We start from the raw sequence: 60,384 nt of genomic DNA, 5'->3' as shown, positions 1-60,384 counted from the left end.
GCCCTGCCCCCCCCCCGCAGTGGGTGCCAGCCCCTCCCCCAGATAGCTCAGCCCTGTCCCCAGAGGTGAGTGCCAGCCCCTCCCCCCAGACAGCTCAGCTCTGTCCCCCTGGCCCCCTTGGGGTCCAGCCCCTCCCCCCAGCTCCCCACACACACCCCGGCCAGGCCGGTATCCCCCCCTACGCCAGGCGCCCACCTAGGCCTCAGCTTGGTCCTGTAGGCCGCACGGCTCCCCGGTCCCTCCATCCCACCCACGTTAGGCCGCTAGATCCCCCCAGCCCCCCGCGCCAGGCCCCAGCCCGCACTCACGATGGCCCGGCCGTAGCAGGCAGCCGCCTCGGGGTACTTGCGGCTGACGAAGAGCCGGTTGCCCTGTTCCTTGTGCTCCTGGGCGCTGTGGCTCTTCTCGGGGCTGCCCCCGCCCGGGCCGCCCCCGAGCCCGGCCGCCGCGCTGCCGCGCTGCCCCCCGCACGGCCCCCCGCCGCCGGAGCCGCCCCCCAGCCCCAGGCCGCCGCTCTCCTTCTCCTCCTTCCCCTTCATGCCGCAGCGCAGCGCAGCGCTCCCGTGCGGGGCCCGGCCGGATCCCTGCGGCCTCGCACTGCGACAGCCCGGCCGGCCCTGCCCGAGCCCGCCTCCGCCCCGCCCCGCCCGCAGCCAGCGGGACTTCCGGCGGGGCCGGGCCTGGCGGGACGCGCGGGGCGGGCCTGAGGGGAGGGCAGGTGAGATGGCGATGGAGACGGAGTCGGCGCTGAGGGGAGGCCGGTGGCGGCTGGGAGACTGAGGGAGCTACGGGGGAGGGTTGGGGAGGGTCAGGAGGCTGGGCAGGGGAGGGAGGTCAGGGCTGAGGGGCTGGGAGAGTTGGGGAGCTGAGGATGGGATGGGAGGACTAGAGTGGGGCCAGGGGACTGAAGGGTGGGGCTAGGAGTGTCAGGGGTGAGGGGTCTGAGGGGTTCAGGGGGCCTGGGAGCTGAGGGGGTTGGAGGAGGAGGGGTGGCAAGCTGAGGAGCTGGGTGGCAGGAGCAGGAACAGGGCACTGCAGGGAAATAAAGATAAGTGCAGCAAGGGGCTAGGTTGGGCAAGGAGAGCTGCAGCTTCCTGGAGTGCAGGGAGAGCTAGGCTTAGGCCTTGGCTACACTTGCAGATGTACAGCGCTGTGAGTTAAACCTGACTTCGTGCAGCTGAGTACGGAAAGCGCTGCAGTCTGTCCACACTGACAGCTGCCAAGCGCACCGTCATGGCCACATGTGCGGCAATTGCAGCGCTATTGGGAGCGGTGCATTATGGGCAGCTATCCCACAGAGCACCTTTTCCCATTCTGGTGCCGTGGGTTGTGGGAAGGGGGCGTGGGATTCTGGCTCCTGTCCCAATGCCCCATGATGCATCGCTTCGCATCCCAGAAATCCCTTTGTTTCCGTCTACCTTTGGCGCCATCTTTCAACGGTTTCTGTACAGCGCGATCTGTCTGCGGGAAATGGAGTCCGAAGTGCTGAGGTGTATGCTGATGAGTCTCGAAAGCACGTCACGTTTGGCTGTCGAATTATTCCTTAAGATCCAAATTGACAGGGTGAGGAGTCCGACGATGCTATCGAGCCGCATAACACGTACGACACGAAATTGCTTGTGGCATTCACGGACATGCTCAGCACCGTGGAACGCCGCTTTTGGGCTCGGGAAACAAGCACCGAGTGATGGGATCACATCGTCATGGAAGTCTGGGATGATGAGCAGTGGCTGCAGAACTTTCGGATGAGAAAAGCCACTTTCATGGGACTGTGTGAGGAGCTCGCCCCCACCCTGCGGCGCAAGGACACAAGATTGAGAGCTGCCCTGCCAGTGGAGAAGCGGGTGGCTATTGCAATCTGGAAGCTGGCAATTCCAGACAGCTACCAGTTGGTCACAAACAGTTTGGAATGGGAAAGTCGACTGTTGGAATCGTGTTGATGCAAGTTTGCAAGGCCATTAATTGCATCCTACTCAGAAGAACTGTGACTCTGGGTAACATGCAGGAAATAGTGGATGGCTTTGCACAAATGGGGTTCCCTAACTGTGGAGGGGCAATAGATGGGACGCACCTTTCTATTCTGGCACCACCCCACTTAGGATCCGAATACGTTAATTGGAATGGGTATTGCTCTATGGTTCTCCAGGAGCTTGTGGATCACGGTGGGCGTTTCATTGACTTTAACACAGGCTGGCCCGCAAAGGTGCATGACGCACACATCTTTTGGAACACTTGGCTGTTCAGGAAGATGCAGGCTGGAAGATCACGGTAGGGGAAGTTGAAATGCCCATTGTGATCCTTGGAGATCCCGTTTATCTGTTAATGCCGTGGCTCATGAAACACTGCACAGGGAGCCTTGACAGCAGCAAGGAACGGTTCAACTACAGGCTGAGCCAGTGCCAAATGACTGTGGAGTGTGCCTTTGGCCGTTTAAAAGCCCGCTGGCGATCTCTGTTTGGGAAGCTGGACTTGGCCGAAAACAGCATCCCCACGGTTATATCCGTGTGCTGTGCCCTCCATAATATTTGTAAAGGGAAGGGTGAAAGCTTCACTCAGGCATGGACCTCCGAGGTTCAACACCTGGAGGCTGAATTTGCACAGCCAGAGAGCAGGGCTATTACAGGGGCCCAGTGCAGGGCTGCAAGGATTAGGGATGCCTTGAGGGAGCAATTGGAGGCTGAAAACCAGCAGTGATATCTGGTGCCCTGCACGGGAGTGAAGAGCAGTAGTTCCAATCTTTAGGAATCAGTGTTTGCTAAGCAGACAAGCAGCCCAGGAAATAAACAGGCACTGCAAGTCTAAGGAGGCTTTTACATTATGCAATAGTAAAGAATGTTTTCAAAGCCAAAAAATCCATTTATTGAAAAGAAACAAGGGGGTGGAGTGGGGAACAGTACAATCACAGATTCGCGTATGTCCTGTCTGGGGTGCTGTGCAGTGAGTGCTGCACTTCAGGACAGCTATACTGCATGGTGATGGGGGTTGAGTGTAGAGGGTAAGGGTTGTGGTTTTCAGGGCTGGGTGGTGGTTTTCAGGGCTGGGTGGTGAAGATACTGGTGTTGGAGGCAGCAGGTGAAATGAAGAACACGGAAGTTGGGGAAAGTGGGTTGGAGGTGACAGTGGGGCACAACGGAAAGAGTTTTGGAACAAGGGCTGTGTGTGGGGTGGCGTTTGCGGTACTGCTCTTTCTGCACGGCTACCAGCTCCTAGATAGCATCTGCTTGGCGCTCCAGGATGCCTATGAGCCTATCAGTGCTTTGCTGCCGGTGCGTGGTGCTTTGCTGCCGGCGCGCTGCATTTTCCTGGCGGATCCTGCTTTCTCTCTCCCTCCAGTTCTGTGCTTTCTCGTTCTCTTTAATAGATTGCCACATCACTTCTTGCAGCATGTCTTTTCTTTTTCGCAGTCTCTTCCTGAGTCTTTGCTGTCTCTGAGCAGGCAATAAGAGGGACGGCTGAGGTCTCAAGGTTGATGCAGCTGTATAGGCAAAATGCAACATTTAACAGAGGCAGCATTGTTTATACCAGACAGTAATGATTCCCCCCGCACTTAAGGAGTAGAAAACACACAGGGTCTACACAATAGCATAATTTTCCCATCTGAAACAGAGCACACACATCCCACGAGAGCCTCAAAATGGTGAGTAAGGGGGACGGATTGTTTCAGGGCTGCACTGCCCTCTGGCTTTCTGTGCCTTGGGGAGCACCAACAGCTTCAGGGAGCACCTACACTGAACACTGTCCCAACATTTTCCACAGGAGTTCATCCTGGACAACATCTCGCTGCTGAGGGTGACCTGGGAAGCAAGGGAGGGTCTTCTACTGCAATGTGGCTTCCGCCCTGGCCCATATGCAGCTTGCCTGTGTGCAGCAATGGTCCCCTCGCGGCACAGTGGCATGGACACGTTAGCCTGGCTGGGACAAGGACCACGGTGGCTCTCCCGATAAACCTGCGCAAGCGCATTGCACACGTTCTGGATGAGACATTCGAGGAGATTACCGAGGCAGATTACCACGATGTGATAAACCACATCAATGCACTATGCCTAACCCTTCTCTCCTAAAGAGCCCGCACCGAAAAAATTCCTTCCCGGAAAAAAAAAAAAAAAAAACCCACGCTTACCGGGAACCTGCTCTTCTGTTTGTCCTCCACCAAGTACCGGCCGCTGCGACTGGCTACCTTCCTCCTGGCTCAAGAAGAGCTCCTGGCTGCATTGCTCCAGGGATTCTGGGGTGTCTCCATCCGGCCCACCACCATCACTTCAGAGCCGGTGGGGGAGAGGAGGAAGAGGAGGTGGAGGAGGAAAACTGAGGTGTCCATGGTGGTGCTCGGAGTGGAGGTGGGGTTAACCCCAAGTATCGCATCCAGCTCTTTGTAGAATTGGCAGGTCGCGGGGGGAGCACCCGAGCGGCCGTTTGCGTCGCGGGCTTTGCGGTAGGCACTCCGCAGCTCCTTCACTTTAATCCTGCACTGCAGGGCGTCCTGGTCATGGCCCCTTTCCATCATGTCCTTTGATACCTTCCAGAAGGTATCGTAATTCCTACGTCTGGAGCGCAGCTGGGACTGTACAGCTTCCTCCCCCCAAACACTGATGAGGTCCAGCAACTCGCCTTTGCTCTATGCTGGGGCTCACTTGGCGCGTGGAGGCACGGTCACCTGGAAAGATTTGCTGATAGGATTCCACACCACGCCGGGCTGAGCAAACAGGAAGGGGATTTTTAAAATTCCCGGGGAATGTAAAGGGTGGGTCACATGGTTGGTTACCTGAGGCCAGGGCAGTAGAGTTTGAACTGATGACCAGAGTGGCTAGAACAGGCATTGTGGGATAGTGCCAAATAATTCTGGAGGCCATTCACAGCGCATTGGGTGGCCACACTGGCGCCGCAGCGGCAGCACAATACTCGCTATTCCTCTTGGAGAGGTGGAGTACATGCAGTGCTGCAACCACGGAGATACAGCGCTGCAAATGCTTTGCCAGTGTGGACGGGGAGTGAGTTACAGCGCTGGGGGAGCCTTTACAGCGCTGTAACTCACAAGTGTAGCCAAGGCCTCAGAGGCAGCGCCTTGAGGGGGGGCCATAAGGACCAAAGGTGCTAAAAGGTGGAGAGGCCTGCTGGAGAGCATGGTGGGGTGAAGGACGGGGGGGGGGGTAAGGAGAGAAAAGAGAGAATGTTGACAGGGCAAGTAGAAGGTGAATGAAGTGAGAATGGGTTTGGGGTTGTAGGGAGGGGAGATAAGTATCAGCATTTTCTTCCCATAAGGTCTCTGCTCTGTAGTTCCATTAGCATCAAGTTTGTTTGTCCTTCTCTTTTAGATGTTCTTCATCCTCAGTGTCCTGGAACCCTGAAACATGCCATTAACTGGAGGCCTATATGGTTGTGAAGACCCCACCTACTGGAGGACAGTGTTTGATGTCTACTGGGATGTACTCAAAGCCAAAGGAGGCAGGCAGAAAAAACTTGCTGAGTTGGATAAATGGTAAACGCTCAAGCATTTAAGGTGGTTTCTTTTCTGCTGCATTATTCTCTCTAGGAGCACCACCTCATCATCTGTTGAGGAAGCATACAGCTATGAGTCCTATCCATAGCAGCCTCTTTCAGTGTGAAATCCCTGCCAAATGTTCTTCATTAGTAGCAGCTGGGTCTTCAATAGCATGAGCTTCCTCTCAGCCAGTCAGTCTCAGCTGCAACTCCAGCAGCAAGAACATGTAGGTTCAAGACTATATTTTGACTCCTTGTCTGCCAACGGGTCTTTGTTTCAGGTATCAGGAGGAGCTGCCAGTTGCTATTTCAGGAAGGAGAGAAAAATATCTGACACAGGCTGAAGTGGTGAAACTGATGGAATGGAAACTTGCTGTAAGTAGCTTTCCCAGATGAATTGCCATATGTAACATCTCAGCCATATAATCAAAGTGTTTGTGTAGTGGCGAGGAGGGTCTAAGGCAATGTTACAGCTTAAGTCGACATAAACTATGTTGCCCAAGTGTGTGAATTAGCCATCCCCTTGAACGACACAATTTATGCCAATTTAAGCGCCAGCATGGAGAGCACTGTGTCAGTGAGAAAGCTGCTACTGTTACTTGCAGGGGCTGGGGTAATTAGATTCACGATCCATAGAGTGACTATATTAGAGAGCTTACATTAGCACAGCTGCATCAGTGCTGCTGTAAACTCTCTAGTGTAGCCATAAGCTCAGAGCCTTGGGGTCTATAACATCATTTTCAATTGCTGGTGGTTTGGAGCTCTGCTGATTATATTGACTTTTTTTTAAAACCTGTGTGAAAGAGTTTGATGCTGCCAGCCTTAAGGCCTCTGTAGTTAGCATCTATTTAATTCTGTTATTCATATTTTAAAGGTACTGCAGTCAAGGAAAACAATCCAGCCAAATCTTCTGGTCTCTCTGAACCATGCTTGATGCACGACTGGGGGAGGAGCAATGGTGTCTTTATGCTACCTTTTTGGCTCCTTAATTGAGGGGTTATTGTGCCCCCCCACACACACACACACACACACACCCCTTATAGAAGCCTCAGGCTTGCTGTAAGTTGCCATCAGCTACCATAGCCCCAGGGGATTGTCCCAGCAATCCGGGATCTTGGGGGCATATGGCTTTTCTACCACATGCAGTTGCCCAGGCTATGTCCCCTAAACAGGATCCTACAGTGGGATGGCATAGAGTCACTCTGCCAGGTAGCAGCCTCCTCACCTTCTGAAGCTGAGGATTTGGCCCTTTATTTAAAAAAAGTTATCCTCTGTTTGCATTAGCAATAACACATTAGAATATCAGAGCAAGAATATTTTTAAATCCAAGGTGCGCTATTTGTTTAACTTTTTGCATTTCACCCAGCTTGGTAAGTTTCCTCTGACTAGCACAACAGAGCTGTGTGTGGGTTTCCACTACAATAGGGGAATTATTATTCAGTCACTTATTTATGAAACATTAATACGGTACACAACTCTTTACAAACAAGGAGGTGGATCCCTGCTGCATAATAATCAAATTATCATGGGCTGTTGACTCACAGGAAGAGGGTGATTAGTCCAAGTGTAATGGACAGGGTGGAAAAGTCAAAGGGAGTATTTAGGAGAGAGGAGCAGGAGGAATGTAAGGGACAAGGTGGGGGGAGATGGTGGAAACAAAGGTAAGAAACTAGTGGCATTGTAATGGGACAGAGGCTTGAAGATGTGGTCAGAGGAGCACATGCTTAGGCTTTGTCTACACTAGGAAAGAGGACAAGATGAAGCCCCTGAAGTGATGTGAGGAGTTGAGGTGATGTGCTCAGAGTGTGGGTTAAGAAACTTTAAATCCCACCCTCCAGCAAAACAATGTTGCTGGAAATCTTGTGTTTCATAAAATCGTGCACACCCTAGGGTTTTAAAAACAAAACACCTTTTCCCCCAAACAGAGCCTCAATTCTGAGCTTCAGCTCACTTGGCATTCTCCTTTTAGATAGTCACATAGCTTTTTCATTTTCTGGACCAGGGGTAAGCAACCTATGGCACGTGAGCTGATTTTCAGTGGCACTCACACTGCCCGGGTCCTGGCCACCAGTCCGGGGGGCTCTGCATTTTAATTTAATTTTAAATGAAGCTTCTTAAATATTTTAAAAACCTTATTTAATTTAACTAAACTATTGTTGTATGTATCTATTATAGACTTATAGAAAGAGACCTTCTAAAAACGTTAGAATGTATTACTGGCACACAAAACCTTAAATTAGAGTGAATAAACGAAGACTCGGCACACCACTTCTGAAAGGTTACCGACCCCTGTTCTGGACCATGCTTGAGAATAAAGATCCCCACACGGGGGGTTTTTCCTTCCAATCACAAAACATCTCAACTTGGAGAATGCCAGGAAGGGCTCTCCCTCTGGATCACTAGTGGCCCACAGACCATAGCTTGGGAACCTTCACTAAAAAGAAATATCCGTGGAAGGACTCATACTTTTCCCATGTGTTGGAAAGAAACTCATGGCCCCACCGTATTGAAACCGTTATTCTAAAGGCCACTTTTAATTGCTGGTGCCTGTAAACTATAGACTTTTTCCTGTAGCAATGAGCTGTACTCACTTGTAGAGTGAAGACGCTGAGCTCCTCAGGTTGGGATGTCCTTACCATGCTCTCTTCTCTCCTCCCATCTAGCGGGGAAAGTTTCGTCCTCGTCTGCAGCAGCTGGTGGCCACTAACTCCAGTGAAACGGTGGAGAGCTGTACAAGGAAAGCTTTCCAGCTCCTTCCAGACGTGGCAGCTGCCATTACTGAGCTGAGCCAGCTAAAGGCTGTGGGACCAGCCACAGCTTCGGGTAAGGAGTTGTGGGAGGGAGGGGATAAATCCAAGAGGGCCAGGGCCTGGCTATACCGTTAGGTAAGAAATGGGAAGATTGTTCAGATTTTCCACAGCACTGTGTAAATAGCACCACCCAAATGGTGCTAGTTAGAGTGGGTCTGAAATGCTGATCTTTCCTGGATGATAAACACTTCTGGGAGACAGTATTGGCCCTAGAACTGAGCACTGGGGAAAAGAAAGGGGAAGCACCCACATCTGCAACCTGGTCTCAGTTTTTCCCAATCCAACAAGTAGCCAAACTTGTTTCCAATGGCCAGTTCTTAGAGAGAAGACCTTCGCAGGTGCTTAGTGCTGTGGCTGGCAAAAGCAGCAAATCAAAGGCATCTGGGCTTGCATGGGATGGAGCCTGCATATGAAGTTGTGGTTAGGTCTCTGGCTCAGTGTGTTTCCCCATGTGTTTGTGTAAAGTGGGGGCACGTTCACATGTGGGGGGGAATTAGAGACCTGCTCAAACTACAAAATTGTAATCCTTATTTCAATCCCCCTCTCCTCCCAAATTCAAGACTGTTCAGACACCCAGGGTTCTGGTTCAATCACATCTCTGCTGGGAATAAAGGTGAAACATACTTTTGGGTTCAGTTTCCATGATGTGTCCTGGAAGGTGGGGTCAGAAGTCTGATTCCAGGCATTCTGAGAGCCTGAACAAGGTGGGGGAAGCTGCATGTTTCTCCAAGACACGGGGCAGTCACTGTCATGCAGGCTGCCCCATGTCTCCTCTTCCTACCCCCAACCTCTTTCTTTTCTCTGCTCAGCACCTTCCACTCTTCCCACTTAGCAATTCTAGCTGCAGGAGCCCCAGAGGCTGCGGCATTTATGGCAGATGAAGCAATGGAGTCCATTCCAGGCCTCACCCCAATTCAATATACCCTCAAGCATTACATCCTCTACCTGGACAAGATCCAACTCTGTGTCAAGAAACTAAACAAAGGTAAGGGTAGGCGGGGTCACTGCCACAGACCTCATAGGGGGTAGGGGAAGGAGGATCGCATCTCTCTGCTTTAGTTAAGTGTTTATGGTCTGAATTTCAGAATTTATTTGAACTGCAATGAACCCTTTAGTGCTTACAGTAAGGTTGTCATTATGATACAAGAAAACAGTGGTTAGCACAAATGACTGGGAGTCAGGACCCTGGATTCTATTCTTGTCTCTGCCACTGATTGCATGGCCTTGGCTAAATTACGTAGGTCCACAGCCTCAAAGACATTTAAGCACTTAACTCCCATCAATAGGAGTTAGGCTCTTAAATACCTTTGAGGATCTGGGCCCTAGTTTCTCTGTGCTTCAGCTTCCCCCGATCTGTAAAATGAAAGTAACATTTACTCACCTCTGCCCAGTGCATTGAGATCCTCAGATGAAAGTTGCCGAAAGTACAACATTGTTGATATCTGGCATTTCTGCATCAAGTGATTCATTGAAAAGCAAATTAACTGGTAGTCAAATTCAGGAAACAGAATTTCCTGGTTTCTTAGACCTGAACCTTGCAGTCACTGTAGAGCCATTCTCAGCAGCGCCTGTATTGAAACAGCTGCTCTGCAAGATTTCCCTTATTAACCTTTCCTTGCCTTCTGTGCCCACCATGAATTTGCATTGTCTTTTTATTCTCCCTTCATTTTTTGCTTGAAGTTGTGGCCAGCTCCATCTCCCTTCCCTGCTCCCCTGGTCTGTGTCTTCCTCCTGGGTTTCCAAAGGTCTCAGTGTGGCAATGATTTTGTCCACTAAGTTTTCCTGCCCTGCCGTACTGTAGAACCATAGCAGCAGTAGGACAATTGTAGGCCAGGATTGCAGAGATGTTCTCCTGCCCCAACCCACGTGTACATCCATGAAACAACAGCAGCTTTTGATCTTTCCCTCCCTCCTAGTCTGGTATGACTGACATTCTCCACTCAGGAGAGGCTCAGAACTGGAATAGCAGGAGGGATGTTTGCAGGGCCAAAGTGAGGTGTATTGCCAAAGTTGTGTGGGAGCCCAGGAGAGGTGCTGCAGATCTGGATCAATGTGCATTAGCAGAGTTGTGTGAGGGAAGTCTGTCTCATTCTAATCTGTACCAGCAGCCTTTCACTTTACTGGGCCACATATCTTACCAAAAATTCATTTGGAGATGAGGGAGACAGGGTAGGAATCAATCTACATCTGGTTCCTCTACTGATGCAGAGTGTAATTGCTCCCTTCTGATCTTTTCTAGCGGATACAGAGAAAGCATGGACTCCTCATCGTGTGGAGCTGTGTCTCTGGGCCTGGGCCGTGGCACAGAAATTGTGTCCTTCACTGCTGCAGACTCTCAGCTCAGGGGGAGAGAAGGCAGCTGATGAGGCAGATGAGGATGTTAGACCCACAAAGAAATGGAAAGCCAGGTGAAAACATTATCAGCCAGGAACCTAACAAGCGTCACTCAGTGTTTGCTTCCTGTTATCCGATGCACAGTTTGACTAAATGCCAAAGCTGGACTCCTTGGGGAATCTAAATATTGCCCTTTTGGGGGGGATCATTCAGGGAATGGGTCAAATTGATCAGGTGTGGGAAGAAACAAAGGGGAGCTCTTCTGTTTGAATCACTCCCCATTTGGAACCAAAGCTAAGCTTTCAAATGGAGCCCTCTGCTTGGTGTGTGCAGTGATTTTTACAATAATTCCTTAATAAACTTTTGATGGTTTTTGTAGTACCACATAGTTGGTGTTTGTTTGATGTGCCAACAGGAAGTGCCCTCTCTCATACTGTATATCTCTTGTCCCATCTCACCTACCTCCTAAACATGAATGGATCTTCCAGGATGCCATCCTGGCCCCAGCTCTGGCTTCCTGGACCATTTACCTCCTTCATCTCCAATAATCCCATTGATTGAAGATTCCTCCAGCTGGAATTGTATCATCAGAGTTCTTCCATCACAATAGCTTCATGTCATGATCATTGAAAGAGCTGGTGATGTGCTCAGCCCTGAACAATAGTCAGACATCATGAAAGTCTCTGCTCTGGAGAGCTTATGCTCTGCGTGACCGACAAAATGCATTGAGACATCCAGAGAGGAAGTCACCATGGGTTTTATTTCCCCCTTCCTTCTATTCCTCTCCCCAGTCTATTCAATTATTCCATGGGTACACCCTACAAAAGAAGGGTGTCTTTGGTAGGGACTTGAAAGGGGATTGGAGACCTAACAGATGGGGATCAGGAGATCATTCCAGGCATAGGAAGCATCACAAAAGGCGGCAAAAAAGGAGCGGAAAAAGGAAATGGATGAGGCTTGCACTGTTGGCATAATTGGCATGACTGCACATTCCAGGCGCTGAAGTGTATTGGCAGTGTACTGGAATAATGATGCTGCAGTTCAGGCCCTTGGTACATTGGCAAAGCTGTGGGGACTCCAGGATTGGAAAAGCCCAGAGGGGTGGGGGGGCCGTGCAGTGCAAGCGTGAGGGGTGGGGAAGGGAGTCCCCAAGACTAGGATATGAAGGGTTGCTGCTGCAGATAAGGAGTGAGGTGCAATGTCCGGTTTATGTGTATCTCCCCCTTCCTAGCACATCTGTGGATGACTCTTGGGGCGATCCATGTCTTGTACCCCATTAAAGTGGATGAAACAAAGATGAAGGTTGTATGTGGTCAAACTGCCTTTCAGTGGCTCAAGAGAGCATGAATACCAACCTCAGGGAAGCCTGTTAAGAACCAGGGCACAAAGCCAAAATTGGTTGAGAGTTCTATTTAGATTTCACCACCAATTATCAAGTGCAAATTCATCATGCATTATAACTGCCTTGTCACAGAGAGTCCCCTTGGGTACTCCAATCTGTCACCCAGGTAAGCCTACCTTTGTGAGAGATGGTCCCTTACACCAAGGATCACAGCAATATTCAGGTTACTTCAAGTCCCAAAGGAAAAATCACTTACTCCCAGGTCAATTGCTCTGTAAATCTCACACCAAAGACAATGCTTGTAGCCAGTCCTATAATAAACTACCTAAATGTATATAGGAAACGTAAATAAGAATTATTTACAGGTTAAAGCAGGTGAAGGATACACGCACAAATAAGTTCCAATCTTACGTTTCAAAATGTAATAGATGCTTCTGTAATAAACAAGCTCTATATGCCCATTTGGGCTAACCCTGGCTAAGTACTGGGATTCTCTGACTTATGCCTAGGAAACTTTGCCCTCAGAGTCCAAGCAGCATAGAGATAGAGTTCCTTCTTGTTAGGGGGGGGTTTCTTCCCACTCCTCCTTGCGCTTTGAGGGGAACTCAGCTGATGGGGGAAATTCACTTGCATGATTCATCTTCATGGGGCAGGGAGAAGGGGGAAGAAGAGAGCAAGCAACAGTGTCTTTTGTCCCCTACTGTTCCACAATAATTTTTGGTGTTGATGGGTCTTCTCTTTTGGGCAGGACATTTGGTTGGAGACTGGCATTTCACACTAGTTAATGTCTCACACCTGACTGGTGATTTACACGAAGGTGCTCACAATGCAAACTTTCAAATATTATCTTACAATAAGTGACACAGCTGTTATAAGGAGATTGATGCCTGCAGCAGCTCACAAGCATTCCATAAAGTTTAAACACAGTCTTTTAAGTCTAATACCTATTTTAACAATACTAACAAACAGGTGAGCCAGACTGATTCCAGCTATGTGCTTATAATGTTTAGTTGAGACATAGGGACCTTGGCATGGGCTGGGCTAGCACCTGATCTGCCAGCATCCCATGTGCAACCTATCCCATCAGCTATTTGGTGTATCCTTTAGGTTACTAGATAATATCACTAAAGTTACAGCCCTTTATATTTTCAAATTACTGTACCAATATTAACATTCATTCTGGGGTGGCTCTGTGTATTATGAGGTACTATGGACCTAGACTATGCAGTAAGGCACTGATGACTTACATGTCTGAGCTGCATGGAATGTGGAGGCAGACTAGTAATTATGCGCCAGTGATAGCAGATCACAAAATCATTCAGCAGTTTTACTGGGTCATTTAAAAACAAGCGTACAACAAATTGAAAATATCTGAGGGCTATTTGCATTGTAGGAGAAAAACCCCAACCTATGGCTCCGCAGGAGCCTTCTTGGACTGTGTAGTTAGCCAGCTGGAACTAGATACTTGGTGTGACAGAACCCTGATGAAGTTGTTGAAGCCCTCTTTGAGAGAGGAGCAGGGGCTTGGAAAAGGAGGGTGCTACCATCTGTGCCTCTTAAGCTGCACAGGAACAGGGATCTACAGTTGCAGGATTGAGAGCTGTGCCATGGCAGCTCCTTGGAGACACAGGCATGGAAAAGGCAGAACCAGTGGCAGGCAGACAAGTGGAGCATTGCAGGAAAACAGGAATGCAACATCAATAGATTGGGGTGACATCTCAGTAAAAAGAGAAATCATGCAGCCCCCTCGCACAACTGCGTGGCTGAATTATATGCAGGGCTCAGTTTAGCCTTCCTGGGATGCAGCTTAAGTTATTACTCTTTTAGAGATGGAGAAACCGAGGCACAGAAAGGTGAAGCAAGTTGTCCAAAGCAGCTGGGATTAGAACACAGGATTTCTTATTACCTGAGCCTTGCTCAGTCTAGACAGTGCCTATACATTTCCCCGAAGATGTTTTTTGCTGCTGGAGCCTAAGTTACGGACACTGGGTAACCAAGGGACCTGTCTGCTGATGCCAGAGGACAGCTGCTGCGTTAGCTGACTCCGCAGAATCCAAACTGCCTCACATCCAATAATTAATGAGTTTATTAGACAGTCAGTGACACTGGCTGACCTGCCCCCGGAGTGGGAAGGGAATGGAGGTGAAATGGGAGATGATTATGTTGGATTTGGAGGGTCAATAAAGAGCAGAGTCAGGAACCAAAAGCCATCAAGAAAGCAAAGCAAGAGATAGAAAATAAGACTGTGTCCCCAGCCAAGCAGTGAGGCAGTCTTGAGGGCAACAGACAGCACTCAGTCCAGCTCCTTGTCAGCTCCCAGAGGCTCATGGCCACAGTGTGCATGGCACGGAACCCTTTGTGTCTCTGGAGACAAACCAAGAAGTGCCTGACATGCATGGCATGGTTCAGAAAACTTGCCGCAGTGATCAGGATTTGCTATCAATCAGGATCGTTTCATGCTGCCTGGAGTTTTCCCACTCTAGCAATTTTCCTTTGGGCTTTTCCCCCTCCCACTTGTTTTCACATTTCCTCTTTTTCTGGCAGCTCAACTGGGTCTGGATTCCTTTCATTCAAGAAGCATAGTGGCTGGCTGGATAGTTGGGAGGATCTTTCTGGCCCAGTGACAGCCTGAGCTTCCTCCCTTTAAAGTCAATTGCAAACCTTCCATTGACTGGGTGTTTAAGAGTATGGCTACACTACGGTGACTAAACCGGCATAGCTATGGTGCCGTAGCAATGGATAACACTGTAGTGTAGACAGCCTACACCAGTGGAAGGGGTTTTCCTTTACTGTAGGACCACCACCTCCCTGACTGATGGCCACTAGGTTGACAGAAGAATGCTAGACAGACACCTCACTGTGTCTGCACTGAGGTTTAAGTCGGCATATCGACATCATTCCAACCTATGGATTTTTCACACCCGTGAGCAATGTAGGTATGTCTACCTACATTTTTAAGTGTTGACCAGGACTAAGCGATGGTCAAAGACCTCTAGGTTTGTTGTATAGAACATAGACAGGGACTCCGAGTCCTCAGCATGAGGGGGCCAAATGCAGCCTGACTTGAATATGTGCATCTCCCATAAGCCTTCGGGCCAGTTGTTCAGTAATTGGGTATGAGCCAGTGCTAACAGGTAATTTACATCAACTGGCATCTCGCATCTGAATTTGGCCCACTGAGCCTGAGTGTATGAGAGTGGTAGGCCTGGTCTACGCTTAAAAATGAGATTGACCTAGGTCAGTCACTCAAGACTGAAAAATTTCACACCTTGGCCATCGTCGTTAGGTCGATCTAGCCATGGTGTAGCCATGGCTAGGTCAGAGGAATTCTTCTGTTGACCTAGCTACCACCTCTTGTAGAGATGGATTAACTACATCAATGGAAAAAACCTGTCTGTCAATGTATGAAGGGTCTACACTACAGCACTATAATTGCAACGCTGCAGTACCATAGCTGTGCCACTGTACAGGCTGTAGTGTAAGCATGCCCTTAAGTTAGACTCTCACTAGAGTATGCCTACATTATAGTCGCACAGCTACAGCCCGGCAGCTATGCCGCTGTCCTGTAGATGCTTCCTGCATAGATGAAGAGTTTTTCTGTTGGTGTAGGTAATCCACCTCTCCAAGAGCCTGTGGCTAGGTCAATGAAAGAACTGCCGCTACACCAGAGTTTAGGTCCACCTAACTATGTTGCATGGTGCATGAAATTTTTCATAGCCCTGAGCAATGTAGCTAGGTCAACCTAAGTGTTAGGGGACAGAGATGCATGGTGGAAAAAAAGCATCTGGGGGCAGGAGGAAGAGAAAATAAAAAGGTGTAGGTTAAAGACTAATTTACACTTTCTCATGACTCCTCAGACAATAATTCATACTAACAGACTACCATACACATAGGTAAGTGGGTCTAAGGAAGTTCTTTTCCATCTTTCACATTATCTCTGCATTTGACTCAAGTGTATCCAAAAATACAATGAACCAGGTCTAGCCATCAAAGTTTTATAGTAAAAACTGTTGTGCTAGCGACCTACAGATACTCATTTGGTGAATTACCATATACAGGTTTCAGCACTGTTTACGACTTCCTGTCCTTATCTATTTGTATCCTTGGTTATCTGTCTCTAACTCATCCACAAAGCCAGTGCGCTAAAGAGATATCTGTGGTAGTAATTTAAGGCTAGATTGCACAATCTTTACTTAAACAAGTAGTTACATTAGCCCACTGTAAGTGTTCACCAACATGAGTAAGGGTTACACAATCTCACCCTTGATATTTGGCAACCATTTCCCCCCAGATTCCCACTGATTTTTAAAGGTAAGAGCTTTTGCAGGGGAGCTCAGAAACACCTAAGGGATCGATCTTCAGATGGTATAAATTGAAGATATCTAACTAATGGCAGTTATTCCTTTGCACTGTGGCAGAAGAATCCCAATCTATGGGGTTTAGGATCTCCAGGAGGGCCTGATACAATAGGTCTCTGAACTGGTGATCCTAATAAAAGGATTAGCAAGTCAATAGAGCTAATACTCAGGAGCGTTTATACCAGCTGAGGATCTTTCCTATCAAATGTCAGAATGAGTATTCTCCAATTTCTGATTGGCAAAATCAAACTGGGACCCTCTTACTCAGAATAATAAATGTTATTTCAGTGCAAGTTTGTGTTTGGATAAGGCCAGAGATGAGGACTGAAACAACAGGGGGGGCTGATTCCTAAAATGAAGAGCCTTTTCTCTGAAGTGTTTTAGCCAAACAGATGTTCAAACAATTCAGCAGTGCCAACTCTCAGGCTAGTTGGAGTTTTTCCTCTAAGCCTCAGCTTCTGAGCATTGCATGAGAATGTTGGCTTTCATTTGAACAAAACACACTTCTAGCCGTCCTGGTATGGTTTCAGAGGAAAAAACCCTCTGAAATACAAACCCTCATGGCTCAGATAGCAAAAGACGAACACAATGAACCCAACATGTATTATTTTTGAAGTCTCAGCTATGTTAAACCAGTCTCAGGCTCTTTGATTGCTTGGGCTCAGCAAGTTTGCCAACATTAATGCCTAACATTAGGCACCTCCTGAAAAGTGCCCTGATTTTCAGAAGTCCAGTGAAGTCAATGGGAATGGCAGGTGCGCTAAACAGGATCTCATTTAGGTGCCTAAATGCACATTAAGAGGGCAAAAAGGGCCACAGTGCCATTAAAAGTCTCATGCACACAGCACCTAACTGTGAAAATTTTGACTAGAGAGTTAAACAGCCTGAATAAAAATCACTTCCCTTCTCAGTCAGGTTTGACTTTCTTTCATTTCTCAAGTATAACCCTACTAGTTCCCCAGTCATCCATATAGTCCTCCAGGGGAGAGGAAATTAAGATCTAATGCAAAAAAACCAAGGCTTGAAAAACAAGATGCTCTCCGGTCAACTTCCCTCACTCTTCACAGAGAGCTCTGCCACTACCATCTTTGAGATCTTCTTTATACATCGAAAAAATGAGGCCAAGAAACATACCCGTCCCCTTCCACTTTGCAAGTCACCTTTGGAGACCATATGAAAATGAACTAACTTTAAAGAGCTGAGCATCACTGCTTTTATACCCCTCCCCCACTCCACCCATGTTTGTGGATCTCTACTGTTTATTTCCCCTCTGTCTGTGGGGTAGACTTAACATTTATTAATAATGACTATCCCGTCCTTGCCTGAGGCCTCTGCTGATCTAGTCTTTCCAGGTCACTTGGCAGGTTGTTTCTGTCCTGCGCGTTGGCCGTGATGGGAATCTGCTGAAGGCCACACAGATTGGAAGAAAAGGAGAGTGAAAAATCCTTGCCCTGACTTTTGGGGAATTTGGAACCACAGGATCATCTGCTCCTGAAGGATCAATTAACCAGACACTGGGGGAGCGATAAGCCTGGCAAATCAAAGGCATTCCTAAGGTTATGTCTACACTAGTCTGTTTTCTGAAATGTGTCCCACTCTAGCCAACAGTAGTGCAGTTCCATTAGTGATAGCAATGGTGGGACTCCAGGCACTCCCCGCTGTGCTAGACACCCCATCAGCCAACCCTGCTTGGAGAGGAGCATGAGACACTGAACTTTGAGTGGCCAATACAGATTGTAATTATTATAGAAGGATGACATATTTAAGCTTTTGTCTAGGAGATATCTGAGAAAGCAGCCACTGAGCAAAGAAAAAGATTGACGGAGATGAGGCTGCTATTAATAGGCCTTGGTTTTTAAAGAACAGAGAGGAGATGTTTATTCATAACTAGGACACCAGGGAGTGGCTATCTTTTGGGAAAACGCCAAGCAACACATGGGAAACACACTTGAGAAATTCTTATTAAGTCCTTGTAGAAGATAAAAAAAACCTTCTGGATGCTGATATGTCAATTACAACCACAAACACTAATTGGGGAGCAGCTCCCTCAGTTTGGGGGGGGGGTATCAGAAACCATTAATCACGTTGTAATTAACTGAGGGTATTAGCGGCACAGTGCATGTCAATCAAGATATCCAACCCTTAAATCACAAAGGCTCTGAGACCTATTGAACTGCCACAAGTCAAAGGAGATACCTACTGAACCTGTGGAAGGAAGAGATATGAATTGATTGGTTCACTCAATCCATCACTGAGATGTGAGACTTCTGCTGTAATTAAAATACTCAATCTGTTGACTAAGCAGGAGTAGAACAGGCTAGTCTATTGCTCAGTCTTGAAACTCATTTATTTGGATTTTCTCTCTAGTTTCTTGATCAAGCCAACCTTGGTTTATTTGAGCTAATGGGAATTTTAGAACATCATGGGGAGCAGGTACAGCTGGCCATTTCCAGAGGAAGGAAGCTCAGAGGAGGCAGAATGGGGATAGAAGCACCAGCATTTTGGATCTGTCACTGGAGCCTCAGTTTGCTACTCCTGCTGGCATTTCTTGTTGTCAGTGATTGGGTGGGTGCCTATGAGTTCTCCCAGCTCAGGAGCATGGTCATAAACAACATATTTCAGAGTAACAGCCGTGTTAGTCTGTATCCGCAAAAAGAAGAACAGGAGTACTTGTGGCACCTTAGAGACTAACAAATTTATTAGAGCATAAGCTTTCGTGGACTACAGCCCACTTCTTCGGATGCATATAGAATGGAACAAGTACTCCTGTTCTTCTTTCTATAAACAACATACTGTCCTCAAGAACCAGAGAGCCAGTGTCCTCGCTTTGCTTGGAGGTTTTCTGTCACTCTTGAAGGACCAACTCACAAAAGACAGCTATGCCAACGTATCATCTTGGGGCAGGCTTATTATTGTATTTGAAATTTTACCGCTCCCTCCCATGTATTATGGGCCAACTGTTTGGCATGCCTACAGTATTGCTTCTCTTCCAATTTCCTGGCACTTAGTTATTTGCAACTATTACATCCACAGAGGAAGGACGGTCCACTCATGAGGGCACTTGCCTGGGACTCCAGAGACCAAGGTTTAATTACTTGCTCTGCCACAGACCTTGGGCAAGTCACTTAGGCCCAGATTTTTAAAGGTACTGAAATCTGTGGGAGCTGGGTGCCTAAACAACCTTACAAATCCAGACCTTAGTCTCTCTGTGCTTCAGTTCCCTGTAAAATAAGTGTCAAAGTTCAGGGCACACTGCATTCGTGTTCCTGCTCCATGGTTCCTCGATGGCTCCCACTCTAGGCTTCTGGCTCCTCAGCCATCACCTCTCTTGGGGAGAGACCCACGACTTTTTCCCTCCTGAGCAGGGGTTTTCCAGGCTGCACAGTTCCCTGCCTACACTTTTATATAAGATAGACTGCTAGATAGCAAAGTGCAGACACTGGCCTATCTCCCTTAAGAGGCTATAAGCAGCATAATTGCTCATAGTTACAAAGAGCTGGGTGGTAATTTATAAACACGCACATTTATTCTTAAGGTGAAAGCATTACTGAGAAAACATTAAAAACCACAGTAGCTATATGCATGCTAAAAAGTTTACCAGATCCGGTCACCCCAACTCCAACCTCAAGCTCTGTCATGCGTCAGTCCTTCCAATCCTTCCCTAAGGATTGGGGCCCCTTTTGGATAGAAGGTTCTGTCTATTTGCCGGATCAGAAAGAAGGCCCCAAGTCAGTTTAAACTCAGGCTATTTATCTACAAGTCCTTTCTTTGTTGGTCTCTGAAGAACGTAGTCTGAACTAGGATATGAAGCCTCCCAGACAGTGGTACCTCTTGTGGGGGGGTGGAGGGGGAAGAGAGTTACTTTACAATCTGTCCCATTTGGCTTAAACACCACTCAATGTTTTTAGATCCCAGAGGAGCTGTGGTAGCCTCCTGCATGGAGAAGAACACAACTATACATAAACTATTCATTTAAAACAATGGACCCCAAAGCTACTGCATGAGGCTGCAATATTTGTCACATCTCCCCCATAAAGAAGTTACATTTATGTATTATTGTGGGCTGGGATTGCATGTGATACCATAAGGCCATCCCAGGAAATTGCCATATCTGTCACAAGTCTTCTAGTTCTTTATCTTACAGTAATATTGGGAGGTTATATACATTAGGGAATGTCAGCTATTGGATAATGGAAGCCAGGTAAATTCCTTGGTTGGAAAAGCTAGACAGATATTGTTTCTCTACCCATAAGTCTCTGAACTGGACTCTAGTAAAGCATAGTGAGTTGTGCTGCAATATTCTAAGAATGCTAAAGATGGATCTCTTTAATCCAAAAATTAAAATACATAAATCAATTTATTTGCTGTTTGTACAGCCTTTTCTGCTAGCTCCATGCTCCCCTTGACTGGGCAGAGTTAAGAATTTGAATGGATCTGTCTAAGAGAACTGCTGAAATGAGCCACTTGTGAATCATTATCCATTGTGAGCTCATCAGCCATCCCTTGGTGTGAAAGTTGTGATTTGCTGTGTGTTATTACACTGTTGCTTGATGGGTCATGTAACAGCTCAGTTTCAAAGAATTCTGGGTGCACTTCTCCCCACACCTTTTCATTTACACATTCCCTGTCCATGAACATAAGAATGTCCGTACTGGGTCAGACCAAAGGTTCATCCAGCCCAGTAACCTGTCTGTGGCCAATGCCATGTGCCCCAGAGGGAGTGAATCTAACAGGTAATGATCAAGTGATCTCTTTCCTGCTGTCCATCACTACTCTGACAAACAGAGGCTAGGGACACCATTCCTTACCCATCCATGGCTCCAGAAGGTCCTGAGACTTTCTTCTCAGTCTCCTCCTGCCACTGGCCAAGATGACCATCCACCAGTCCCAGAGGAAGAAGCTGGATGGTCTGGTCCTTTGGAACCCTGGGGGCCAATTTGTAGCCCTTCAACTGTTCACACATCTCCATGGAGTTCCTTTTGGGCAGCATCTACTAACTCTTGGGATACTTTCTCATGTTGTGAGTGTTCTCAGGTTCTCAGCTTGGTGTCACCCTCTGGATCCCTTCCTTTGGCCCACTCTGTTTGTATTCTTTGCTCCCCCTCTTCCCTTATTTAATTGATTTCTGGGCTCTGCAGCCTCTCCTCTCAGGTGAGGGGAGGGACCTTGTTTTCCTTATCAGCTCTGCTCATATAGGCTGATTGTAGCTCTGTTGGATTTTAAAAACATATGCCACCAGGCAATCATCTTGCAGGACAATCCCCAACCCATATGAACATGCATTAACTGAGATCCTCGGTTCTTAATCCCAAAGTATTTCAATACCAGTGCTTCTGTGACAGCTTGTTTCTAAATAGCTGGCTTTTACTAGCAATCACTGCTATCCTGTACCATGCACAAGCAGAATTCTGAGGAGACTTAAGTAACAAGTGACGGGTAAATCTGTTTAGATAAGTTAATGAACTCATTCATCTCCATTATAACTTTTCATTTTAGGCCCTTTTCAACTATGCAGTTGCTTCCACCTTTCTAGAGCTGGGTCAGAATCCTTTGTCACCAAGTATGTGTCCTACATAACTAATCTCCTCAGCCTAGTTTGGCAGCTGTTGCTGTTCAATTTAAGGCTTTACGATTTTTCATGCTGGAGAACACTGCAGTTTCTTATTGTGCTCTTAATCATTTTCACCCCATGTGAGGAGACTGTCAATTCCACCCGATCCAGATCCTCAAAGATCCAGGACGTGATGTTTTTGTACACCTTTGGCAGAGGCGGTCCCAAGGTCTGCAGAAAAGGACCTAGGGGTCACAGTGGACGAGAAGCTGGATATGAGTCAACAGTGTGCTCTTGTTGCCAAGAAGGCTAACGGCATTTTGGGCTGTATAAGTAGGGGCATTGCCAGCAGATCGAGGAACGTGATCATTCCCCTTTATTCGACATTGGTGAGGCCTCAGCTGGAATAAGGTGTCCAGTTTTGGTCCCCACACTACAAGAAGGATGTGGAAAAATTGGAAAGAGTCCAGCGGAGGGCAACAAAAATGATTAGGGGTCTGGAGCACATGACTTATAAGGAGAGGCTGAGGGAACTGGGATTGTTTAGTCTCCAGAAGAGAAGAATGAGGGGGGATTTGATAGCAGCCTTCAACTACCTGAAGGGGGGTTCCAAAGAGGATGGAGCTCGGCTGTTCTCAGTGGTGGCAGATGACAGAACAAGGAGCAATGGTCTCAAGTTGCAGTGGGGGAGGTCCAGGTTGGATATCAGGAAAAACTATTTCACTAGGAGGGTGGTGAAACACTGGAATGCGTTACCTAGGGAGGTGGTGGAGTCTCCTTCCTTGGAGGTTTTTAAGGCCCGGCTTGACAAAGCCCTGGCTGGGATGATTTAGCTGGGAATTGGTCCTGCTTTGAGCAGGGGGTTGGACTAGATGACCTCTTGAGGTCCCTTCCAACTCTGATATTCTATGATTCTATGAAAGTTGCTTAAAAATATCTACCTAGAGGGGAGTTGAAGGTGTTGAGTCAAACCTGCCAAAAACCCTTGGCTTGTACCCAAACCAAAAATACTCTTGTATTTCAAAATCTAGTCATGACCTCCTCAAGTGTTCTTGGGGGCGGGAAGACTCACATTAGATACCCTTACTTGGATCTATACCAATCCTGAGCTTGTTTGATTTTATTACAGTGACCATACTATTAATCAGAGCTGGTCTCTACCCTTTGTTGATCGTTGTATTCTCTTTAAGGGTAGACTTTGCATTCTAGAATAGCAGTCAGAAGGTTTGCAGTGTCACACTTTCATTTGAGAAGGGCAGTTTTCATTAGCCCTGCAAATAACCACTGTTCTTTACAATGCAAAGTGCATGTTTCTCAATAACCTTGACTTGGCTATCAGTTATACGATCAATGCCTTGGGTTCCACTTTGTCCATCTGCCCAAATTCACATAACAGCTTTAATACATAGGACTATGACAATCAATAGTCTCACCTGGCAGCTGGATTCTTGCAAAGAGAACATGATTTTCCCAGGTAACACTCTTGCCAGGATTAGAGTAATCTTGGAATTCATGAATGATCCTATCTAGCTGTTTGCAATCTCCTTCATGCTCCTACTAACACATGCAATAGCTCTTCAAACCTGCTGCATCCAGCAGAGTGAGAAATTTCACTTCCTCCAGTTTCTCTACAACTCCCTTGCTTCCAGAAAAACTTGTAAGCACTGTAACTACCTCCTCCAGTTTCCTGATCCCAGTCACCTGACATAAGGCTGAGTTAGAAAAAGACAATGATCAGAGGTGACTGTTATATTCCCTGTTTGTTTGGGGGCTTCACTTTATAGCCTCTTGTGAGCATCCACCATGTTGATCATTAGGGAGCCAGAAGATGAAGCCAAATACAATTTCCCCAGATGGGGATTGCAATTAGGGAATTAGTCTCTGCTGAGTTTTCACCCTCCACAATCATTGTGATATTCCTGTGCCTTTGAACAGTGAAGGCAGGGGGCTGGACTCAGGGGTGGCTTGAGCTTTTAGGGGGGAGGGATAGCTCAGTGGTTTGAGCATTGGCCTGCTAAACCCAGCGTTGTGAGCTCAATCCTTGAGGGGGCCATTTAGGGATCTGGGGCAAAATCAGTACTTGGTCCTGCTAGTGAAGGCAGGGGGCTGGACTCAATGACCTTTCAAGGTCCCTTCCAGTTCTAGGAGATAGGATAAAAGGCAAGGCCCCTATAGGATAACAAGACTCTGAACAATAAACAGCTTATCAGCCTGACTTAGTGGATAAGGTACCAGGCTGGAAGTTAGGACAGCCAGCTGCTGGCCCCATCTTTGACTTGCTGATTAATGACCTTGCACAAGTCACTTGCTCTCTTTCTGACCCACCATTTCCCCATCAGTAAAATGAGGGTAATTATCCACACCTTTATAATGTGCTTGAGATTGAGGGAAGGAAATGCCATGAGGGTTCTATATATTCCATAATGATTAGCAGTATAAAGAACTAATTATAAGGCAAGCTCAGTATCTTTTTATTTTTTCCCCTCTTCCCAAAGGAAGGGCATGCAGCTGACACGCTGTATAACTTTGGCTGGATGTAAAGCATTTGATACAATGACTCATGGAAATTTTATGAGGAAAATCAGTTCAAAGTGGCTGGGATATAAGTCCTGTCACATGCAGGCTGAAGGTCTGTGAACAAAAGGCATGACAAATGGCAATGTATTGAGTTGAGGGGGGGGAGAAATCAGTCGCTGCAGGGAGCAGTGTAGGCCTGATTTCATTGTTAACGCTCTGGCTGCAGAAGTAAACAGCACGCTAATTAATTTAACAGCTGACACAGAATTAGCAGGCATCACAATGCAAACAGAGTGAGAAGTGGGTATGATCATTCAATGGAGCAGAGGTGTTGGAAATCACAGAATGAGATTCTGGAAAAAGGGGACGGAATCCATTGCGGGGGGAAAAGATAGGAAAGTTGATCAAGGGGAGTGAGACTGTGTGTGGGTGGTGCACTATACCTGTGTGTGGATGTGGGCACACACACATTTACACTGCTGTGAGTTTGGGTGGGTGGATGGACAGTGCACTGCTCTGTCTGTGGGTGGGTGTGATCGTACAGTTTGTGTGGGTGGGTGTACAGCATACTGCTGCAAGTATGTAGGCTGTACAGCTGGTGCCTACATTGTGTATGCTTCAGAATACATCCTGACAGACAATAACACAACTAGAGAAGGTGCCTGAGACACCGGAACTCCATCAAACTTCCCAGCAGGCACAGAACGCAGGGTCAGAGAGGGCCTTCTGGAGAGATTCTCCAGGGACTCGGAGTCACAGTTCAGGGCAACTTGTGGTTCACTGAGGGCACCTGCACTAGGTTCTGAGCTCCCAGGCGTCAACCCTCTGGGTAGAGACCTGCATCTTTGTCCCTCCTAACGGAGGGTTTTCCAGGCTGTACAGTGTCTTGCCTACACTGTAATATCCCCAGCAAGCCAGACTACCTAGCCAGACTAATGTCTGCACTTTGCTTTTTCTATGAAGACTACAAACAAGGTCATTGGCAGCAGTTAGGAGTTACCGCACAACTCTTTCCAAGCAGGCACACTTATTCTTCGGGTGAAAGCGTTCCCAAGAACACATATAAAAACAACAAAAGTGCTTATATGCATGCTAACTCTTTCAGAGGTCACCCATTAGTCATATGGGGCCACAGTAGGCCAAAGTCCTTCCAACCCTTCCCAGGCAGGATTGGGGACCCCCCTGGACAGAAGGTTCTGTCCATTTAGTGGATCAGAAAGAAGGCCCCGAGTCAGTTTAAACTCAGGCTATTTATACAAAAGTCCATTCTTTGTCTTTGGGCTCTGGAGAATCCAGTTTGACCCAGTACAGGGGAGCCTCCCCAGGGGGTGACACCTCTCTGGAGTGTTACAACCTGAGTGAATTTGCCTATTACCCCTCCCTGTTCTTAGTTCCTGGAGGGCTGTGGTTCCTCCCACCCCCAATGGAATCATATACAAACCTGGCCCACAATGATACATACATTAATACAGCGAGGTCACCCAAAGAGATTGTAGGAACTTGTCATCTCTATCACCTCTCCCCACTAAAGGAGTGGGTGTAACTAAGATGCTTGACCTGCATCCTAGGAGAACCCACAGGTTTATTCCCTGGACGGTGTGTCATAATTCTGCCAAGACTGGGCAGTGCACCACAGCTGCTTCAGTGTCCCTACTTTTGGCTGGAGACACTGCCTTCCCCATGCTCTGTGCTGCCTCTGGGTCTCTGGTAAGGGTAGGCAGAGAGCTTATTTCCCTGGCCTGGGCTTCAGGAATCAGAGAATTTCCCTTCAAGTCAGTTGGTCTCATCCCTCCCCTGGAGCAGGCGGCTCTCTCACATCCTCTCTCCTCAGGTATTCGTCTGCATACACTGGGAAGGGAACCTGATTCCTCTTGGATACTGGGAGGGTGGAGGGGGGGGAGCCACATCCCTCCTCCTTGTCAGCTACTCTGTTTGCATTTTGTCTGATAGTCCCTTGCCTGTCGGGGAGCTCACCGAGGGTCTGCCCTCTTGCTTTTAAAGCCTTAACATCATTCCCCAAAAGCAAGGAATATGGAATATCTACACCCAGCAACCTGACCCTTCCTGGGTCTGCACAGAAATCTGTTCTGTAGGTGGAGCGCTGCAAAGGTGTCTACACCAGGGACTTTAACCCAAATTTCACCCCCTGGGACCATTTGATGTGGTTTCACAACATAGAGATTAACTCTAGTCTTAGCAGCCCCAAAGTCTCTCCATTCAAAGTCACTCCCACTGGTGATTCCAGGCAGGTGCAGCCAGACATGTGGGTCGTGCTTCGGGGTGTGGTTGGCTCAGTGTGAGCATTAGATGCCATCAGGGGCCTGGCTGTGCGACTCCTTCCCTCCAGAGATTCAGTCACACAGTTAACTCTGTGAGGTTGGGGTACAGCTGGCCTTCCCAGCAGTGCACTGGGCAATCCATGGCAAAGTGACCCCACTGACTATATATGGGCCACTGCTTTTCCCCACTCACCTCAGGGCTTCTCAGAGGTGGCTTCCCTCTGCTTGGACCCAATCCCTGTCTTCTGAGCTCATTCCATTCCTATCAGTTTTCTATCAAATCCAGGCTGACTAGCCACATAATGGTCTACCTATTTCCCAGCTATGGTTACATCTCTGGATTATTGTCTATTAGCCATGATTTCAGGTCAGGGTGGCAGAGTTTATAGAAACATTCTATACCCATTAATTTGTAGGCCTCATCAATTGTGTTTTTTCCCCCACCCCCACTGTGACGTTATTGACATGAACTATGACTGTATAGATCATTGTTGCAACCAAGGTCCTATAGTTGCACCAAATCTTGTACAAAGGAGGTCACATAAGGTGTCTATGGAAAGGTTGTAATTTGCTGGCTATGATTATGCTGTCTGTATGTGTGTATCATTTTTGTATTTGAAGTTATGAATATGGGCTATGTACTTGTATCTTAATGTGTTTGATTCTAAGTAGCATCACTGAAGCATTTGGTCAGCTTCTTGAGAAAGGACTATTCTGAGTAAGTGCCCAATCAAGAAACACTTAACTGACAGTGGACTTTGGAAGACGCCAATCCACATCTGAGCTTTCCTGGGAACATTCAAACTAACATGTAAACAATGGTGTCGGCCTGCAAAAAGCTGAATCTTCATGGACATGTGACTTGCCCAGGTGGCTACAAATTCCATCTTGTTGCTGTGATTTTGCACAAAAGAACAAAGGTGTTTCTGCCCACAAGAGAGAGAATATAAAAGGCCCTGGAAGCTTCTCCATTTTGTCTTCAACTGGCTCAAGAGATGGCCTTTCCACCCCAAAGAGATGCCTGAAAGAAACTGAAACAAAGGACAGTAACTACAGGGATGTGAGTGATTGCTGGACCCAGGCCATAAACTACAATGTTGGTCTGAAAAGGATTGGGCCGAGACTAGGAAAGAGTCTAGTTTGTGAAAGAAGCTTATTGGAACATCTCTGAGGGTGAGATTTACCTGTATTCAGTCTCCTACTGTATTAGGCTTAGACTTGTGTGTTTTGTTTTATTTTGCTTGGTAACTTACTTTGTTCTGGCTGTTATTACTTGGAACCACTTAAATCTTACTTTTTATATTTAATAACATCACTTTTGCTTATTAATTAACCCAGAGTAAGTAATTAATACCTGGTGGAGGGGGGCAAACAGCTGTGCATATCTCAGTATTATAGCAGGCGGACAATTTATGAGTTTACCCTGTATAAGTTTTATACAGAGTAAAACGGATTTATTTGGGGTTTGGATCCCATTGGGAGCTAGGTGTCTGGGTGCTAGAGACAGGAGCACTTGCTAAGCTGTTTTCAGTTAAGTCTGCAGCTTTGGGGGCGTGGGTCAGACCCTGGGTCTGTGTTGCAGCAGATTAGTGTATCTGGCTCAACAAGACAGGATTCTGGAGGCCCAAATTGGCAGAGAAAATGGGCTCAGAGGTAGTTTCAGCACATCAGGTGACAGTCTCAAGGGGCTCTCTGTGACCAAACCCGTCACACCCGCCAGTTCCCCTTTTTCTTACATAATCCCTAACTCGAGTTGAAGCCTCAGCAGAGGTCATATCCCCTTTTTCTGACACCACCTCAAAACCTTCTCCTATACGCTTAAGGGGTCAGTTAAACTTGTGCAACAAAGCTTGTTTGCATGGCTCATAGTATTGTCCTCTCTGTCCAAAAGGGTGGAAATGTCCAAAGCCTTTGTCCCTGACAAGTTGGAGCCAGATACCATACCATGTCCTCCAGCCCCACCTTGTTCAACTGACACCCCCTTTCAAAAACATCTAGAAACACAACCAGGTCACCCCCTCCCTAAAGTCATATGGAGTCTAGGCCACTCACTGGGACAGGTACACCGGACACACTGGGACTGGCTCCACATACCAGACTATGGTTTTGCTGGCACAGTTTCTCCATCTCAAGGTGTGTTGTTGAAGCTGGTCCTTCTGGTGCAGTCTCTCCATCTTGAGCTGCTATTGATGCTCCTTGTCCTTCTCTCGTTCCTCATGCTGGTGCTAGTGTTCTTGTCCGCAAGCAGCTGGGTTTCCATATGCAGTCAGTCCCACTCCAGTTGTATCATCCCTTGGTCCACCTGTGCACTTGACCATGATCCCACTGGCAGTGATGCATTCAGTCTGTTAGCCTTCTCCCTGCCTCACGCCACGGAGTCGGCTCCAAGACTGTCCCTGCCTGCTGGACTCTCTGTCAGTGGGCTAGATGTTCCCTGTGAATCTGGACTATCATTCCTCTTCTGGTCATGAGACTACAGCAAGTCAACTAGCTTTGTCTTTCTTCGCTCCTTAGTGCAGAGCTGCCTTTGTCTGCATAGCTCAACCAGCTGACCTTTTTTCAGCTGTCCATAACTCACTTTGACCACGCTATATATCACAATTCAGGGCAATTGTACCTGTATTTCCTCCTCATGGACCACCAAGTGCACCCATTTTAGGTTCCTTGGACCTCAGCTGCCACCTGTCTTGGGCAGAGACATGCGTCTTATTCCCTCCTGGCTGGTGGTTTTCCAGGCTGCACAGTTCCCGGCCTACACTGTGATATCCCCAGCAAGTCAGACTGTCTAGACAGGCCAGTGTCTACACTTTGCTCTCACTCTTCAAAGGCTATAACTGCTCACAGTTATAAGTTACCACCCAGCTCTTTCTAAGCAAGCACATTTATTCCTAAGATGAAAGCATTGCTGAGAAAACATAAAAACAATACAAGTTCCCTCAAGCAGGCTAAAAGCTTACCAAGGGCCACCCATCAGTCTTATGGGGCCCCAGTAGGTCTAGTTCTTCCAACCCTTCCACATTGATTGCCCTCCATCCCCCCTCCCCCAGACAGAAAGTTCTGTCCATTTGCTGAATCAGAAAGAAGGTCCCGTTCCCCCCCCAAATCAGTTCAAACTCAGTCAATTAATCCAAAAGGCCTTTCTTTGTCTGTTGGTTTCTGGATAATCCAGTTTGAATCAATATACGCCAGCCTGCCCAGCGGGTGGCACTGCTCTGGTGTCTTAGGACCTGAGTGAATTTGCCCACTCACCCTCCACTGTTCTTAGTTCTTGAAGGAGCTGTGGTTCCCCCTCCCCCATGGACTGTCATCCAGTCCCTGACCCACAATGACACATGACCTGAATATGAGAAGCTCTCCCAAACAGAGTGCAGAAATTGCCATCTCTGTCACACCCAGGTAAACTGTGCCACTTTTGGCCCAATGGCGGCAGTGGATGAGGCGGTACTGATGAATGCCAAAGCGCATGAGTGGTGGGAGAGGGGTTCTGATGTGATGTAAAATTCATAATGCATGGTAATATTTTGCCCTCCCCGCCAAGGCTACATGTACATAGGGGGTGTGATTTTCCCTGCTTGTGAACACACACTGGCATTAGCGCACATCGCGCTAACATGAGCATACGCAGTAGTGCGGCCGAGGTAGCAGCAGAGAAGGCACAGCTTAGCCATGCCGAGAACATACCCACTAGCTAAGTCGTGTCTCCTCTGCTTGCTATGGGTGCTACTGGTGCTACAGTGCTATTTATACTCAGTGCTGAGTGCTAGCCCAAATATGTGTCTGCGAGCAATGGCATCACACCCCTAGTGTGCAGCGTAGATGTAGCCTAAGGCGCTCAAATCCTTTACAGGTGTTACTGAATTAACCCTTGAAGCACCCCATGGAAGCAGGTCCGAAGACCTCATCCTCATGCTACAGATGGGGAAACCAAGGCACAGAACGGCTAAAGCACTTGCCCGAGATCCCCCAGGGAGTCAGCAGCACAGCCAGGGATGGAGCCCAGATCGTTGACTTCATAGTCTCATTGGCCCAGAGCCTCAAAGGCACTTCCCGTGGATTTCGATGTGCGTTAGGTACCTAAATCCCTTTGAGAAGCTGGGCCATGGTGCCTTCAGCAGACAACCTCCCAAACAAATGACATACAGGCATCAGGAATCTCTGCACTTTGTCTTCTCCCCACAGAGAAAGAGCCCTTTTGCTCAGTGGGGAACCCCAGAGGGGCAGTGTGGGGAAGCGTGCACTGGTGCTACCCAAACTGTACCTGCTCTGGGCATGAAGATGACCTCAGTGTCTCTAGGCCTGGCCATTGGGCCCCTTTCCCTGGTGCTAAAGTCACAGTCACAAACACTAACAAGATTGTGGTATGGCGATCCGTCAGAGAGCCAAGCAGCTGCCCGACAGCATATTGCCCTACAGCACCTTAGGAGAGCTGGATGGACTCGGGGCATTAGATACTGCTTTGACCATACTGCTGGTGAGAGCTGAGGGCTGCAGTCCCCGGTTCACCACAGAGCAGGTAGCTCCATACCCCCACTGTGGCTCCCCTGCAGGAATTCAGTCTCTACAGCTTAGTGCTTGGCCTCGCTACTAGGACTGCCAATCAAAGGGCTCGCTGTGATGCGGATAGCTGCCTGCTGAGGGCCCCCTTGCATTCCACACAGCCTCACAACCAGCCATGAGATGGTAGTAGCTCCAATGCTGGGCTGGATTTGAGCTGGCATCTTGAGGTGGTGCCATGCATCACCAGCTCCCACCCCCAAGACAGCCACTCCGGCCTCCCACCTCTCTACTCCTACCCGTTTAATCAGCAGCTTCCTCCAGTTAGAAACCAGAATAGTCACCAATGGCCCATAAGTGTAAAGAGGCAACACCATCGACCCGCAGTTCTGGGGCTGGATTTTCAGAGGGGCTCGGTGCTTGCAGCTCTAGTGGAAGTTAATGGGCAGACACAACAGGGGCGGCCAGTAGAGATCGGGCTTGGACGGGAAGCAAGCCTGACGCACTTCGGAATGGGGTGTGGTACTGCCGAGTTAAAGGCCCAGCTCTCCAGCTACTGTGAACAACCATCACTCTACTAAAGTCACAGCTATGGTAATTTACTGCAGCTGAGGAGCTGGCCCTACACTCAGCTGGTGCAAATCATCTGGAACGCCTTAGGGCTTGTCTACACGTGACTGTTAAACCAGAATGAAGTAGGGTGTGACTGGAAAGCAGATGAACTATTCTTGATTTACTCCCTGTGGTGATGCTCTTATTCCAGAATCAGAGTGCCTTCTTGCAGATTAACTTAATCCACATCCAAAATGGATTTCGTTGGAACACTCTTAATCCAGAATAAGAGCATCCACACAGGGAGTGAATCAGGAATAACTCCCCTTATAGCCACACTCCCAGAATCTTGACATGTGGGACAAACTACAGCAGCGCCCAACGGTGGAAGGCAGCCCCACTTCAAATACCCAGTCCTTTACCAGTCCTCCCTCATCATCAACCACAAGCCCGGATGTCACAAGTGGCTGCAAGTGGCTCTATGTGGACAAGCAATTTCCATTTGGGCCGCAGCAGATGAGGATTGTGTCCCATTTAGCAACGAATAAGCCTGGTTTCTGGTTCTTTGCCCAAGACAGGGGGAAATCTAGTCCTCTCTAGGAGGAACCAGGGAATGGATGCAACACTGCAGCAGAGACTCAGACAGAGAGCAGAGCCATGTGGTGTGCAAAATATTTATTTATACTCGAAAAAAGGGTCAGACTTCAAATGCGGGTCCTGCCTCTTTCCCTTGGCCATCCCTGCCCCTCTCAGCACGAGGCACCAACTCATTGCTCGGGAAAGCCCCCAGCAATGCCAGCTGCCGTGGAGCGACTCTGGGAGGTGTTTCATACCAGCTATCAAAAGCCCTGGGGTGTGCAGGCTTTGGGACCTGGAGGGCCAAACTCGGGGTCACAGCTGAAATGAGTCTGGCTGGTCTCAGCTCTGATTTGGTGCAGAAAAAATCTTGTTGTCACCAGAGTCCGTCATGTAAAAGAGTGATTTGTGTTGGGAGTGGGGGCCGAGAGGCCCTGGCCCCTGCACATTGGGTGGGTGCTTAGACTAACCCTGAACTGTGTGCCAAGTGAGCTCTTAAAGGGCTAAATAAGCCAGGGAGCACTGTAACGGCCCTTGGCACAGAGACCAGAGCTTGACATGGCTGTTTCTAGGGATAAAGGAAAGATGGGCTCCCTCCTGACCTGCGGCTACACTGAGCTGCCATCAGTCCCTGAACCCAGCTGCATTGGCCCTGTCCTCTGCAGAGCCAGGGGACATCGCGGCTGCTGCTGTCTGCCCTATCTCTGCAGCCCATGGGCAAATGGAGTCCCCTCGCTACTCTCCTGGGCCTGGAAGCAAGGAGCAAAGATTTCATGCAGGGAGCTTTTCCCCCTTACCATGCTGCCCCCTCTCCCCCCCCAGGACTCTGCCGTAAGGGACTGCATGGAGAATGGGGTGCAGGGATGGGGAGAAGCAGGAAAGGGGGAACAGAGGGCACAAGAGCGAGCGAGATAATCATCTTTACACAGGAAGAGTATTTTACTGGGGTCCCTGCTGTGCTGGTGCTGCCCACAGCAGAGTAGCTGGGCTGCCCCCGCCCCCAAGAGAACTAGGGAGGGGCGAGGGAGAGGTAGGAGCAGGAAAACTGCACAGTCATGAGGGAGCATTGGCATACCCAGCCTGGCACAGGGGGGCAGGTCTGCCGGTTCACTCCCGCCCACCGTCGCCCGGGGAGCACACTCATTCACTCCAACGCACCAGGGCGGAATTGCTTTCCGGCCACGCTCGGAAGGGGGGCTGTTTTGGGATTTGCGGGCGGGCAGTCTTCCTTGATTCTGTGTCACGCGTCTGTTGCCTCCCAGCCTCAAGCAGGGGCCGAGGAAGATCCAGTCCGGCATCCGGCTGAAATAACACACTGATAGAAAAAGTGTGTGGCAGGGCTCCAGCCGGGAGGTTGGCACCCGCATCATCTGGGTTTTGGCACTTTCAGGGTGGGTGTTGAGGGCCGGGGGGGGGATGCTACGGCGGAGGAGGGATCTGTGTCCCCAACAGGTCATAAGCGAATATATTCCAGAAGACAGCGAAGACGAGGAAGGTGGCGTAGGAGAGCAGCACCACCCACCAGACACACTGGTCCTGCAGGTTCTCCTCATAGCTGCGCAGGATGGTCAGCCCCATGCTGATGCCTACGATGGCGCCTGCCAGATGGGCCATGAAGCTGGGCTGGGGGCCAGAAGCTGCCAGGGGTGGAGAGAAACGGAGCCAAACGGCACGGCCCACCTCAGAGCTCACTGCAAGAGGGAGGACCAAGAGTGAGAATGTTCACCACAACTCTGCTGAGGAGGCTATTGGCTAAGAGCCACCACTGCCCTAGAAAGTCTCCCCTTCTCACGCCCCAGTCACCTCCCCTGCAAGTCTATCCCGTCAGACCCTGCTGATCCCCAGCAATCCTGCCCACTGTGCCAGGCCTCCCTTCTCCCAGACGCAGGCCGGGGGTTCCTGGTGGAAGCCTGTGCAATTCCTTACCATCAGCATTTGAGTATCGGTGGGGGTGACAAGCCCTTGGAAGTGGTGGGCTCTCCATCCCTGCGAGTCCCTACACTGAGCCCGGATGCCTCTCTAAAAGAAATGCTCTAACTCACCCCACCCCTTAGTGGGGTCACAGAGGTCTATGGGGGTAACAACCACCTGCCCTCCTTTTGGCACATGGGAAGAGGGTAACTTGGGGTCCTGGCATGGAAGAGGGTGAGAGCTAGCTCAATCACAACGTACTGCGCTTGGGAGTAGTCGCTTATAGAGTAAGGAAGATAATTCCCCCCAAGGCAGGAATCCCTGGGTGGTAGGGTTGCCAGGTGTCCGGTTTTGACCAGAACGCCCGGTTGAAAAGGGATCCTGGTGGCTCCGGTCAGCACCACTGACTGGGCTGCTAAAAGTCTTGTCGGCGACGCAGTGGGGCTAAGGCAGGCTCCCTGCCTGCCCTGGCTCCACGGAGCTCCAGGATGCAGCCAGCATCAGGGCCGGCCTTAGCAAGAGTGGGGCCTGACTCCTGGGGGCGGGCTGCGCTCGGGCCGGGGTCTCTGGGTTTGGGTCCAGGCCGGAGCCACTGGGGCCGGGGCCGGGAGTGCTTGGCCGGCACCGCTCGGCTGGGGCCGGGCTGGAGTCGCTCGGCTGGGGCCAAGGCCGGGCCGGCGCACTCGGCTGGGGACGGGGACGGCGCCCCAGGGCCCGAGCCAGAGGTGCCGGGGCTGGGGGTGTTCGGCTGGCGCCTGGGCCAGAGCCGCGGGGACGGGACGGGGATGCTCGGCCAGAACCGGGGCCAGTGTCCCGGGGCCCGAGCCGGGCCTGAGCCAGAGCCAGAGCCATTCGGCCGGGGCTGGAGCCACTCAGGCCGGGGCTGGGGGTGCTCGGCTGGTGCCAGGGCTGGGCCGGAGCTGCGGGGCTGGGCCGGAGCCACGGGGCCGGGCGCTCAGCTGGAACCGGGGCCGGTGCCCCAGGGCCCAAGCCAGGCTGGGGCCGGAGCCGCTCGGGCCGGGGGTGCTTGGCCGGTGCCGGGGCTGGGCTGGCGCACTCGGCCGGAAACGGGGCCGGCGCCCCGGGACCTGAGCCGAGCTGGAGCCAGAGCCGCTCGGCCAGGGCCAGGCCGGTGCCCCGGGGCCCGAGCCGGGCCAGAGCCAGAGCCGCTCGGGCCCAGGCCGGGGATGCTCGGCTGGGGCCGGGCCGGAGCTGCAGCCGGTACCCCGGGCCCAAGCCGGGCTGGAGCCAGAGCCGCTGGGGCTGGGGCTGGAGGTGCTCGGCCAGGGCCGGACTGGGCCATGCCGCGCCTCCCCGGAGCCCTCCTCGCGCCCCCCCCCGCCCCAGCTTACCTGCTGCTGCTGCCTGCCTGCCCCTGCTTCTTTTCAGACTTCCCACGAACATCTGATTCGCGGGAATCAGGAGAGGGGGAGGAGCAGGGGGGCGGAGCGTTCAGGAGAGGGGAGGGTGGGGAAGTGAGCTGGGGGCGGGGGCGGGGTGGACAGCTGTGGGGCCTTCTTAGGGTGGGGCCCGATTCAGCCAAATCGGCCGAAAGCCGGCCCTGGCCAACATGTCCCTAGCTTTGTGTGGCTCCCAGGAACCGCAGGCAATGGGAGCTGTGGGGGCAGCGTTTGTGGGCGTGAGCAGCGTGCAGAGCCCCCTGGCCCCTCCGCCTAGGGGCCACAGGGACATGCCGCCACTTCCAGGAGCTGCGCAGAGACAGGGCAGGCAGGGACCCTGCCTTAGCCCCACTGTGCCATCGACTGGGAGCTGCCGGAGGTAAGCACTGATCAGCTGGAGCCTGTGCTCCAATCCCCCTCCTGCACCCCAACCACCTACCCCAGCCCTGCACTCCCTCCCACACCCTAACACCATCCAAGAGCCCATACACCTGACCCAGCCTTGAGCCCCCTCCTGGAGCCTGCATCCCACACCCCCTCCTGCAACCCAAGCCCTTGCCCCAGCCCTGAGCCCTCTCCTGCACCCCAAACCCCTGGCCCCACCCCATAGCCTGCACCCCCAGCCAGAGCTGGCACCCCAACTCCCTGCCTCAACCCAGAGCCCCCTCTTGCACCTTGAACCCCGCATTTCTGGCCTCACCCTGGAGCCCACACCCCCAGCCAGAGCCCTCACCCCCTCCTACACCCCAAGCCCCTACCCCAGCCCAGTGAAAGTGAGTGAAGGTGGGGGAGAGCAAGCAATGGCGGGAGGGGGAATGGAGTGAGTGGGGTTGGGGCCTTTGATAAGGGGCGGGGCAAATTGTTCAGTTTTGTGGGGTTAGAAAGTTGGCAACCCTATTGGGTGAGGTTCTCTGGCTTGCATGATACCGGCGACTGGACTAGGTGATCAGATTGGTCCCTTCTGCCCTTAAAATCTCAAGACACCACAGTGCCGCCAGCAGCCTCACCCAGCTAGGCTCCCACAGGCCCTGCTGTCTGCTGCCTGACTGCATCCGACACGTACTTACTGCACACCAGAGCCAGGACCATCCGGAGCAGCTTGTATGGGCAACGCATCCCCGCCCAGTTCTGCGGACAGAGACCCCAAGTTACGGCGGCACGAGAGCTGTGGCCTGGTATCCTCTTTGGACCATTTCAAAGTGGGGATGGACCTGAGGGCAGCTTACCGGCCTGTTGCTCACCATTCGAAATGGCAGCAGGAGCGAGTGGCGCTCTGTGTGCATAGGGAGCCCACTGCCTGCCAGGGCCGGCTCCAGGCACCAGCTTCTCAAGCAGGTGCTTGGGGCGGCCGCTCCGGAGAGGGGTGGCAGGTCCAGGTATTCGGCGGCGATTCGGCGGACGGTCCCTCACTCCGCCTGGGAGCGAAGGACCTCCCGCTGAATTGCCGTCGCAGATCGCGATCGCGACTTTTTTTAGATCACGATTGCAGCTTTTTTTGGGGGGGGGGGGGGGGGGGGGGGGGGGGGGGGGGGGTGGGCGGCTTGGGGCGGGGTGCTGGACAGGGGATCAGGAATGAACCGATCCCTCCTGCAGTGCTAGTCCCCCAGCTGGTTATGTATCAAAAGACATGGACCAAAGCTGTTTGTTGGAACGTGAACAGAAGGGTGACTGACAGTGACTCTGCAGGCCCAGACACACCCCTGACCCGCCATGCTGCTCTCCCCGGTGCCTGGTCAAATCCTCTTTAGCCTCATCTCACTGGGGGCTCCTGGCCAAGGGACGTCCTCTCTGCTGTCCTCTGACCCTAAGGGACACCAGATCTCCAGTTCCGGGGAGGAAAAGCAGATCAGCCACCTCCCAGTCTGTCCTTCCCCAGGGGTGGCCTGGCTACAGAACCAGGATACCTACCATGACAACGTTGGCCAGGTGAGCGGAGCAGAGGGCATAGACACCTCCCGAGCCTCCGACCAGAGGGGCCCTCATGTCTGTGATGGAGACAGTCAGGGAGCCTGCGGACAAGAGAGGAAAGGGGGTTACAGAGTGGGGGAGAGAGGATCACCCTGGGCAGGACTAGACCCCTCTCCTGGGAAGGGGAGGGGAAGGGCAAATAGGTGCTCTGGGGCATCACTCGTTCACTCGCTAAGGATCCAATTTGAATGGGAGGTTTCCATGCTTGGGCTTTTCCTCTCCATCTGCCCGCATGACAAACTCAGTTACACACGCTCCACCTATTTCCCACACCCCCAGCCCCAGCACAGCATGGTAACTCTTGGCACAGCCAGCACACACACACCACCCAGAAAACATAGCACCCACCCCCAGAGCCCACACACACTCACCCCCTGGACACACTCCACATGCACCCCATCGGCCCCAACCACACCCCAGGAGCTCACACCTCGCAGCACACGTGCCACACCTTACGCATGCCATATATACACACTGGATAAGACAACACACACACCCCACCTACAATCGACACACTCCGCATACTAGAGACAGGTGACTGAACTTTACACCGGTAAAATCATAGAATCTCAGGGTTGGAAGAGACCTCCAGAGGTCATCTAGTCCAACCCCCTGCTCAAAGCAGGACCAATCCCCAACTAAATCATCCCAGCCAGGGCTTTGTCAAGCCTGACCTTAAAAACCTCTAAGGAAGGAGATTCCACCACCTCCCTAGGTAACCCATTCCAGTGTTTCACCACCCTCCTAGTGAAATAGTTTTTCCTAATATCCAACCTAGACTTCCTCCACTGCAACTTGAGACTGGTGCTCCTTGTTCTGTCATCTGCCACCACTGAGAATAGCTGAGCTCCATCCTCTTTGGAACCACCCTTCAGATAGTTGAAGGCTGCTATCAAATCCCCCCTCACTCTTCTCTTCTGCAGACTAAATAAGCCCAATCCCCTCAGCCTCTCCTCGTAAGCCATGTGCCCCAGCCCCCTAATAATTTTCGTTGCCCTCCGCTGGACTCTCTCCAGTTTGTCAACATCCTTTCTGTAGTGGGGGGCGCAAAACTGGTCGCAATACTCCAGCTGTGGCCTCACCAGTGCCGAGTAGAGGGGAATAATCACTTCCTTCAATCTGCTGGCAATGCTCCTACTAATGCAGCCCAATATGCCATTAGCCTTCTTGGCAACAAGGGCACACTGCTGACTCATATCCAGCTTCTCATCCACTGTAATCCCCAGGTTCTTTTCTGCAGAACTGCTGCTTAGCCAACCGGTCCCCAGCCTGTAGCAGTGCATGGGATTCTTCCATCCTAAGTGCAGGACTCTGCACTTGTCCTTGTTGAACCTCATCAGATTTCTTTTGGCCCAATCCTCCAATTTATCTAGGTCACTCTGGACCCTATCCCTACGCTCCAGCGTATCTACCTCTCCCCCCAGCTTAGTGTCATCCGTGTACTTGCTGAGGGTGCAATCTATCCCATCGTCCAGATCATTAATAAAGATATTGAACAAAACCGGCTCCAGGACCAATCCCTGGGGTACTTCACTTGACATGGGCTGCCAACTAGACATCGAGCTGTTGAGCACTACCCAATGAGCCCTGATTTCTAATCCCAATCTCATTCCAACAACAGCCATGGAGGAGTAATTTCGGCTGTTGTGCTAATCGCCCAAGGCCTTGGCAAACAGCTCTCAGTGCAGTCGGTAGCATATAAAAGCACTATAGCTTGGAGGCAGCCTTGCTGGTGCACAGAGATTTCCAGTCATGCTGCGTTTGAAAATGCCCAGTGTCACAGCCCAGGGCGCAGCACCACCCTTGGAGACCAGCCGTGCAGCAGGACCATTGTGAAAAAGGAAACAGAATCAAATGAATCCAGGTAACCTCCAACACTGAGAACAGTCTTTGTCATTACTGTTCATACAGTGCCATGAGTGTGCATGGTGCTTTAAAGACCCAGCCCCGTTAGTGATAATGGTCTTACACTTACATAGCTCCTTGCAGCTGGGAGGATCCCAAAGCCCTTTACAAATGTCACTAGCTGAGGTGCAAACTATTTACAAGAGTCACTTCCCCACCTGGCTCCACGGTGCGATCAGCTCTGGGGAGGTGCTCAGCAGCTGTTTAACAGAGCACTGTGACACTGGACAACTATTTAGGGCAGGACGTGAGGAAGAGCCAGGTAACCAAGAGGAACTGCACAGGGAGTAAGGCAGAAGGAATGCAATTACCAGAGTTAAAATCCCCCAATCCCTCTACTCTTGTGCAAAGTGCCACGGGATCATTACTGCCTCCCAAGGGTCAGGGCCTCCCTTTTAGATTTCACCCAAAAGACTCTCCAGTAGCACAATCCCCTCTGCAGCATTGATCTGGTACTGACTCAGGCAGTCGGAGCCACCACCACCACTTCCTGCATCCCTGGGTGGGCTTTCTCTTCCATGAAGTCATCTAATGAGATCACAGCCCCAGGTGCTAGGGGGTAGCTACAGTGGAGTGGGGGAAAAGTCTGGTTCCGATACTTTCCCCAGGGCTCCACCAGTTTCCATGGATGCAGGATAGGCCACGGCAGAAACCATGGTGTGGGGCTGCAAGAGAAACAGAGGTCCCTGAAATGAGGATGATGGGGTGGCTGGAGATTCCACTCTCCACCCCGATGCCAGCTAGTTCCCACCTCACGACCACACAAATCCCACTGGTTGAAACTAAGCTATTGCATGAGGCTGGCACGGGGACACTGAGCCCCTCAACTCTAGGTCACTGGTTCAAACCCAACTCAGCCATGAGTGAAAGTCAGAGTCATGTGACAGCTACTCTGGAGTCTCACAGCTGCTCCTGGGGGGCACAAACCCATCATGCCTGGCCCTGATTTGCTCCCATTTTTGGCAGCAGAGGGGCCTTGCACTGAATGTGCAGCGGAGACTGGCCTTCCCTCCAGCCTTAGGTCCCTCCAGGTCAGGCTGGGCAGACTAGGGGAGTTGGCAATGCTCCTGCCACCTCTTCTGCAGCTGCAGAGTGGACTTGGCTTACAAGGAGATGGACAATTTCCACCAGCTGAATATAAAACCCAAAAAGAGAGGACCCTCCTGCATGTACTTTCCAGGGTAGCATCATCCGAACTAGAGGAGAATCTTCATTCACTGTGGGGCATGTGATGCAGAGCTAGAAGTTCCCCTTCCATCCAATAGAGGGCAGTGGTAGCACGCACACAGCCACTTTACTAGATGGCTGTCCTGGGCAGATGAGATGGGATGATAGCCCTTCCTCAGTGTCCCAGGACTGGCTGCAGCTGGGTTCCCTCGCAGCAGGGTTACAGTATGGGGCTCCATTCTCCCCATGCACTCCAGATATCACAGGGACAATATTGAGACCCACAGGAGGGGCTCTGAACCCGTTAAAGGAGCCAACCCACTGCAATCATTATCTGTGTCTGTGGAACCCAGATCCAGTTTACAGGAGAAGGGAATGGATCCATAGGAAGGGGAGCTCTGGGAGCAGGTCAGTAACCAACCGAAGCTCAGCAGAGATCTGGGTTGCCATCTCTGCAAGCCTGACAAAGCCCGACTCTCCTGGAAATTGCCCATGAAGGGCAATCTTTCCCCCAGCCCTGCTGTCCTCAGCCATTTCAGTGGGGCCCCGTCTGACCTAAGGACGGGTAATGTATCACGAGCAGCTCTAATTCTTTATTGATTTCAGCTGGAGGCGCTGACCTGCCTTCTGGGAATAATGGAGACGGAAATGCAGATCTCTGACAGCTTAGCGGGTGGGTGTGGAGAGAGCCCAGGAGTGGCCTGCACTGCCAGGGGGAAGAGGGGAAGGCAGGAGAGAACATGGAAAGGAAAGGAAAGGAAAGGAAAGGAAAGGAAAGGAAAGGAAGCTGGCAGGAGAAGACAGCTGTGAGCTCTCAGGCTGACTGCCACAGTGTCGGCACATGCCTTTCCAGCCATCTCAGGAGGGGCCCAGAGGACAGCTGAGGACTCGGTGTAGGGGGATCAGTCACTGTGGGAATAGGGGGGAGCTAACAGCCGGGCTGGCAGCGGGAGTGGGTCTGGAATGAGCCTTCACTGCCAGTGCAGGAGAAGGGAATACCTGCAGGAGGCAGCCTCCAGCCAGGCGCTCCCCACCCACCTGCCAGCACCCCCGCTAGGTAGAGGAAGCTGATGCGTAAGATGCCATGGACCATCTCCAGGGGGACCCCAATCATCAGCTGAAGGAGGGCATTGAATCCCAGCTGTTCCAACCTAGACAGAGAGACAAGGAAACACGTTCATCCAGCAGCAACTCAGTACGGCAAGCTGAGGGCCCCGGCCAGCTGTGCACACAGGGCAGGGGTGGGACCGTACACAGTGCCCTGTGCAGGAAGGCAGCAGGTTAAACCCAGGGCCCAGGATGGATCAGGGAGTTTCTGGGAATAACAATGCAAACTGAGACTCTGGCCCAACCCTTCCCTTCTGAGGGCTTTAGGATCCTGTGCTGGCCTCAGCACAGAGCAACTAGGCCCAACCCTGGGAGATGCTGGTGAGCACCTTAAATTCTCCCTGGCTTCAGTGGGAGGTGGATACCCACTGCCTCTCAAGAGCCTCCTCCCCAGCCCAGCCAGTGTGCCCATCCCTGAGCAGGGAGGGCCTCCGTGCGGAGGGGAGGGAAGGCTGCTCTTCATGGCCCAGCTCTGCACATCTGCAGCACCTTGTCTCTCAGCACTTTATACACACCAGTGAGTCCTTCCAGCACCCGTTTTACTGAGCAGGAGCCGAAACACAGAGGGGCAGTGACTTGCCCCAGGGCACAGACTAGGCTAGTCGCAAATAGAACCTCCTGCCTCCCATGCTCCCTTGTGTAGCCCAGACCCCTCTCCTGCCAGCCTCGCTCTGATGGCTGCTCCCAGCCACACCTGTGGATATCCACCCAGGAGGGCACTGAACTGAGCCCACCTAACCTGGGCAGGATTGGAAATGGAAACCAAAAAGCTCCCTCTTCCAGGACCCGTCCCCTGAGCCAGCCCATCCCATTGCAGCGTTACTGCTTGTGTAAACACCACTTCCAGATGAATTTGTTTTCACTTGGAGCCTTGGGAGCCAGTGGCCACATTCACCCACTGAGCTGAGACCTCCAGGGGCCAAGGGTGGAAGGTCTGGGATAGGAAGACCCGGCTGCAGCCTCCTGCCATGGGGCCTATTCCCGGGAATGCCCTGGGTACACAGCAATGAGTCCTGGCCAAGCCCTGAAATGTCAGGCAGCCTCGAGGGTCCCATTGACATTGGCATCGGGGATCTATTTCAAGGCAACACCGCCCCAGTGCCAAATGGGCAATATTTCACCAAACCGCCTCCAATCAGAGGGTGGTCTGTTGTTAATCCCACCAATCAAGAGGCCATGATAAGTGTCAACTGCAGCTAATCCCACCAATCAGGGGAACGGGCTGCGCTCCCGTGATCAGACCTTTGTCGTCCCCTTCAATGATAATTATTTGTATCGTCCCTAATTGACATTCTGTGCTGTTACCATGCTGGTGAGTCCCACAAACCCGTGGCCTCTGCGCTGAGAGCGTCTATGGGGGCTGGAGATGGCTATCGTTCCCCTCAGACACTAGCTTGGGAAGGGGTCGAAGCCATGTCTCTCCTGCGCTGAGACACGGAGCCGCGTAACTGAACAGCCTGCTTTGCTGCTGCTATTCGTGGCCATTGCTGGCCGATGGCCCCTTTGTGTGATCCCTCTTCCCCCTTATTCTGCCTTTGAGCACCAGTGCGTGTGTGGGTCTGGAGCCGTTCTCATACAAGATGCATGGGGAGGGCCCATGGGGTCCGGCCTATTCTGAGCCACTGGTCACTTGCTTCGTTCCCCAAGCATTTGAGGTGAATGCTTGTGCCCTGACACAGAGGGAGAAGAGGGAAAAGGAAGAGAAACCCAGCAACTTTGGCATGAAATACATTTAAAAATGGGTAATGCATCTGAGCTCACGCTCGACGTGCCCCGATTCTGGGCAGGCACAAAGGGGAGCCAGGCACAAGAGAGCACCTCCAAGTAGCTCAAGAGGAACTTCAGTCCTGCGGAGAAGCTTTCCAGCCCTACCCCGTCACCTTCCACCTCTCATCTCTCGTGACACTGCTTGGCCAGCGTGCAAATTCCTCCAGAATTTACAAGGTGTTTCCCGCCCCACCAGAGCCCCCCTTATCTGCTTCCCGCAGCGCCATCATAACGCTGAATTTATGACATCGCAGCGATTTCCCAGACGACAGACTGGGAAGTGAGCACCACTGGGATTCGCTCTTGGTGCCAGGATTCAGCTGCCAGGGCCCAGCTTTTCTTTCACAAATCCTGGCAGCTTGGAAGTGGGGAGCAGGCTGGGCTGCTATAGTACCAGGGAAGGGTTGGTAGAGATGGAAGGGCCTGGACTGTCAGTAATGCTGGGCCACCAGTGACTTCAGCCCTTTCTCCTGTGGGGGAACTGTCTGCTCCACAAATCTGACCCTCTTCAATATGGTTTGATCAGCGTTGTGTGCAAATGAATTTCGGATGGTGGGCTGCTCACCAAACTGTCCCAGCAACCATTTGACGTTAAAACTCTGTGTATTTATAGGCTTTTCAGTGGGGCTCATTTCCATCCCAGCTGATGTGCTTACAAGTGTTAATGAATTAAGCCTCACAACTGTGATGCACCCTCTTTTACAGGTGGGGAAACTGAGGCACAGAGCGACACACTGAGCAATTTGCCCCAAGGTCACACAGTGAGAAAATAGTAGAGCCAGGACTAGAACCCAGGTCTTCTGACTCCAAGTCTTATCCACAACTGTATCCTTCCTCGCTCTTTGGTCACTGAAGTCACCTGGTATTGCTTTTGCTTCCTGATTGGATGACCTCCCCTTTATTATTGGTCTCTGCCCATAAGGAATGTCACTTCATCGCAAGACAAATGTGTTGAGTCAAGTCTTGGCTACTGGCCCAAATTTGCTTTCCGTGAAATTCGACCAAACCAAACTGCCTGTCTAGGGGCAAACAGCAAATCAGATCATTCTCCCAGCCCATTGCTTTGACCCTTCCAACCCCTCTCTGCGTCCCTCCACTAGTTCCACCTTCTCTATCGCCTCCAACATATGTTTCTTGTCTTCACTTTCTAGATCCTTCATGTCCTAGCCCCACCCGACCTGTCCTCTCTCATTCTGCATCAAAAGGTCGACTCCCACCCCCGCTTGGCCCAAGAACCCAGCCTCCATCGCCCACGTGTTACATTTTCAAACGAGCACTTTTGTGCTTTCTCCCCTCGCACTTGGGAGAAGCTCCCTGTGCACAGGTGCAAAGCCACATCACTGTCCTCCTTCGAACCGCTCCTTCCAACTCTCCCTTGGCATGAGGCCTACAAAAAACTGGACAATGGTTGGGCTGCAGGTGGACTGAGATCACTGCCTACCATGGTGAACAAGTTTTGTCTCACTGTTCCGCCCCCATTTCTCTGTCCATATCTGTCTGGCGTACCTTGTCTTCTACTTAGATTGCAAGCTGACTGACTTTTTGTTCTGTCTGTGCAGCGCCTAGCACCATGGGGTCCTGTGACAAGGGGGTTCTAGATGCTACGGCCTTCCTAGGGAAACGGTGGGGGCGACGGACCTGTCTGGTTTTAAGATTAAGTTAGATAAGTTTATGGAGGGAATGGTTTAATGGTAAAACATAGTAGCCAAGGAAAACCAATCAATGGTACGTAAATAGTATAATGGCCAACAGGGGTCAGGCTAGAGACTCTTGCCTACATGCTCGGGGTCTTACTGATCGCCATATTTGGGGTCGGGAAGGAATTTTCCTCCAGGGTAGATTGGCTGAGCCTCTGGAGGTTTTTCACCTTCCTCCGCAGCATGGGGCAGGGATCACTAGCAGGAGGGTCTCTGCCGATTGAAGTCACTAAAACACAGGATTGGGGACTTCAACAGCAGAGTCCAGGGAAGGGTTTTGTGGCCTGCAGCATGCAGGGGGTCAGACCAGATGATCATAATGGACCCTTCTGACCTTAAAGTCTATGAGTCTATGAGTCTAATCATACAAAGAGTAATAATAGTGATCATAATTAATAACAAAGAGGGGCTGCAAATCCAATTGAGACTAAATTCTAGTCCCCAGAATGTAACTGTCTCACTATTCATCCAGCTCAGAAACCCCTCCTGGAGTCTGATGTCCTTTATTACCCACAAAGCAGGGCACCGCGCTAGTAGCTGCAATACAAGGTACTCCCCGCCCCCAGTGCCCTCTTAGGGGATGTCTACACTGCAGCTGGGAGCCTGCCTCCCTCCCAGCGGGGGTAGAGACAGACAGGTGCTAACTCCGCTTGAGCGAGGCCTCTAACAGCGCGGGTGTCGTGGCATGGGGGAGGCTCCAGCATGAGCCCAGGGAGTTGGGTGGCCAGCCCAGACCGCCGCCTGTACCACAATGTCCACCGTGCTATTTTTAGTGTCCTACTGAAGCAGAGCTAGCACGAGCGTCTCCCCAGCTGTCGTGTAGACAGTGTAAACAGACCCTCAGCGGTGCCTGAGCCCTGACCTGGACAGACCACACCTACAGGGGAGAGGATAGGCCAGCCTCAAAGCCCACTCAGCCCTTGGCCTCTCTTCTGACACTGCCAGTGTACAAGGAACGGTTCCAGGCACCAGCGCAGCAAGCGCGTGCCTGGGGTGGCAAGCCGCAGGGGGCGGCGTGCCGGTCGCTGTGAGGGTGGCAGTCAGGCTGCCTTCGGTGGCATGCCTGCGGGAGGTCCGCCGGTCCCGCGGCAATTTGGCGGCAGGTATGCCAAAGGCGAGGGACCAGCGGACCTCCCTCAGGCATGCCGCCGAATCCGCGTTACCAGCAGACCTCCCACAGACACGCCGCCGAAAGCCGCCTGACTGCCGTGTTTGGGGCGGCAAAATACATAGAGCCGCCCCTGCCAGTGTGGCACTGGGGGCTGTTGTGCCCTAGGAACGCACTGAGACCCACCACCTCACTCCACACAGGCCAACAGAAGGTCCATCGGGTGGAAATACCTTTCAGCCACTCCTGATCTGGGCTGGAGACAAGCAGGAAGCCTAGAGGTGACCAGTTCCCATGAGCCATCCAGTGCCCCGGGAGATAAATAAAGGGTTCTAGTCGGCAGTTCAGAGCCAGCAGGGCAAGCTGTCACCCATACCTCTACCTTAGCCACGATCTGCAGGCTCTGTGATCTCTGGGGAGGAGATAGGAATTCATATCCCAAGTTCATCCAGCCCTGGGCTGCCCCACCCTGCCTCAGTGACAGTCCCCACCACCGCACCGCTGCACTGAGACAGGAACGCAGTCTCACCACACCAGCTGAGCTGCCTACCCCCAGGGGGTATGGGGAGTGGTATGTCCTTACCCAACGTGCATGAACATGTAGGTGAAGAATCTCCAGGCCCGGGCTCGGTGCCCCGGGTGGTACACCAGCGGGCTCTTCATGTACTCTGGATGGTAGGTCTGCAGGACCCATCGGTTCAGCCGGGCCCCGTAGCAGAGGAACACGATGATCTGCAGAAGGAAAGGGGCTAGTTGTCAGTTATAACCAGAAGGAATTCCCCTAGGCCGAGCTGAGCCTGTGATACCCCCGCCTGCTGCCAGGCTGGGTGACTCTGTGACATCCTCCTCCTGCCCTGGCTTTGGAGCTCAGCATCCCCCAGGAAGATGCCCAGTATGGACTGTTTCATCGAATCACATGCAGGTGCCAAGGAGCCTCCCCCTTCCCCCCAGTGACTGGCTGGTAGGACGACCCCCTCTCCCATGGCAGATACAAGGGCAGGACAGCGCGGTCCCCAGGAGCAGTCAGCATACCTGGGTCAGCGTGACGGCTGCCATGAAAATGGGCGGAGGGCAGGTGCGGTGCTGATAGAAGTACCAGCGCCGGTCCATCTCGCAGGGCAGGATCTCATAGGCCACATAGCGGACAAAGCGCTTGTAAAAGCCCAGGCCAGTCTCGTCCAGCAGCACGTCCCGGGGCAGTGCCCTCTGCCCATTGGCAATGGCTCGTTTGAAGCTACTGGAACGTTTACTGCTAATCTGCAAAGAGAGACCGTGAGGTACGCAGCCCGCCCAGCTACTCCACTCCCAGCCTCTGCCAGCAGGGGTCAGCCCAGGGCAGGGATTCCCTGTCCCATTCCTTCCAGTTCCTGCAATTATCAAAGCACCCAGGCCTTCTCCATCCTCAGCTGAGGAGAGGGGGAGGAAGGGCTTTTGCCGGGGCCGGGGCGGGTTTGGGATTCTGAGCACACAGCGGGGACAGGGACAGCATGCAAATGTCTCTCTCTTGCCAGATCGTTTCCTCACTCAGCCAAGGCAATCAGGAATAATCTATGGAGAATTAAGGATTTCTTTCTGCATAGCCAGCAGTGCCGCCTGCTTTAGTCAAGAGCTCAGCAATAAAGGGGGGAAATATTTTTTATTTTCCACCTCCCTGATTGCTTCCCCCTTGGAGCTTCTCACATGGGTCCTGAACCGGCAACTTAGGTCAGAGTGCCCACTCCAGACAAAGCCCTACCTTCCCAGTTGCAGCCACTAGAACAGAATGGGGCAGCAGCCCTAGGTGAGCGAGAGCCCCTAGCTGTGAGCCATCCCGCCTTCACCCTGGAGAAGGAGCTGTAGGAGCAGCCAGTGATAAGGGTGGCTCTCCATGGGGGAGTCACATGATTTCCCCTCCTTTTGCTCACAACTGTCCTTTCCCCTCGCCCACTGCTGGCACCACATGGCCAGCCCTGGGGAGGCCTCCCGAGAACAGCAGTCAGCAACACAAACAACCCCCACCACGTCTCAGCTCAGGGAGGGAGCGGCTCTGCTTCTGTGGCCCGTGCCACGCTGGGCCTCCCTGCTCGGCAATGCTGGTTTGTGTGGAACAGCCTCTTGTCCCCTGGGAGCTGAGCTGAGAGCTCCCCAACTCATTTAACACAGGTCAGCCAACAGCCAGCAGGGAGTACAGACTTGGAGCTCCTTCTCCAGCACCCCTAGCCCAGCTGCCCACTGAATGGGCTTCATTCCTTTCTGTGCAGCGGGCACTCTGGGAGAGTGGTTACTGCCTGGGAGCCACCCCTTTGAGTCTCAGGGCCATGTTCAAGCCTGGCGTAAGCAGGGGCAGAGGACGCTGACATCAGCAGGAGCCGGGAATTGCTTACACCAGGGATGAATTTGCCCCATGGTCTCTAACACTGAACTAAACGGAGGGCTGGGTTTTGCACTTCCCCTCCCTAAAACTCCTGCCTGTGAGTGGCAGGTTCATGCACATGAGGATTGCCCATCTGTCCTTCAGTTGCCATCCTGAGCCTGCCCTCTTGGGGGCTGCAGGATTGGAACTGCCAGATGAGTTGTTTCAGCTGCAGTGTTTCCTGGGCAAAGCATTTCCCAGCAGCACGCAGATCTATGGGGCTTGCGCAGCACCTCAGGGCTGTTACTAGTACTCACGTTACTGACCAGGTCTACCAGCTCCTGATAGCAGATCTGCCCTTCATCGTTGCTCTGGGCCAGAGCCACCAGCATCTCCAGCTTGGAAGGATCCAGGGGCAGCTCATGGCTGTGCACCAGGCTGGCGAAGGTCTCTACGCCAATGAAACCGGTGTTGTCTGGATCAAGCTGCAAAAGAAACCAGAGTCAGAGACGGAGGGTGTCAGCTCCAAGCATTGGGAAGATGGCACTGGAGCTGGAGTAGATGGGAACTCCTCTACACCAAGACTCTTTCACTATTCCCTAAGGTCACTTCTTCTAGGAGAGGCTGGCACTGGAGTTGCTGTCAACTTGTGGGGAATGGAGTGGTTGGGCTCTGCCCCACAGCCCACGTTCTGCTACAGTGCCTGGCACAGTCATGGAGGGAGACTTTTAAAGTAAAGGATTTCAACGATGGGTTTTACTAACCCTGGAATCCCTCAGCCCAGCTGCTCTGTCTCTCTCACTCTCCCACGTGTGTGCGGCCAAGGAAGTCTAGGACATGAACCAAGAGCTCCTGAGACTCAGTCCAGACCACAAACGTTTCCACGTCCCCCCAGTAGGCTACCCCTTCAACCGGCCCTACATTTACTGGGAGACCATGGCTGGAATCAATAATCAGTTGTGGTTACAGAGTTCAGAACCAAGGTGTCTGAACCCTGAGTCCTTCCAGAAACTTCCCAGATTCACACCTCAAGTCCCAAGAATTCCAGCTGCAGTATGAGCAACAGATTAACTCTGAAGACCTTGAACCTTAATCAGGACACGCAGCCCAACGTTGCTCCCAACTTCTTCTGAGCTTCCCATGCAGTTTAAGAACACAAGAACGACCACACTGGGTCAGACCAAATGTCCATCTAGCCCAGGATCCTGTCTTCCAACAGTGGCCAATGCCAGGTGCTCCAGAGGGAATGAACAGAACAGGGCAGTTACCAAGTGATCCATGCCCTGTGGCCCATTCCATTTCAATGTGTCCACATCTGCACCCTCCTCTCAGCTCCAAACTCTTTGAGATGCAATGCCCCTTCGGTGTGCAAATGGAGGGATCTGCCAGCTGGTGATTCTGATGGGCTGACGAGCGGGCCTCTTTCAAGTTCTCCTTTGCACTTCCCACCCTTTCCCTCATACTCCCCTCTCCTGCTCCCGCTTCCAAACAGGGAGCCAGACTCACACCGGCTCAGGTGAACAGACCCCTATCGAATTCCCATAGCACCACGTTTAGCTCTTCCAAAAGTGTCACGTCCTCACACTCACCCAGAACAAAGCCACAGTCATGCTGGATTTACCAGGAAGGTTTGTATCCAATTTCCTCCTTGAAAAGCACTTTGAATAATGTGGGGGAAGGGCTAGTCTTAAAAAACCATTTTGGAAGGACAAGAAGAAAAGTCAGTGTGTTTAAGTCCCTGCCGAGGGCATGACAGAGGCTGGGTTCTGCCCCTGGGAGGCAAAGCCAGTAAAACAGAATTATTCTGCAAATAATATTGTCTCTGTCATCTTATTCTCCAGGGAACGAAATGCAAAACACAGAGCTCCCTGGCAATGTCCTTGTGGAATGGGCAGGACGGAGAACGCTGTGGGACATGGACACACGCGCTATTCTGGTTTGAGCTGAGGGAGACTGTAGCCTCTCCATCCCAAAGAATCTACTGCTCCCTGGGGCTCCTGACAGATCTAGTGGAGACTTCGCATCTCAGCCCGGAGGGCGCAGCAGCCACAGAGAGGGCCCAATCCAGGGTAGGGGAAGGGCACGTCTTCCTTTGGGAGAGTGGGGCTGGCCCCCCCACAAGAGCATGAGAAGGGGGATTACAAGGAGGGGAGATGCAGCATATGGCCAAATTAACCCTTTGGAGGCTGTGTAGATCACAGCACCTAGACCTTGCTCTAGACAAGGAAAGCAAGTTATAAGCAGAGCTCTCTAGGGCAGAGGTTCTCAAACTGTGGTCCGCAAGCTCCATTCAGGTGGTCCGCGGATAGTTCCCTCTAAGCTGCATGCCTGGACGGCTGCACACGACAGAACAAAGGGCCACCCACCTAATTCGTGGAGCCACGCAGGCTTGGCTTCACTAATTAGGTGCCTTGGACCTTGGAGAAGACACACATGTAAAGTGAGATGGTGGCCTTGGGGGGAATAGGGGGTAGGTGGGAGGGGGCAGTGGGGTGAGAAGAGGGGGTGGGGGGAATTTGGGACGTGCAGGACTGCAGCGGCCAGAGAAAGAGGCGACTTTCCCCAGCTCCAGGGCTGTGGCTGCCACGGTTGGAGAGAGAAGCAGAGACCCCCCTCCTCCTTCCCAGCCCCAGCTCGGGGGCTGCCGCAGCAGGGGAGAGAGGGCACATCCATCGCATTAGAAAGGTAAGATTACGGATATAAAAATATGAGTTGTGTGCTTTTATTTGTAGAACAAAATATGTTAATTATTAAGTTTTTTTATATAGCACTTTTAGCCAAAGCGCTTTACAATAGTTAGCTGATGGTACAAACAACGTTTGGAAAGATCATTAAGTGGTCCACCGAGACCCTCAGCAATTTTCAAGTGGTCCGTGGAAAAAAAAAGTTTGAGAACCACTATTCTAGGGGTTACTGCCTCTCCACAGCGCTTGCACCTGATCCTTCATGTGGCTGGCCATGTGCGTTGGGCTACAGTTCCAGAGCCTAGGACGGCTCTGCTGTAGGAGGGGTGGGGCAGTGCTCCAGGAAGCAGTCAGAGGGGCGGTGTGCAGGCAGTGTAGGAGATTGGTCTCTCCCCTTTCCCCCACAATAAACCCCAAGTCGGGTGCCAATTCCACTTTTACTTTCTCCTTGGAGCCCCCAGTTCACTGCACACTGGGCCTAGCAAGGAAGTCGTGACACCCATGTTCACCGAACAGCATCTCAGGTAGGCAACCCCGCAGCATAAGCAGCCACATCCAAGCGTCAGCTAGTGGATAAATAGTTATGGTGCTGGACTGTGACTCAGGAAACTTGGGCTCTATTCCCAGCTCAGCCACAGATTGGCTGGGTGGCCCTGCCCATGTCACTTCACCACTCAGTGCCTCCCTGTCCCTCCCCTTCTTTGTCTTTCTAGGTTGTAAGCTCTAGCACCTGTCTCTTACTATTGTATGTATAGCACCTAGCGCACAGGGCCTCCGATCACACTTGTGGCCTCTAGGTATGACTGTAATACATATCCAGGAATAATAATCCCTAGGGTACATTCCACTGAGTTTGCCCTCTAGTTAATGACCCACTTCCCCCTGGTAGCCACTTGTCCCCTCTCCCTAGGTATGACAGCAGGGCCTCCATTTAGCTCACTAGATTCAATAGCTATTCACTTGCTCTTCCTGTGGCCAATACCATTGCCATCGCTGCCCCCTAGCACCACTCAGCAAACCCACATGCCCTCGCCCATGCACACACCACACACAAATGCAGACCCAAGCACACAAAACACCCGTCTGCATGCACACATACACACTGCACATGCCAGATGCAAGCACATGCATGCACGCCCCATGTGAATGCACACCCATCTACATGCAGATATACACACTATGTCCACACTTAGGATCACACACTTGTTTTGCATAGGTACACGTACACACGGAAATGCACACGTACTATACCTCCACATCTCGTGTACACACATGCCCATACACGTACACACAGCAATGCACACGTACCATACCTCCACATCTCATGTACAGGCATGCCCACACACGTACATACAGTGATGCACACGTACTATACCTCCACATCTCGTGTACACACATGCCCATACACGTACACACAAAGATGCACACAGACCATACCTCCACATCTCATGTCCATGCATGCCCACCCACATGTACACATGAAGATGCACAATATACACCTACACATGTACCTCACACATATGTATACCTGTACACACATGATACACACAATAAATATGAATGCCTGAACCCTCACACACACACATGCAGGCACATAGTCCACACAGGCACATACCCCATGTGAAAGCACACCCACCCACCTGAATACGCATTTAGGCATATCATACACACAGTGCACACTTAGAACCACACACATACCCACATATGAGCATGCACACTTGCTCCATGCTTGCACATTACACATGGAGATGCACGCATACCATGCATGCACAAGTACATACACACGCGCAAACACACACTTACCCAGATTCTCTCTTTCCTCGTGCATTTCAGTGCAAATTGGCCAGTCCATAACAGACCAAAGCAGCAGCAGCAGCAGCAGCAAAATCATTCCCCCTCAGTGGCTTGCAGAGACCCCATCTCCAGCCACATTCCAGCACCTGTGGCCTGCACCCTCCCAGATCAAACTGTCACCACCGATGCTCATGCCCCCTGCGCCTAAGGCTGCAGCACCACAACTCCCACAGGGCACTAGGGCTGGGAAGTTTATTCAACCGCTAGATGCTGAGAAATGTTGGACATGGAGGTGGCAGGATCTGAAGCCAAGGTCCTCCCCTAAGATGCTCTCTAACCTTTGGCCGATCATCTAGGCCAGTGGTTCTCAGCCTATTCCCATTGTGGGCTGCATATGCAGCTCTCTATGTGTTGTGTGGGCCGCATCCACACAATATATATACTACCTGGATGGCCCTGAGGTCACCTGGGCTACAGCTATGTGCTGATTGGGCCACAAGTTGCCCACGGGCTGCGGGTTGAGAACCACTGCTCTAGGCTGAGTGGCATTACTGCCCCCAGGAATGTAACAGGCCCCGGCTCTCTCCCTCATGGCAACCCTTTCCTTACAGAGATGTTTAGACACATTTGTACCACTCAACTCCTGGAGGCTCAGCTCAGGTCCCACATCCAATTGCCAGTGAGATGCCTGGTAACCCAGCTCCCCACTCCAATGAGGTTGTGGGACTTGCCCAAGGTCATGCAGTGAGTCAGAGGGATAATTATTGAAACAGGAACTTGGAGTCTAAATTCCTAACCAAAATTAACGACCAAGCTCCCCCACATCAGAATCCCTGGCAGCGCGGGGGCCTGGCTAAAGAGACTGAATTTGGCTGCCAAAGCAGATGAAGGGGTTCCAGCCAGGAATCAGTCAGAACAGAGCACTCAGTGCCACCAAGGGTTAATGCATTAGGAGCCAATCCTGCAATCAGAGCAGAGGGCCCAATGCAACACAGTGCTAACGCATTAGGGCCCAATCCTGCGGTCAGGTCACAGGGCTCAGTGCCATCATGTGTTAATGCACTAGGGCCCGATCTGCAGTCAGATCACAGGGCTCAGTGCCACCATGTGTTAATGCACTAGGGCCCGATCCTGCGGTCAGGTCACAGGGCTCAGTGCCACCATGTGTTAATGCACTAGGGCCCGATCTGCAGTCAGATCACAGGGCTCAGTGCCACCGTGTGTTAATGCACTAGGGCCCGATCTGTGGTCAGATCACAGGGCTCAGTGCCACCGTGTGTTAATGAATTAGGGCCCAGTGTTTCCAGGTGCTGGCCACCCCTCACCCACTCTTTGCCCAGTCTGAGGGCAGCTGCTGCTGCTCCCCAGCACCTCACGGGAGCAGGTCCTTAGCCTCGCAGCGCTGAGCTAGAGAGCTCTGGGTTGGGATGAATGAGGAGGTTCAGAAGGGAAAGGAGCTGCATGGCTTCTGAGGCTGTTGGCTACAGCGTATATTTGTCCCTCCACTGTTCGAGCAGGTGCCCCGATCCAACACCCTTGGCAGCCGGTGGTTCCGGAGGTGCCCCCGGAGCTGGAATAGCAGGGTCACGGCAGGCCAGCTTCAAAGTGCCTCTGACGGAGCTGTGTGGGGGGATGTTTGGCTCTCACTAGTGTAAGCCGCCCCCTCGGTGCCAGCAGGCACCACCTCCACGCTCACGAGCGCATCCGCTCTATTTCAGAGGCGTGACAGAGACGGTGCTGGCTGGGGACACCAGGGCTCCCCACCTAGATGCCACCATGAGGGGGAGACAGACCCAGAGGTGCACGTGGCCTGGTCTGCGCGATGCCATGGAACGGCTGGTGCCAAGCCACGAGCTAACGACAGGGCGTGTGGAGAACCCACCAGGGAGATACCAAGGGGATGGGCACAGAGCCGGGGTGGCAGCCTGCAGAGAGCCCCTGTTCCATCCCCACCCCCCATGGAAAGTTACCCCCCTCCCCAGGCTGCATGCCACAGCTGCGCTGGAACCCCCCGATCCGAGCGGGAGAGGCGCAGCAGCCGCTGCCTTGGAAACCAGCACTCACCTGCTCCTGGATGAGCTGCAGCAAGGAGCTCCTATCCATATACCCGCCGGGGCTGGCTGGCTGCAGGGGCGGCCGGCTGCGGGGCTCATCGGAGGCAGGAGGCGGCGGGGGGCGGGTTTGCTGCTCGCCTCCCAGGGCGCCGGGAGCGATGGCAGGGAGGGGTGCCGGGCTGCAGCCGCCGAGTCAGCCAGCCAGCCCCGCGCTGCTGCGGAGAGATCGGAGAGCGAGCGCCGCTCCACTCCGCACAGCCGGGCTCCGGGGGCGGGTGCCAGCGAGAGGGGCTGGGGGAGACGTGGGGCCGGGAGCCAATGGCAGCCCAGTGGGGGGAGGCGGGGCAGCCGCGGAGAGCCGAGCCCACCGGAGCCGGGAGCGACGCTGCAGCCTCTGGCGCTGGCGAGACACCTGCAGCCCGGCCGCCGGGGTGCGCACGGGGCGGGGTGCGCGGCTGGGACGCAGCAAACGTCGGGCGGTCACCGGGATGCTCTGGGCAGCTCCCCGCGCGTCCAGGGCAGTACCCGGCCGGAGCACAGCGCCCCTCACCCCCCTGCTTCCAGGGCGGTACCCGGCCCGGGCAAAGGGGCCCCCCGCCCCCCTGCCTCCAGGGTGGTACCTGGCCCGGGCAAAGCGCCCTCCACCCCCTGCCTCCAGGGCGGTACCCGACCCGGGCAAAGCGCCCCCCGCCCCCAGGGTGGTACCTGGCCCGGGCAAAGCGCCCCCCACCCCCCAGCCTCCAGGGCAGTACCGGGCACAGCCCCCCCCGCCCCCCTGCCTCCAGGGCGGTACTCGGCCCAGGCACAGCGCCGTACTCGGCCCAGGCACAGCGCCCTCTGACCCCTTCATCCAGGGTAGTACCCAGGCACAGTGCCTCCTGCATCTGGGGTGGTACCTGGGCACAGTGCCCCCTGCCCCTCTCTGACCAGGATAGTACCCGGGCACAGCACCCCCTGCCCCCCGGCATCCAGGGTGGTACCACTGCACTAAGCCAATATCTGTCTCTCCACCTGTCTCCTGGGCCAGAAACAAATTGCTCTCCCTACTAGTGTTTCAAGTGAACTGTAAGCGCTGGCCTGGCCTGCGGATGTGCACAGCTGTGGGCATAGGAGGTGCAGGGTACATGACTAGCTGTTGCGTGGGTGAGCCACGTCCATGGGAGTGGGGTGGACAGGTATTTGAGATGTAGTTTCATTGCGATGGCTGCATGAGTTTGAGCTCCTGCTCTTTGAAGCTTCCTTCCCCAGTGTGATCCTCCGCCCTGAGACCCCTCAATAACGTCACCCCTCAATACCTGCCATTGAGCTCCATGACGGAGATAGGGGATGCTGGCAGCAAGGAGGCAGGTTAATAAGCTGTGGAATCCTCAGAGCCTGGTGCTGTGAATATTCATCCACTTCCCAGCTGTACCAACGCGTTCCATAGGGTGCGCAACTGGAGGCAAGATGCCAGCTCTGCTCCACCCCTGCAAGAGAGGGGGCAAGCCAAGGCACATGCCTGCTAGCGCCCAACCCTGATGGAGAGCTTCACTTGGAGCAGTGGAGGGAAAGCCAGGCTGCGAGTTCCTTTGGTGCTGGGCTCCTCCTGGCTGATCCCACTGCGGCTGTGGGACAAAGCTGCCAGAGGTGCTGCCATTGGGCCAGGCCTGAGGACATGCATTTGTACTTGTGATTTCAGGCCTTGCTGGCTCTGATGCAATTCAGCTACAGCGGCAATAGTGAGCCAAGGAGCTGGTCTGCTTGCTGGTCGGGGCTGCCTTGTCCTGCGTCCCTTCCTCTGCCCTGCTAGAGGGACCCGATGGGCCATGCGGACTCACCCCTTGAAGACAGGGTTGTCCCCATCACTCCGACCCCTCTGATCCGGGTGGGACGAGGCCCTGGGGTTCTCTGGGATAAATCTCTCCTCTGCGATCTCAGCAAACTCAGGCTCCCTCTGCCCCCCTCCCATCTGGGCATTTCCACGGTGCAGCCTCGCAGCCAGCCTGCCTGGGGATTCCAGCATTGTTAATATCCAGCATCGCGCTTCTTTTAGCATGTTGCTGCACTCTGCCTTCGGGCAGCGAAGTCGAATTTAGCTCTTCATTAGAGAACACTGCGCACCAAGGACAAGTCCCACGCTGGCATCGCATTCACCTCCCTGGCCGGAGGCTCTCCCCTTGTACAGCTCACATCCCTCATCCTGGGGCTCCCCACCACTATTCTGTGCTGTGCCCATCACCTTGGTATCTGAGCACCTTCCACAATTAACCACGGAGACTAGCATCTAAGGGTTACTCTGGATACCACATAAACCCTCCATCACCAGGCAGTGGGTCAAGGGGACGAACTTTCCCCTCCCACCCAGCCACAGCTGCCTCTAACGGACTGGGAGGGGGTCTCACTGCCCTCTAGTGCATGGAAGCAGAACTGCTGAGCTCTGTGGCACAGTTCCCCTACTACTACTAACTGAAGAGCACTCTCCTGTAGCTCAAGTGGCAGGACCACTTCTTTCTCCCCGTCCACAGCCCCATATATCCTTTGCCCCCCAGCTCCCTCTTGCTCTCAGATAAGTGGGCTGCTCCAGGTTCTAGCCACTCCCTGTTTCTCTGGAGGGGGCAGATGGGGCTCAGCATGTTTAAAGTACAATGACAGTCTTTGAGGGGCCATTTTTGCCGCTGCCCCAGTCTATTCGTTCCTCACACGTCCCCAGTTCCTAGGTCAAACTCCCCATCCCGCGAGCTGGGCCTGGGACCAGAGAGGCAGCTGGCTTCTTTCTGCTTCTTGCATCATCCTGAGGCCTGGCTCTGAGGTGAACTGCGCAGGGCCCTGGTGATGCACAGGGCAAGGCACGGCTAGAGCGGCTCTGTACTACGGCTGGCAGGTGGAGGAGCTGGCTTTGGTCAGTGAGCAGAGCAGCTGGGGCTCTGAGTGCAGACAGGCAGGCTCAAGGAATGAGAACTCTCCCCCCGCCCCGCCCCCCACAGGTAACCCCATTCAAAGGGAGCATAGTCCCTTTGTTTTAATCACAACCTCCAGCTCCTGCTCCCACATGAAGCTGCATCTCAGCTTCCCTTTCACTACACTCAGCCTCTAAATCTTCGCCTTCAGGGATCCCAGCAATACAGCGGGGTAGCTCAAGGGCGCCCCCTGAAGGAGTGCTGAACACTTACAGTAGCGAGCACCATTCAGCTGCTTTTCTAACCATCACAGCCCCCCCGGAGGATGCAACATTGCATTTTACAGAGGAAACTGAGGCGCAGGGAATGGGCTCACCCAACTCAGTGACAGATGGATCCCAGCAGTTCTGACCCCAGCCCCCACTCTAACACAGGCACACACACACACACACACACACACACACAGAGCGTGTGTGTGTCAGGAAGGGGTGGTTTCCTGCCTCAGGCACTGACCTTGTAGCCTGCACACCTTGGGCTAGTCACTGATGCTGTGAGCCTCTCCCCTCTGTTTGCCTCCCCAGGGGATGAGGATACTTTCCTGAGGAGTAGAGAGGCTGAAGCTAGCCAGGTTTGGAAGGTGCTTTTGGACCCTTGGTGCACGCGAAGGGCAAAGGCTGGTTACAGTAGCAATTCTGCTACGCTTTGAGCGCTGCCTGCCCTCACACTGATTGCTAACGCAGAGCCTGGGAGAGACAGAACTAATTCAACCTGGTTAATTAAAGCCTCTTGCACCTTATCTGCAAGGGGCAGGACTTCCCCTGCATTGGCTGGCAGCTGATTCTTCCACATGCCCTGCTCTCGCTTGGATGAACTGGAAACTCCTTCATCCACAGCCTCCCCATCAAAGGGGCTCACTAGCGCTGGCAGACAGCATGGGGCTGGGCTGCCTCCACATTCTGCTGCCCTTGAGCCTCCCACCAGTACTGAGCAAAGCTGACCATGTCAATCAAAGGCTAGTCCTTCCCCAGCCCCCTGTAGATGGGTCATAGCCCTGTCCTAAGCTGCCTTAGCCCACAGACCTGGGCATGCTAGACCACTTCACAGAGATGCTCCTTGGGATGTGAGGGTGGGGCGGGGGGGGGGGGTGTCAACAAGTATATTGGACTGGTTCTGAGCTGGCCAGGTGTCAGGCAGCATGATTCTTACAGATAATGACCCCCTGGGTGGGGTATCAACAGGGCTTTCCCTCAGGACACCTCACCTCAAAGCATGAGCCTCTACAGGACTGAGGACCTGAGCCCAAAGCCCATGGGAGTTAATGAAAAGACTCCCATTGCCTTCATTGGCCCTGCCATTCCTACACTTCTATGACTGGAAGGGATCAGGCCTCGAGTCCCCTAAAAAAGATTCATTAACCTCTTGTGGCCCAGCCATTAGATGGGGACAGAGAGCCAGGCTGGGTTACAGGGGCTCCAATCCAGGACCAGTTCCAAAGCAGGTTCATTTTCAGTCTAAGCCACACTGCCCAGATCCCTAACCCACTGCCATCTGCCAGGCTGGGGGCGTGAGGTCCTTTGGGGGCCCAGAGTAACTGTGAGCAGTGGAGAGGGGGGGAGCACTAGGCATATCCAGCATACTCACTCACCTGGCACTGCTCCATGTCCTGTGGAAAGGGAGGACCAGCCAGAGAGACACAGGCTGGGCAGAGCCAAGGGGAACATTTATGCTGCATTCATCACTGAAGGATCCCAGGGCACCGCACAGCCCCTCGCCTCACCCTCCCCTCCCACATACCACCAGCCAGTACCCCCGCCGCAGTGAACTGGCTGACACCGGGGTGAGAGGAGAACCAGGCCTCCCACACATGGTTCTGCTAGCCAATAGCTCTATATCCCCAGATGGACGGTCCTTCCTCATCCAGAGCCAGCCCCAGTCCCCTGCCCCCACTTCCCCTCCAGGATAGCTGGTCCTAGGCCATGTGAGGCCAGGTCCATGCTAAGAAGGGCCACGTGGAACCCCCTTTGGCGACTGCTGCTGCCCTAGTCAGGGGACAAGGCAGTTAGGAGCAGCACAAGCCATTTCCTGCCTTCCAGGCCACAGGAGAAATAAGCTGTTCCCACAGCCCTTCCAGCCAGGAGAGCGTAAGGCCGGGCTGAGGAACTGAACTCACGTCTAGGCAGGGCAAAGTGCTAAGCCAGACCAATGCCCATCTCTGAACAGTGGAAGGGGCTTCCCTGGCCTACCAGTGAGCTGGGCCCAACCACTGTAGGGAGGGGGCTGTGACTCTAGGGCATCACAGGGGGCGCCACGGAGCCTCTGCCCG

General features: G+C 52.3%; 3 protein-coding genes across 7 annotated transcripts in view; 1 reads left to right on the top strand and 2 right to left on the bottom strand.

Annotated features, from left to right (window-relative positions):
• Nucleotides 1–776, bottom strand: part of STUB1 (STIP1 homology and U-box containing protein 1) — an 11,760-nt gene extending 10,984 nt beyond the window's left edge. Inside the window, exon 1 of the mRNA XM_034783727.1 lies at nucleotides 309–776. Within this exon, the coding sequence (XP_034639618.1) occupies nucleotides 309–539 (231 nt within the window). The 5' untranslated portion in view covers nucleotides 540–776. The remainder of the gene's footprint in view (nucleotides 1–308) is intronic.
• On the top strand, nucleotides 32–11,006 carry LOC117883891. Of its 4 annotated transcripts, none has more exons than XM_034783733.1 (6): nucleotides 32–65; nucleotides 5,313–5,476; nucleotides 5,760–5,853; nucleotides 8,142–8,301; nucleotides 9,121–9,273; nucleotides 10,528–11,006. In XM_034783733.1, exons 2-6 carry the CDS (start codon nucleotides 5,349–5,351, stop codon nucleotides 10,698–10,700), a joined length of 708 nt encoding a protein of 235 aa, XP_034639624.1. In that variant the 5' UTR covers nucleotides 32–65; nucleotides 5,313–5,348; the 3' UTR covers nucleotides 10,701–11,006. The 4 variants fall into 4 exon arrangements, with proteins under 4 accessions (XP_034639624.1, XP_034639621.1, XP_034639622.1 ...); XM_034783730.1 differs by lacking the exon at nucleotides 32–65 and adding an exon at nucleotides 650–718; XM_034783731.1 differs by lacking the exon at nucleotides 32–65 and adding an exon at nucleotides 718–752.
• A 21,369-nt stretch (nucleotides 11,007–32,375) lies between these two features.
• RHBDL1 (rhomboid like 1) lies at nucleotides 32,376–55,448 on the bottom strand. Of its 2 annotated transcripts, none has more exons than XM_034784850.1 (8): nucleotides 55,196–55,448; nucleotides 48,971–49,138; nucleotides 47,354–47,578; nucleotides 46,905–47,053; nucleotides 41,681–41,793; nucleotides 37,511–37,611; nucleotides 36,670–36,730; nucleotides 32,376–33,982 (listed from the first exon to the last, which is right to left on the bottom strand). In XM_034784850.1, the coding sequence occupies exons 1-8, from the start codon at nucleotides 55,232–55,234 to the stop codon at nucleotides 33,711–33,713; spliced, it is 1,128 nt and encodes a 375-aa protein (XP_034640741.1). In that variant the 5' UTR covers nucleotides 55,235–55,448; the 3' UTR covers nucleotides 32,376–33,710. The 2 variants fall into 2 exon arrangements, with proteins under 2 accessions (XP_034640741.1, XP_034640742.1); XM_034784851.1 differs by having other exon boundaries at nucleotides 48,980–49,138.
• Between the last annotated feature and the right edge of the window lie 4,936 nt (nucleotides 55,449–60,384).

Source organism: Trachemys scripta, chromosome 10 (assembly GCF_013100865.1).
Source record: "Trachemys scripta elegans isolate TJP31775 chromosome 10, CAS_Tse_1.0, whole genome shotgun sequence".
Classification (NCBI taxonomy): domain Eukaryota; kingdom Metazoa; phylum Chordata; order Testudines; family Emydidae; genus Trachemys; species Trachemys scripta.
Note: the sequence above shows the minus strand (reverse complement) of the source record. Positions and strands in the feature narration are given on the sequence as shown.

Bases quoted from the DNA above. Each gene is read 5' to 3' on its own strand.
- LOC117883891 (XM_034783733.1), top strand. From the start codon at position 5,349: ATGCCATTAACTGGAGGCCTATATGGTTGTGAAGACCCCACCTACTGG. The intron at 5,854-8,141 runs GTAAGTAGCTTT...CCTCCCATCTAG, and splicing joins TGATGGAATGGAAACTTGCT to CGGGGAAAGTTTCGTCCTCG. The intron at 8,302-9,120 runs GTAAGGAGTTGT...CTTCCCACTTAG, and splicing joins GGGACCAGCCACAGCTTCGG to CAATTCTAGCTGCAGGAGCC.
- RHBDL1 (XM_034784850.1), bottom strand. From the start codon at position 55,234: ATGGATAGGAGCTCCTTGCTGCAGCTCATCCAGGAGCAG. The intron at 47,579-48,970 runs GTGAGTACTAGT...CTCTCTTTGCAG, and splicing joins TGGTAGACCTGGTCAGTAAC to ATTAGCAGTAAACGTTCCAG. The intron at 37,612-41,680 runs GTGGGTGGGGAG...TCTTGTCCGCAG, and splicing joins CCTAGCGGGGGTGCTGGCAG to GCTCCCTGACTGTCTCCATC.